We start from the raw sequence: 72,089 nt of genomic DNA on the forward strand, positions 1-72,089 counted from the left end.
GTTGGGTGTCCAATAGATGTGGGTTTATTATGTTAAAATAATGGGTTTCCACAAAAAAACTCTTGAGAGTCTCTGAGAAACTGAAGGAAATGCAACTGTCCCCCACTCTCCCCTACACATACAAAGACACAGCACACACTTATTACCAAGGGACTTTGTGTTTCCACAGGTTGTAAAAATGTTCAGTTGTAAAAAGCATTATTTTTTACATAGTCAATGGTCTAGTATTTGAATTAACTTGAATGTTCATCCAAAACTGAATATTCTGTCATCATAAGTAGTTTTTTTATGTGTGTGTGTGTGTTGAAGATATTGTTGGAATGTTGGAAACCTGTGATCACTGACTTCCATATTTGTTTTTCTTAGTGGAAGTCAATGGTTACAGGTCTCTAACATTCTTCAAAATATCTTATTTTGCATTTAATAGAAGAAAGAAACTCATAGAGGTTTTGGAACCACTTGCGGAGTAAATGGTGAGTAATTTGAAAAATGTTCAGGGTAAAATAATCCCCTTAACAGCAAGTAATAACATTTAGACAAACACCAGACTTAAATGTTTATAAAAAAAGATAAACAAATGATAATTTATTTTTATTTTTTATTAATGTTTAGAAAAAAACATTCCTTCATTCGTTCACAACTTTAATTTTGCTATTAAATGTTACTATTTTACTTTATGTACACACTAGGCAATGACATTAAAGGTGCAGTACGTGATCTTCCAAAATGCTTACTGGTTAGCATAATATCTTTGAAACACAATCCCTCCCTTGCCATCCAAAGCCTCCTGAAAACATGGACACGCACCCTAAAGATGACAGTAGACTACCCACTAAATCATGTCATTCGCCAGTTAGAAAACTTTACAGTACTTTATAATACTACAATTGTAGGACTTTCTAGTATGTGTCAGTATTGTTTATAATATGTATATTATTAATGATAGGTGTTATTATGCTTCAGAGTATTTGAAGAACAAATATAAGTATGTATATTTTCCATGTTAGTTTAAATGTAGGCACATTTATATTGTATTTTCATATATGTCATAATTCTGATTCTGATTATGGAGATGTGTATTACCGTTTCTAGCCGATAGGTTGTGTCTGTATATAAATTAAGACGCAAGTTTCGTTTTTCCTCAGTTAGTTATTGTTTGGGGCTGGTACGCTTGCCGGTTTATAACCTAGCTAGCTACTAGTAACTGTTGATTAAATGAGGAAGGACGTCGAAGTTTGACAGACAAGTGTAACGCCAGTACTTAGGCTGTCTAGTTGTGGACGAACATTGTGTGTGTGTGTGAATGCAATAAAAGTTCAGCAGTGGCTCGAGTTGTATCCATCGTACTTGCCCTGAAACCCTTCATGTGTGGAGTTTATTGAGGTACAGTGAGTAACTTGATAAAAACTGGACAACAATTCTGATCAAAAAACTATTATATCTAGCACGTTTTCAGTTGTGTAGCAAGCAAAACTTGTCATAATGTGCAATATTGCTGGTGTCAATCTCTCACGCGCTTTGTCCTTAAGTGACTACTGTATGCTTAGGAATTACACTTATTACTAAACCATACTTGCATGCTACTTCAGACTGAATATTTAGAGTGGCATGGTAAACAATATAGGGAGCGCGTCACAGGTTGTTATTGTTCAAACATGATCCAATTGGAATATAAAACCAAGTTCACTCAGTAAAGCAGGCTAGGTGGAATAGCGCTGTTTGCTTCTCTTTTGTTGTTAAACTAAATACATATCTACATTATCGATGCTGTAAAAGGTCCCTTATGAAACTGAAAATAGTCACAGCAATCTTTCGGCAGATGATTTCAGGGGCTGAACAACACTTCTGTGCATATAACCTATTTGTAACAAGCATAAGCTTTTAAAACATAACATTAGCTATCTTAAAGAAATACTTCAGCCATGATGTCGTCCTTCCTCCAGCCAAAGAGCTTAGAATGACCAAGAGGCGACACTCAATAGAACGTTCCATTGCAACAGCAGCGCCCAGCAACAGCCCTGGATTTCGCCATTTTGGAGTGAAAGCGGTCGGCTGTCCATTGGATCTTATTGCTGTCGCGATTGCAAGCAGCTGCTTTGTTTTTTAATTTTTTAATTTTTATTTATTTATTTATTTATTTAAAAAGCACATTAAAGCTGAGATACGACGACAATACAACACTTACTATCACAAACATCAGCACTTTTAATAGTTTATTTTACAGACTTATAATATGCTGTTGATCTATTGGAATTTTCATTCCAAAATGGACGCCGTGCTATCTAGTGGCTGTTTCCCAAATCGCACATGAGTGTCGCCTCTTGGTAATTCTATGCTCTTTGCTCCAGCGTGCCAAAGTAACTCCAATATTGATTCAGGATTTAAAAAAGTTTTGATTCAGCATTTGTTTTTACCGCTGTCACTCTGGGGTCCAGTTGAATGCAGGACGCATGCATGTGCAAATGGCAGATATGCGTGAATGGCTGCAGATGTACAAGTCTACATGAGTTGACTGACAGTTTGGGCTACTTATCAGAATTATGGGAATTGTCGGCTCAACCAATTTTAATAGGATGAACATTTTTTAGTCTTATGCCTTACTCAGAATATAAAAAACATATAAACACATTTAGAATATTAGCTTTAATCATTACTACTGGAATGTGAAGAGACTTTCAACCAGCACAACAAAACGTTTCTGAAGACAGTCACCTACTGCACCTTGTTGTCATCAGCACAGTATATTCATCACCCAGTTTACCTAACTGTTCATATGGAAGGTCATTGGGGCCAAAAAACTTTCAACAGTATGTGTGAAATCTGAACCAGCCAGCACAACAGCCAATGACATCACTCTATTTGAGGCTGTATTTGCATATTGGACCTGATGTGCATTGGGACACATGTATACTGCACAGACAGCAGATATTATGTTAGTTTCTGACGGACATAGTAATGCTAACATATTTGCAACTCTTTATTAAATGAGGACAAAGACATTTTATTCACAAATAAGTTTAAGACAAAACCCACAGAGACCGGATAATGATGGATCTTTCTATTTTTTACACATGCTATCTAATGGACTTTAAGAGGCTGTGCTTTCGACCGTGTAAGTGTAATAAAAAACTGAAGTATACTTTATAGTCATTAGAAGAGCTAAAAGCCTACATGATCAGATAGAGGAGCACCACTTACATACATGTAAGAGAAGAGCGGGACTCCATTAGTATCTGTAAGATTGAGTTAAACAGAGACGCCATCTACTACTGCTGGAGTATTTGTATGTGTGTGTGTCAGTGTGTATGTATGTTATCATTTGTGTCTGTGTTAGTATGCGTATGTACGCGACAGGGTTTGCATGTATATGTGTTTGTGTGTTTCTTATTGTTTATGTGTGTTAGTCTTGAGTTGTGTGTGTTAGTATGTGTTATTGCATATTTGTGTGTGTGTGTGTGTGTGTGTGTGTGTTTGTATGAGTGTGTTCATTTGTATGTATGTGTGTTAGTGTGTGAGGACTTGTGTGCTAATATGTATTCAAATGTGTTGTAATGTGAGTGTGTGAGTGTTTATGTGTGTTAGTATGTGTGAGTGTTTATTAGTATGTGTATGTGCGTTATTGTGTGCACGTGTATGTGTGTTAGTTTGTGTTATAGTGTGGTGTTGTGTGTTTGTATGTGTATGTGTTAGTGTATGTGTGTTAGTGTGAGTGTTTGTTAATATGCATATGCACATCATTGTGTGTGTGTGTGTGTGTGTGTGTGTGTGTTTGTGTGTGTGTGTGTTAATGTGTTTGTGAGTATGTGTGTTAATGTGTGCATATAAGTGTTTTTGTGTTAGTGTGAGGGTTTATGTATTATTATGTGTGTTGTTGTGAGTGTGTGTTAGTACAGTATTTGTGTGTTTATGTGTGTAAGTATTAGTGTTTGTTAGTATGTGTGTGCGTTATTGCTTGTGTGTGTGTGTTAGTTTACGTGTGTGAGGGTTTATGTATTAATATGTGTGTTGTTGTGAGTGTGTGTGTGTTCATGTGTGTAAGTATGAGTGTTTGTTAGTATGTGTGTGCGTTATTGCCTGTGTGTGTGTTTGTGTACGTGTGATTGTTTGTCTTAGTGTGTGTTAGTATACGTGTTTGTTAGTATGTGTTTGTGTTAGTATGTGTGTGTGTTTTTGTGTGTTCATGTGTTTTTGTTAGTGTGTGTGTGTGTGTGTGTGTGTTAAAGTGTTTTTGTGGTAGTGTGTGAGGGTTTACAGTATGTATTAATATTTGTGTTTTTGTGAGTGTATGTTAGTATGTGTATGTGCGTTATTGTGTGCACGTGTATGTGTATGTGTTAGTGTATGTGTGTATTTTGTGTGTTAGTGTGTTTGTTAATATGCATATGCACATCATTGTGTATGTTAGTGTGTGTGTGCGTGCGCGCGCGCGCGTTAATGTGCTTGTGAGTATGTGTGTTAAAGTGTGTGTATATAAGTGTTTTTGTGTTAGTGTGAGGGTTTATGTATTATGTGAGTGTGTGTACAGTATTTGTGTGTTTATGTGTGTAAGTATGAGTGTTTGTTAGTATGTGTGTTAGTGTGCATGTGAGTGTTTGTCTTAGTGTGTGTTAGCATACGTGTTTGTTAGTATGTGTGTGTGTGCGTGTATAGGTATGAGTGTGTTCATTTGTAATTATGTGTGTTAGTGTGTGAGGGCTTGTGTGCTAATATTTGTTCATGTAAATGTTTGTGTATGATATTGTGTGTGTCAGTATGTCTGTGTATGTGATTGTTAGTGTTTGTGTGTTAGTAATTGTGCGAATTTATTTATTAAAATGTGTTTTAATGTGAGTGTTTGTTAGTATGTGTATGTGCGTTATTGTGTGTTAGTGTGTGTAGGTTTTGTTGTGTGTTTATGTGTTTTGTGTGTTAGTGTGAGTGTTTGGTAATATGCATATGCACATCATTGTGTGTGTGTGTGTGTGTGTGTGTGTTAGTGTGTGTTAATGTGTTTATGTAAGTGTTTTTGTGTTAGTGTGTGAGGGTGTATGTGTTAATATGTGTGTTGTTGTGAGTGTGTGTTAGTACAATATGTGTGTGTTTATGTGTGTAAGTATGAGTGTTAGTATGTTTGTGCGTTATTGCCTGTGTGTTTGTGTGTGTGTGTGTGTGTGTGTGTGTTAGTATGTGTGTTAGTATGTGTGTTTGTGTCAGTGTGTGTTTTTGTGTGTTAATGCGGTTTTGTTAGTATATGTGTGTGTGTGTTAGTGTGTGGATGTAAGTGTTTTTGTGTTAGTATGTGTAAGTATGAGTGTTTGTTAGTATGTGTGTGCGTTAATGCCTGTGTGTGTGTGTGTGTGTGTGTGTGTGTGTTAGTATCCGTGTGTGTTAGTATGCGTGTGTGTTAATGTGTTTTTGTTAGTGTGTGTGTGTGTGTGTGTGTGTGTGTGTGTGTGTGTGTGTGTGTGTGTGTGTGTTAAAGTGTGTGTATGTAAGTGTTTTTGTGTTAGTCTATGAGGGTTGGTTATGTGTGTGTGTGTGTGTGTGTGTGTGTGTGTGTGTGTGTGTGTGTGTGTGTGTGTGTGTGTGTGTGCGTGTGTGTGTGTGTGTGTGTGTGTGTTTGTGGGTTATTGTGTATGTGTATTAGTCTGTGTGAATATTTGTTGTGAATGTGTTAGTGTATGAGTCTGCTATTGTGTGTTAATGTGTTATTTTAGTATGTGTGTGTGTGTGTGTGTGAGTGTTTGTGTGTTAGTATGAGTAGTTGTTAATATGCATATGAGCATCGTCGTGAATGTTTGTGTGTGTGTGTGTGTTTGTGTTTTTTTCTTGTGTTTTTCCTGTATGTGTGTTAGTGTATGAGTGTTTGTGTATTAGTATATGTATATGTGTGTGTGTTGTGCACTGATGCAGCGCACTAATAGATCTCACCGCAGGAGCTCTGCAGAGACAGACAGAGACATTTGGCACAATCACTCGTCTCTAATGAGGGCAGTTTCATCACGCACCTTGTTTAATCAAACCCAGAAAATTAATAAGACTAATTAGAGCATTGGCATCCGGGATTGTGATGGTGTGTGTGTGTAAGAAAGAACAACATGAGAAATACAGTTAGCATATCTGATCATTATTCTGCCAGTTTAGCATCTGTTTGAGTGTGCAGATTCTTTGTTGAAGGAATGACAATTTAGTAAATGACTGATACTTGCGGCATGGAGAAAGTTCATTTTCCCTCCAAAATTATGAGCAAAAAGCATCTGTGTGTAACAAACAGACAGCAGTTTTAGTAGTTTTTGATTAAAAATAAACTAACTTGTTCATTGACGCCATCAACCTTACAGCTGTACAAAATAATGAATGCCAATGCTGCCATATTTCATTTAAGAGCTACAATGGAGGAGATGATGTTCGGTGAATAAATTAAGTCTCAGTCTGTGCATGCCTGGGCTTCAGATGAATGGGAATATTAGATAGCGTTTTTGTTTTTTAATTTATCATATGCATTCATCCAGGAACTTTTTAACAGTTTATCATGAAAAGCCAACCAGATGAGTGAGGAAAAAAGTGAATAATTAAAAGGAAAAATATTACAATATAAATATATATATATTCTGTTTTCACATTAATAGGGATGCAACGATTAGAGATTTTGGTTGTACGGTTATAGTCTGAGGAATAATTACGGTATCATGATTATTATCCGTTCTTTCATTTCAAAATACCACTAGTTTAGAAAACCACATGAAAACTTCTAAGATTTTAAAATACAGCACAATAAAAAACAAACAATATAATCCATTTATGTTTGGACTTGAAAATAAGTGAAAAATTGCTTTTGGCTTTTAAACATGAGTAATAATTTTACACTGAAAATAAATGACAGAACAAAAATAAATAAATACATTTTTCATTCATTCATTTTCTTTTCGGCCTAGTCCCTTTATTAATCTGGGGTCGCCACAGTGGAATGAACCGCCAACTAATCCAGCACGCATTTTGTGCAGCGGATGCCCTTCCAGCTGCAACCCATCTCTAGGAAACATCTATACACACTCATTCACACTCATACACTACGGACAATTTTAGCCTATCCAATTCATCTGTACTGCATGTCTTTGGACTGAGGGGGAAACCGGAGCACCCGGAGGAAACGCAGGCAGAACATGCAAACTCCACATAGAAACGCCAACTGACCCAGCCGGGACTCGAAGTAGCGACCTTCTTGCTGTGAGGCGACAGTACTAACCACTGAGCCACCATGCTACCCCCAATTGTTTATATTCAAACAAACCAAAACTTATACAAGCTTGTTTTTTTTTTTTTTTTGTTTATAGTTATGCTTGTTTACTTTTGATATAACCTCGTGTAAGTATGTGTGAGATACTTCGAGCTAATGCAAAACAGAAGTTCTTTCAATTCTCACACATCAAGACACCTGAAAGGAGTTTAAACTGACGAGACGTTAACACAGATAGTTAGTTTGTTCTTGCAATAGACCCTTTTTACATTTCCGGGTTTCTCAGTAGTGTAAGTTGTCATAGTTGGGAAAACGTATAGAGCTGTGAATGGGAGAATACAACAATATATATATATATTTTTTTTACAATCTTTAACCATTTGCTCAAATAATAAAAGAAAATCTCGACAATGGTGTTATCAAGACTTTTAGAAAAAGGAAAAAATAGAGAATAACGTCAAATTTACTGTCCTGTCCCACAGACGCTGCATTAGAAACGCCTCGCACAAGCGAGAATTCTTTTTTTGTAATTTGAACAAAGATGATATGCTACATACATAAGATATGCAGCTTATTTGCATTTAAAGAGACACATCAAAATAGCATGTTTTTGTTTTCACTCACAACAGAGCATTTAAATCATCTGTGAGAAGTAAGTGAACCTCTTTAAACAAGTATCTGTCTATATTGCATATTAGGGTTGTGACTATACTGGAATTCGGTGCCAGCCGTTACTGGAATTTTAAAAACGTTAATTTTCCTCTAAGATTTGAGCGCTGTTGAGCACATTCTTAAAAAGCGCTGATTCCAGTATCGTGACAAACCCTACAATACTTACACGGGCGGACTGACCTAGGACCACCCACCCCCCCTCCACTTTTCATAAACATGGTGCTTTTCTTTTTTTAATTGGTAGCAAATTTATTTAAGATAAAACACATTTAAAAAATCACATGTACATCAGTATTCACAGCCTTTGCCATGAAGCTCTAAATTGAGCTCAGGTACATTCTGTTTCCACTGATTATTCTTGAGATGTTTCTGCAGCTTAATCGGAGTTCACCTGTGGTCAATTCAGTAGATTGGACATGATTTGAAAAGGCATACACCTGTCTATATAAGGGCCCAGGGTTGATAGTGCATGTCAAAGCACAAACTGAGCGTAAAGACAAAGGAATTGCCTGTAGACTTCATAGACAGGATTGTCTTGAGGCACAAGGCTGGGGAAGGTTACAGAAAAATTTCTGCTGCTCTGAAAGTTTCAATGAGCACAATGGCCTCCATCATCCATAAGAGCTGGCCGGCCATCTAAGCTGAGTGATCGGGGAGAAGGGCCTTATTCAGGGAGGTGATCAATAACCTGATGGTCACTCTGTCTGAGCTCCAGCTTTCTTCTGTGGAGAGAGGAGAACCTTACAGAAGGACAACCATCTGTGCAGCAATCCACCAATCAGCCCTGCATGGTAGAGTGGCCAGACGGAAGCCACTCCCCGCCTGGACTTTGCCAAAAGGCATCTGAAGGACTCTTTGACCATACGAAACAAAATTCTCTGGTCTGTTGAGACTAAAATTGAACTCTTTGGAGTGAATGCCAGATGTTACGCTTGGAGAAAACCAGGCACTGCTCATCACCAGGCTAATACCATCCGTACAGTGAAGCATGGTAGTGGCAGCATCATGCTGTGGGGATGTTTTTCAGCAGCAGGAACTGGAAGACTAGTCAGGATAGAGGGAAAGATGAATGCAGCAATGTACAGTGACATCCTGAATGCAAACCTGCTTCAGAGTGCTCTTGACCTCAGACTGGGGCGACGGTTCATCTTCCAGCAGGACAATGACCCAAAGCACACCGGCAAAATATCAATGGAGTGGCTTCACAACAACTCTGTGAATGTCCTTGAGTGGCCCAGCCAGAGCCCAGACCTAAATCTTATTGAATATCTCTGAAGAGATCTGAAAATGGCTGTACACCGTAGCTTCCCATCCAACCTGATGAGAGGTACTGCAAAGAGGAATGGGCAAAAATTCCCAAAGACAGGTGTGCCAAGCTTGTGGCATCATATTCAAAAAGACTTGAGGCTGTAATTGCTGCCAAACGTGCATCAACAAAGTATTGAGCAAAGGCTGTGAATACTTCTGTACATGTGACTTTTCAGCTTTTTTATTTTTAATAAATTTGCATCAATTTCAAAAACTCTTTTTTCACATTGTCATTATGGGGTATTGTGTGTAGAATCTTGAGGAAATAAATTAATTTACTCCATTTTGAAATAAGGCTGTAACAAACAAATGTGGGAAAAGTGAAGCGCTATGAATACTTTCTGTATACACCACTACACTAGATACTCTCTCTCTCTCTCTCTTCTCTCTCTCTCTCTCTTTCTCTCTCTCTCTCTCTCTCTCTCTCTCTCTCTCTCTCTCTCTCTCTCTCTCTCTCTCTCTCTTTCTGTCTCCAACTGTCGAATGTTTTCTGAATACCAATTCCAATTGGCGTCTCCTTTTCTTTCAAGTGAGAGCAAAAAAAAAACCTCCAGCTGCAATCTAATTTTCTCTGTTGAGTGAGGGGAAAATGTTACGGCTTTGTGCTTGTGCTTTTGAAGAGATCTTTCCTCGCTCTGAATGAGCTGCGGAGCATTTTGGGTCATTCAATCATAAAAACAATGACTTTCTGGCCGGTCCTAGACTGAAGAGATGAACACCTGCCTTAACATTTACTCACCTGGTTTATATGCAAGCTGTGTCTGTGTGAACAAGCTCGTACTGCACATGCTGTTGTTCTGGTATGTAATATATGTGCTGTATAAAACTACACACATATTGTAAGCACAGGTAATGCAATGCAGACTTGAGCTCCTGTTTCCAGCGTGATGAATGAAGCTGTGGATGTTAAGCAGGGTTGACAGAATGTTTAGTTTGAGACAAATGAGAATGAGGCTGTGCTGCATTTAATCAGTTTGTAGTCTGTAGATATAAACAGTTTTTGGGTTGTTTATCTGTTTTCCCTCTTAGGAAGTGTTAAGGGGTTCATTTATACTATCATTCAGTCGGTGAGTGGTGACATTTTTAACAATTATTTATTTTAATATTCATTTCTTTATTTCATTGTTAATTCATTAATTTGATCAAGGCTTTAGGTCTTTCTCTGTTCGTTCATTCATTCATTCATTCATTCATTCATTCATTCATTCGGTCATTCATTCGGTCATTGATTTTATCCTTCTATATGATCACATCTTTCCTTATTCATTTAGATGTTCATTCATTGATTGATTCATTCTGGAATAATATTGAACCTTTAGGTCTAGTCATTCGGTCAGTCAGTCACTGATTTTGTATTTTGTTCTTTTGTTCATTCATTCGTTCATTTGTTCATTCATTCATTCAAAAATGATTTAAGTCTTGAGTTCTTCATTCGGTCAGTTATTAAATCATTAACTTTAACAATTTCATTGTGTTAACAAATTCATCCATTCATCCATTCATTCGTTCATTACTTTAGTTCATTCATTCATTCATGCATTCATTCAGTTACTATTCTTAACACTTATCTAATCTTAATGTTCATTCATTCATTCATTCATTCTTGACTTGAGGTCTTCATTCGGCTGTTCAGTCACTTTAATTTGAGCATTTTTATAGTCTTAATAAATTAACTTATTATTTATTCAATTTATTAATTTAATTTTTCATTCATTCATTCAAAATTTCATTGAAACTACATGTCTTCATTCAGACAGTCAGTCATTAAATCATTAATTTTAACAATTTAATTTAGTCTTGATGTGTTATTTATTAATTGTTTGATTCATTCATTTCATTTTCTCATTCATTCATTCATTCATTCATTCAAAATTTAATTGAGATTTGAGGTCTTCATTCAGGCAGTTAGTCAGTCATTAAATATTTAATTTTAAATTGTTAAAATTTTAATCATTTAATTGTAACCAGTTTTAATCTATTGATTTATTAATTGTTTTATTCATTCATTCATTCATTCATTCAAAATTTAATTGACGCTTGAGGTCTTCATTCAGACAGTCAATAAATCATTTTAACAATTTTATCTAGTCTTAAGGTATTCATTTATTAACTAATTGGTTCATTTATTCATTCAAATTTTGCTGAGACTAGAGGTTTTTATTTATATAGTCAGTCATTAAATCATTAATTTGAAATATTTTACCTATTTTTATTGTAATGATTCATTAATATTTTTTATTTCAATCATTCAAAATTTAATTCATTTAGACAGTCTTTAAATAATTAATTTTAACAACTGTATCTAGTCTTAATGGAATTATTAATTAATCAATTGTTTCATTCATTCATTCATTCAAAATCGTCCTTAAAGTCTTCATTCAGCCAGTCTTCATCATTAAATCATTCATTTCAACTATATCTAGTCTTAATGTTTTCATCAAATAATTAATTCATACATTCATTAATAATTCATACATTTTTGTCTTATAAATTTGTCATCTAAATATAAATGTTTTCAATTATTACTGCATCGTTTTATTCTTTTACATTTTTGATTAATTATTATAATATTATTATTATTATTATTATTCATTCATTCATTCTTTTTCTTTTCGGCTTAGTCTCTTTATTAATCTGGGGTCAGCGGAATGAACCGCCAACTTGAAGTCAGAATTATTAACCCCCTTTGAATTAATTTCTTTTAAAAAATATTTCCCAAATGATGATTAACAGATTCAGGAAATTTTCACAGTATGTCTGACAATTTTTTTTTCTTCTGGAGAAAGTCTTATTTGTTTTATTTTTATTTAAATTTTCTATGAACCATTTTAAGGTCATTACGCTATTTTTTTTTTTTCGATAGTCAGAACAAACCACTGTTTACAATAACTTGCCTAATTACTCTAACCTGCATAGTTAACCTAATTAACCTAGTTAAGGTTTTAAATGTCACTTTAAGCTGTATAGAAGTGTCTTGAAGAATATCTAGTCAAATATTATTTACTGTCATCACGGTGTTTAGAAATTTGTTGAAAAAAATATTTTCTCCGTTTAAACAGAAATTGGGGGAAAAAATAAACAGGGGGGCTAACAATTCTTTCGTCAACTGTATGTATTATGCCGCGGATGCGCTTCCAGCTGCAACCCATCCCTGGGATACATCCATACACACTCATTCACACTCATACACTACGGATAGTTTTAGCTTACCCAATTCACCTATACCACATATCTTTGGACTGTGGGGGAAACTGGAGAACCCGGAGGAAACCCACGTGAACACGGGGAGAACATGCAAACTTTACAGAGAAACGCCAGCTGACCCAGCCGAGACTCGAACCAGTGACCTTCTTCCTGTGAGGCGATTGTGCTATCCACTGCGCCACCATGCAGCCCTATTATTATTATAATGTTATTATATTATTATTATTATTATATTATTATTATTTTATTATTATTTTATTATTATTATTATTATTATTATTATTTTATTATTATTATTATTATTATTATTTTATTATTATTATTATTATTATTATTTTATTATTTTATTATTTATTATTATTATTATTATTATTATTATTATTATTATTATTATTATTATTATTTTATTATTATTTTATTATTATTATTATTTTATTATTATTATTATTATTATTATTTATTATTATTATTATTATTATTATTTTATTATTTTATTATTATTATTATTATTATTATTATTATTATTATTATTATTTATTATTATTATTATTTTATTATTTTATTATTATTATTATTATATTATTATTATTATTTTATTATTATTATTATTATTTTATTATTTTATTATTATTATTTTATTATTATTTTATTATTATTATTATTATTATTATTATTATTATCTTGACTTTATCAGTTCATCTGTATGTTCACTGTATACTCTGAAGTATGCTAGTGTTAATGCATTTCTACCTAAACATATCCTTCATAGCACGCTCCTCTTTCTTTCTTGCTATATTTGTGAAAATGAATGCTCAGGCTGAGAGAATAGATTGATTGGGAGCGAGGTTTGGATTAATCTGAATCATATTCTCTCCTCTCAGCGTTTTGGAGTAATTAGTTTCCCAGACAATCTCCAGTAATTGTTTCCAGTTTTCCACACCGGCGCTGGCTGTTGTTTTCAGGACCACGGACAGTTCCAGACCACGAGATTGAACAATAAGTGAAGCCAAAATCCTGCTTCAGCACCACAGAGAGCTCCATTACAAGCTGGAGGCACGTTTTGTGAAGCTCAGACAAAAAAAAAAAAAACAAGGCCAAAGAATGAGCCATCAAACAACAGAGAGAGAGAGAGAGAGAGAGAGAGAGAGGCTGAAATACAGCAGGGGAAATGTTGAATATGCAGCGCTTTGTGTGCATCAACCTCTGACTGATGATTAAATTATTATTTGTCTAATCTGCTTGGTCTCCGCTCGGAAGAAAAATGAGTCTGTCGGCTGAAGTATAATAACGCATGGCGCTTTTGATTAGCAGTGCAGACAGGACACATTCAGAATTAGTTTTTCATTTGTATTTAATGCGTGTCTCAGTTTATAATGAGACAGATGTGTTTTTCTGAACGTTAACAAAAGTGAAATTATCTCTGAGAATGATTATTATAAATGTAATATCTAGTGTAAATCTTAAATCTAACCATTTCAATACTAATAATTGTGATAATGTGAGTTAATTATTATAATAATGATCAAAGTAAATATATTAAGCCATTAGGATCAAAGAAACTATTTATTTATTCAAGCATAATTATTAATTTAAAATGTTCTTGCTTATTAATATTCTGTAAATAAATATTTTATGATATTATAAATAAATATTTATTAACATTCATTAACTAAGCCAAATTAATTACTATTTGTATCCATAACTGTGTATTTTACAGTTAAAATTATTTGACTTTTTTGCCTATTTTATTGTAATTATTAATTCATTACTTATTAATAATAATATAATAATAATTTTATAAAAATAATTAGAATAATTTAATTATTTATTTGTTTGTTTTATTTCATTTATTACTTATTTACTTTTTTTATTACTGTATTTCAAATATCTAGTATAAATCTAAATCTAATCATTTTAATTCTAATAATTGTGATACAGAGTTATTATAAGAATGATCAAATTAAATATGTTGAACCAAAAGGAACACAATTAAAAGTTATTTAATTAATTATTTATTCATTTATATAAACATAATTCCTAAACAAATTATTAATTTAAACATACTCTTGCTTATTAATATTTAATTTAATTTTTTATTATTAATGTATGTAAAAATATATTTATCAATATTCAAGAAATACATTAAATTAACTATTTGAAGCCATAATTGATTCTTTTACACTGAAAATTATTTTATTTTTTGGTATTTTACTTAATAATAATAATAATAATAATAATATTTGTTGTTATTATTATTATTATTATTATTATTATAGAAAAAGAAGAATAGGATTTATTTATTTTATTTTATTTGTTTTTTTACTTGTATAATAATAATGATGATGATGATGATGATGATGATAACAACAACAACAATAATAAAAATAATAACAACAATAATAAAAATAATTTATAATAAATACAATAATTTATTTATTTTTTATTTACTTGTCTTTATTACTAGAATTCTAACATCTAGTATAAATCTTAAATCTAACCATTTCAATACTAAAAATTATGATACAGAGTTGTTACAAAAATGATCAAATCAATTGTAAGAAACCATGAGGAAATGTATTTTCCCAGTGTTGGCGTGGGTTTCCTCCGGGTGCTCCGGTTTCCCCCACAAGTCCAAAGGCATGTGGTGTAGGTGAATTGGGTTAGCTAAAATTGTCCATAGTGTATGTGTGTGAATGGGTGTATGTGGATGTTTCTCAGTGGTGGGTTGCAGCTGGAAGGGCATCCGCTGCATAAAACAAATGCTGGATAAGTTGGCGATTCATTGCGCTGTGGTGACTTTGGATTAATAAAGGGACTAAGCAGAAAAGAAAATGAATGAATGAATAAATACTTTTTGAATCCATAATTGTTTTTAACACTGAATTTTTTTTCTTTGACCTTTTTGCATTTTTTAAATTGTAATTATTAATTAATTACATAATAATAATAATAATAATAATAATAATAATAATAATAATAATAATAAAATAATAATAATAATAATAATAATAATAATAATAATAATAATAATAATAATAACAATAATAACAACAACAATAATAATAACAACAACAATAATAATAATAATTTTTCTTATTATTATTATTTATATATACTTATTATTATTATTATAGAAGAAGAAGTATTAGATTTATTTTGTTTTACTTTATTTGTTTTGTTGTTGTTGTTGTTGTTTGTTTATTTTACTTATTTAAAAAAGGGGGTGAGAACTCTGGACCGTATTATTTGTTTGTTGTAAGCTTATATTTTATTTATTTTATGTTTGTAAAATGGACTGCATGATGAACATTTAAGCATGTGTTTTGCATAACCCACAGTCTTCATAGCTCTTTCAGTTCATTATCTGATGTCATTTTGGACAGCCAGAGTCATTTTAAATGTCACTTTAGCGCAGGGTTTATTCTTGTCACATTAGCCTTCATTAGACATCAACATAACTGTGAATTACAGAGGTTGAGAGAGTTATTGAGTTATTACAGCTCTGATGGCCTGCAGATCTGAGTGTACTGAAAAGCCTCGCCCACAGTCCATCCCTATCAGAGCTACAGCTGTTAATTCTCAGCATCTCTGGGTTTTACTGGATTTATTAGGTATAGATTTGAGTAAAAAATGTGAATCTTTGCTTTATTCAACTAAAAATATTGGCATTTAGAGCTTTTTTTGTTGCAGAAAATGAAAATTGGTCAAAATAAAAATGTTATTTTTTAGTGAGTCAAAATCAGGGCAGGATTCCACAAATTATTGAATTCTTAACCCTTCTGAAGGTAAAACGTGTCAGAAAACTGTTCAATTTTGATTTATTGTGTGCGTAAAATACTCCAGATGACAACACTCTTGTTTTAAATTTGGGAAAAATGTTATAAAAGAATAAAGTAAAATAGTAAAACATAAGAATACATTTCAATCCAGAGAAATCCAGAGATTTGTATTAGTTTCTTATGTTTTCATATAGTTGAATGTATATACTGTATGACGCATTCTTTTGAAAAGACAAAGCCTTCAGAGATGACAGACAACAAAAGAGATGCCATCATTGCATTTCAACTGGCAACTTAGTTTTATTTTAATTGCATTTATTTTAATTGAGCTTATATATTGTTTCTTTATGACCCTTATTCATGATGAATGAAATGTACTATAAGTCAGGCACACTAACTTTTTCTCTTCATATATGCAGGTTTCATATAAGACCCCGCCCCTCCCCCCTTAAAAACCAATCAAATTGATCATTACATGACAGCAAGTGTTGAAGCAACAATGCAATATAAGTTATCGTGACTGGCTGTAAAAATGTAGAGATATGATCCTTTGCCCATTTTACCTGATATCCCATATTAGATGATTTCACCCTACATCATATTTTGCATTCTAAAATACTTATTTATTATATAAAGTTATTTAGAGGTTAAAAAGATAAAACTGATGCCATCATTTTATCACTATCTTGACAGAGCTGAAATCCAGAAATGGTAATGAGTATTTTTTTGACAATAGACCTGCCCATCTGACCAATCATAGCAGAGAAAGCTCTCAGAAAGGTGGCGTTTTGAGCGAATGGATGTTATAACCAACAGTTTCAGACTCTAAGAGAAAAGAGCTCCTACTAGAAAGTGTATTATAAAAAAGTCTTTTGACCTTGAATAGATGCAGTCTGTTGTGATCGCCAGCAGTGTTTTCTCCACTATTTTTAATGAACTACAACTCCCAGAACTCTTTGCACCCATCAATCCCTGCAACAGCTGACAGTAATCTGAACATTCACACACACAGCTGTAGCTTATTTTCACTGATTACATGGACTATATATGTACCTCACATTCACATCCACATTGCTGAGTCTTGTTTCTTCCATGAACATTAGGAAGCATGTTTCTTTGTTTGTTTTCCTGTGTTTTGATTCTTTGTCATCTAGCCTGACCTTTGGCCTGTATTTTTGACCATGGATTATCTTTATGCTATTGTCCTGTTTTTGACCTTCGCCTGTATGACATGTCCTTTAATAACCTGCATTTAGATCTACACATCTGTTGTCAGCGTCTGCTTCATAACAGAAGAATCGGCCATGTGAATAAGGATGCACAGATACCATTTTTTTGGAACCATTCCGATCTTGATACCAAAATTCTGAGCATCGATCGTTAAAGATCCGATCCCGATAATGTGCCGTTTTTTTTTTTTTGGTTGTTTTTTTTGTTTTGTTTTTTCAAAGCATAATACAGTTTCTATAGCTCTGGTGCTAAACTCAAATAATATATCTTCTTTAGTCAAAATAACAGACCTATAGGCCTATACATGACAGACGGCACAATCTAACTAAAAACATGATGCTTGATGTAAACTAGCCTACATTATTTGAGCATTTGTTATTACATTGATCAGTTGTGGTCCAGCTTATGTTTCCTTTTTTAATATTTCGATTTTTCTTGAAAATCTGCAATAGGCTTCCACTATTGACACTAATCATTGGTAAAATAAACAGCCTTTTAACAAAGCCTGATATTTTCCTGCCAGTTTTACTTAATAATCCCTCTCCAAATCTCGCTGTGAGTGAGACGGAGAAAATTCAAAACTTGTTCGCTTATATGCTCTGAGCACCAAAACAGAAACTGGTTTGTTAAATAAAGGTTTGATATAAATAACATTACAGGGAAATATTCAGTTTCAGAGTAGCCGATATTAGGCTAAATAATTTTTCTGTTAATAAAATTAACAGATATTGCGCACTTCAGTTTCAGTTTTATTAATTTAATTAACTACTTTGACCACAATGAGCCAGGCTTTACAAACTATTTGAAGCACTTAAAGTATTCACCTCGGAAGAATAAACTCAGTCGGAAGGATGAGAGAACAGAAACTTATTGAGAGAATAAATTTACGGAGCGTTGCATGTTGCATCTGCGCAGGCGGTGCCAGAATGACGCGCTTAATGCATCACTGAGACACAGTGCGCAGCCCTCCGGTATCTGCGAACACTTTCAAATTGAGCAGTAAAAAGGGAAGAAATCAGTGCGTTGAGGATCTGTTCAGTGTATTATTGAGCCTTTTCTAATTTAAAATTTCAGGTAGGCCTACTTTGTGTGTGAAAAGCAGGTCATAACCATCTCTACTCCAGTGTTGCGAATGCGATCTGCTGATCTAAAACACAGACACAGCGCAACATGATTTAGAAACAGCAATGATTTTCATATTGCAGGTCAAAATTAACCCATTTAATGCAAAACTACACCCATTTCTCCACTGATTATTTAAACTAACAGGAACAATTAGTCTTGGAGAAAGTTTTTCGAGTTGTCGTGAACGTGACTATCAGTTTGAAGTGTGAATGAATGGAGAATGATTGACAGACGCAGAGGCGGGAAGCGCTGAAGTGAACATTCATCTGTGCTTCACATTAAACTGTAGAATGGCTTCAGAACATTTTGGGATATAGTAGGTCTACATGACAATGCTCTAGTGCCTTATAATAGGCTAGCTTCATGGCTTAGTTAGCTTATTAACACAGAATATAGCGCATACTCAAGATCGTATTTGGATTGGTACCAGCAGGCCGATACCCGATTCAGCGAAAATATGCGGTATCGAACCGATATCCAATCCAAGTATCGGTATCGGTGCACCCCACATGTAAATATGACAGTGAAGTGTCTTTATAGTCCTACTAATCAGTCCATCATGAGCTACAGCTGTCTGTGTGTGAGTGTCCAGATCATTGTCAGCCGTTGCAGGGGTGGATGAGTGCAAAGGGTTCTGGGAGTTGTAGTTCATTAGAAATACCGGAAGTAATCTCCGCTGATGATCACAACACAGATATATTGCTGGAGACTCCACAAACAAAATCAGGAACTGTGCAACTAACATAACTTTTTTTGCTATTTAGTTCAGTGTCCCCAGATGTTACATTAGCTTCAATTCCATTAGATATCTAAAACCTAGAAATATGTGAACCTTCCCTTGTATAACAGTGTGTTTGACATGTTCGTGTTCCTGCGAATGAGCTGGATTAATTATTCAACACACGTTTTTTTTTTCTGAAAGGGCTGACCTGCTTGCCATTGACAGATGCACACGCGAGAAACTGAATATAAATAAAGCAAGAAAGAATGCAACCGATTTATGAAGTCGTATCAGGCCCTGAGGCGTCCCTGGCGCATCTGTCAAATTAAAACCTGGAGAAACAGCATTAACTCGCTCCCATTCGGAGACTCCTGATTGTCAACACAAAACAGCTTTGATTGAAGTCCGCGGTCCATGATTAGTGTGAGGATAAATTCAAGTCCCGGACAGCTCATTCCTCAATCCAGCTGATTAAACCGTTATTGGTGGCGTAATGTGTTTGCACAAAACAACTCATAAACATGCCACAACCCGAGAGGTGTTTGCTATAAATCCCATTGTAGCTTTGCACTTGCATTTGTTGTGATTTCACATGCACTCTGCATTCGCAATTCTCATCTTATTTCGCTCTTTTATCATCTCAGAGCAGGGGGGAAAATATAATAAAAATGAGCAAGAGAAGTTTCCTCCTTGTCAGAAAGGCTCCCAACACAAGTTGCATCATAAGTGCTAGCGAGATCTTTCCCCTTTTAAGTTTTCTTTTCCTTTTTTTCTTTTCCCCCACATCTTTTCTGGGAGAAAATCACAGAGGTCTTGTGAATGCAGTCGGATGACATTTGTGTGGCTCAAAGAGCTTTATATTACCTGGAGAAAGCTATCTGTTAACATTATATAGCAACTAGGGGATGACAGGAAATAAGAAACGCGTGGTGAAATTTGATGAAGTGTAGGCAATGTGTTTTGCATGCGGATGTTTTTGTGTCACAATGTCAGTTTAAAAAGCATTTAATGGAGTTCAGATGGTGTAGTAACAGGATGTACCAGATAACAAGAAACATTTTGTATCATTTCTATTAAGTTATAAACACATTATTTCTGAATGTTCTCCAGTTGTCTGGCTTTTCAAATGTTTATCAAGATGTTCGAAACATAGGGATGTTTCTTTTAAACGTTCTCAGAACATTCTCATTCAAGTGGTTACATTTGAAAAAGGTTAGATGTCCAATTAAAAAGCTTTCCATGAATCATAGATAACTGAAGACAAGCTTTCAAAGGGATAATTGACCTAAAATGTATGTTTACTTATGATCAAATGCTTCCATACCTTTATGAGTTTTTTTATTCTGATAAACACAAATGAATATATTTTGAAGAATGCTGAAAACCTGTAACCGTTGACTTCCAAAGTAGGAAAGTCAGTTATTATTATGGTTTAAAAACAGAAAATACAGTATGAACAATATACAAGACATAGACCTTTTTACAGTACAGACAATAACAATCAATCTTAAATAATAAATAAATAAATAAATAAATAAATAAATAAATAAATAAATAAATAAATAAATAAATACATACATACATAGATGAATCAATACATAAATCAATACATTTATAAAGAAATACATGCATAAATACATATATAAATAAATAAATACATAAATAAACACAAAAACAAATAAATAAATACATAAATAGACAAATAAATAAATACACATATAAATAAATAAATACATAAATCAGTAAATAAATACGAATATAAATAAATAAATAATTACACACATGCATATAAGTATTAATCAATGGAAAGCTAATTTATTCAGCTTTTAGGTAACGTATACATACTAATTTTTTTTCTGCCAGGGTCACATGTATGTTTATGTATCTTTTGCTGTTGTAGGCTGTAAAGATCTTTGGAATAACAGGAATAATGTGGCAGTTTGTAATCACTCCTGTATCTTGTAATGTATTCTAGATCTTCCTGGACCTACTTTATGCGTTTCCCTGAAATGAATGGGGTATACTTCAGGCATACTGATCATCCAATCAGAGTCAAGCATTCAATTTTTAAGGGGTTTGATGTTTAAGATGAAGACTAAGCAGGTATTCAGACCTTCCTCTTGTCCCAGTTGTGACCCCAGCGCTACATACATTTTTTAGTTTTCCTTGACTTTTCTCCTAGCAGCGCTCATCTATAATTCCTCCTCATTTCAGCATCTGTAGGAGATCATGATGCTTTTCATTCAACCCTGAAAGGGGAAAAAAATCGGCTTCTTTGAAAACAAGCAAACCAGCTTGATTTATACATGATAAACAGATAAAAGCTGATGAAACCGCCTTTTTGGATGATTGCTTCGCATTTTCGCAAATGTAAAAAAGGTCATCCAAAATGTTGTATACATAATAAATAGTCCAATGTGGATACAAGTAATGCTGATTAAACCCAACCAAAGTATAGCATTTAAACATAAGCATAGCATAACATTTATTTGATAGTTTCTCGTTCAAATTCAAGAACTGTATAGATGTAATTTCGTTGCCAGGAGATGTTTTTATTAACAATCAGACATCTCTGTTTACCTCAAATGCAACGTCCAGCAATTTCTGCATCTAAAACTATTACCTATTGAGCACTGAGCAAAGGAATGACTTCATAGCTGGAAGCCAGCTATATCAAATAATATCCCACATCTACCTTTGAAATGAATCCAGTGTACGTTTGGAGTAGAAACTGCATATTACTTGCTATCTTTGGTATACAAATAGGCAGTGTAATAATAAACATTTCAAGCAGCGGACTACATTTGTTTTCATGCCATTTTAAGCAGTTGAAATAGTTCAAGTCAAGCAGATTCTATTGTTTTTTTCTATCATATTTTCTCATATAATTGAAAGGTTTTGTGAAATTAAATTAAAAGTTTTTGGATGCTAGTATCAGTATGTTTGTCTTAATTGTGATAACAATTAGCATTTAGAAGATATAAACTATAAAAAACTTGTAGTTGGTCACTTTTGCTTGAATAATCAATGATTTTTTTTCACGTTATCTCATACTTCAGTTTCTTATTAAATATTCTGACCAATCAAATTTGCTAAACTGAAAAAAGTGTTGCATGCAAAACTGTTTACAAACAATTTATTTGTGTTGAATTTAAACAAACAAATTAAATTTAATAATGTTCAACTTAATTTGTTTGTTTAAATTCAGCCCAAATAAATTGTTTACAACCACTTAACGTAAAAAAAAAAGAGTAAATCCAAGGAATCATCTTTGAATAATTTTTTTCAGTGTAGTAACTGACTTGCTTCTCTTCAAGATGCTTCACAATTGTTTTTCATTTGACAAGCTTGAGCTCAACCACCGTCACTGGCAGAGCTGTGATAAAACAAAATGCTACTGGCTGTGTTTTAAAAAAGGGAGGAGCTACTCTGTCCCACCCTCTCTTCATGTTTCAGTTGAGATTACATTTCAAAGCACTCCAGAGGACCTTTAAAACTTCCACATAGAGGTCATGGTCTTTAGCCTCCTTGTTAGAGCAACCGACTCCAATGCGGAGAATAACCGGTTCAGTCCCAGCTCGGAGTGGGTTGGAAGCAGTAGGACCGGTGGGTTACATGTGGGGGCTCGTCCGGGATGGGAGTGAGAATTAGGGGGGTGAGCATAACGGTGGCCAGCTAAGCGCTATGCAGGTAAACCTCACTCCTCTGACATTCTAAAGGTGCTTTAGCGACAGATGCTAGAGGTCATGGTCTTTAGCCTCCTTGTTAGAGCAACCGACTCCCATACAAAGAATGGCTGGTTCGATCCCAGCTCAGACCAGGTTGAGTGCAGTAAGACCGGTGGGTTACATTTATGACATCATAAACTCCTAAGCAGAAAATTCCATTTATGACATCAGATTTTTCAAATGACAGAACTTTTTAAACAATAGATCACTCCAACAGATCTCATTCAGAAAGTCAGCATTAGATATCAAGCTAAAAACAAACGGACACCACAGAACAGAGACACGCCAAACGTCAAGCACAGCAGCTGACTTCTTCCTGTTGCCACTACCGATTTAAAGGTCTCCGTGTAGATCAAGATTGGCAGAGATCATGAGTCATTATAGCACTGATTATGATTGGCAGACCTGTCAGCCAGTAGAGTTCCGACTGTAGGTTGTACCTAAATGTGAAAGTGACAGGGAGAGAGAAAGACAGAAATAACACACACAGAAAAACACAACACTTATTTCTTCATAACACTTGAGGGGATCTTTAAACCCTTAAATTCCTTTCATGACGTCATATTTGCTTGTGTAGTTTTAAATGTATTCTCTTTATGACATCACAGGCCTTGATTTACTGCGAAAAATTCCAATTATGTCATCATGTTTGCAACGTAGGATTTAAATAGTTAATTTTGCATAGTTTGCCAATGTATGCATGGTAAATGGTATATACAATATACTGTATGATGACACGCTTTTGCAAACAGCAGTCTTCATGCTTGAGTTGAGATTGTGAAGAAACAATAGAGATTCAGTCATAAGAAGAGCAAGAATGTGAGCAATTAAAATGCAAATGCATTGTTAGCTGTTAATACCATAGTTACATCAGACACGCAGAATAACATCATTAAATGATCCCTCCATTATGATTTAATGCATGCATCATTTGAGACCTAAAAATGAGTGACATGTATGCTGATTTATATTTCGGAATGTACTAATTATAATTGCACATGGCTTGTTATGACTCATTAGAGAACCAGACGGAATAGGAGGTGAACACAAGGTCATTATTAACCAACCTGTTTAAACAATTATCAGTCTGGAAACTAATGTGGAAGTAGAAAGTGGACACTTTATTTCCAAGTCAAGTCAGATCTTACATTTTACTCAGTATGGTTACTCTGAACTTTTAAAGCGCCTCATTTTTTTCAGAGATTATCTTTCATATAGTGTGGACGTTAATGCAGTTGTTGGTTAAGATTGAAGTGCAGATAAATGTTGTTATCTCTCATTATAAAGTTATTCTGAAAATGTGTAACAAATATCTATGCCCTGTTTATTTTAGTATTAAAATGGTAACACTTCATTTTGATTGTCCATTTGAGTATTAGCAGACTGTCTGCTTAATATCTGTTGATTCTACTCCTTCAACAGACATTTAACTAAATATAACAAACTTTGCAAGTACATGTCAACATTCACTGACCCCAACTTAACAGTCTACTTATAATCTAATGAGAATTAGTTGGCATGTAAATGCAATGTAACTTAAATTCAACAAACGGATCATCAAAATAAAGTGTGACCTTAAAATGACTGCTAAATTAGTGTTTTTGCAAGTTAGTTATGTCATTTAAAATATCATTATCGCAACACATATTTTCACATATTTTCCGGTATCTACAACCCTGCTGTAAAAACAAATCCACTTTATATGAACTTGAAAGGTTGAGGACTTAACTCTGTAATTGAAACAATAAAACCAATGCCATCATTACTTAAATTATAAATTGTTTCATAGCTTAAATCTTTAATTTACACTGTAAAACCCAAAAGTTAAGGTAACTCAAACTGTTTGAGAAAACCGATTGCAACAAACCATTTAAGTTCAAAAACTAATCATAATGAGTACTGTGAGCTTAATCCATTTGAGTAAATTAAGCAAGTTGAGCACAGTAAAACCCGATAAATGAAGAGAACTCAAACCAACTGAGTACTGTTAAGGCAACTCAAACCGTTTGAGGAAACCGATTACCGATTGGGTTTTACAGTGTAGCTTTTAACATAAGCACAAATAATTTTAATATAATAAAAATTGTATAGAATGGCTAATGACTTTGCCTTCAATTATAGATAGATGGACGGATGGACGGATGGACGGACGGACGGACGGACTGATAGATAGATAGATAGATAGATAGATAGATAGATAGATAGATAGATAGATAGATAGATAGATAGATAGATAGATAGATAGATAGATAGATAGATAGATAGATAGATAGGTTTTACAAAGAAAATGGCGTCAAACTCCTTACTATCCCAATATATATACTATTTACAAACTATTTACAAAACAGGCAATCATATTTAAAGGACAATCCAAAAATCAATGTCAGCAGGCAACAAAGGTCAAACAAGCCAGTGGAACAAAGTATCATAAACAAAACAAACACTAACACAAAAAGTACTCACAAATCTCAATAGAATCTCAGTAGTCACACAAAACAAAATGTACTCAATCTCAAATCTCAATATTCAGACTTAACACATACAACTCTGGCCTATACCACATAAAAAAGTATCAACAAACACAAAGCAAGTGACCAAAAACAAGATGGCTGCCAAGGAAGTAGTGTCATGGCTTTTTAAAACACTGTAGGCCAATCAGGAACAAGCAAGCTGGAAGTGGCCAATTAGATGTGTTCTAAGCAAAACAGAAAAGACAGATGAGACAAGACCAACATAGGGTTGTAACAATAGATAGATAGATAGACAGATAGATAGATAGATAGATAGATAGATAGATAGATAGATAGATAGATAGATAGATAGATAGATAGATAGATAGATAGATAGATAGATAGATAGGTGAAAGAAAGAAAGAAAGAAAGAAAGAAAGAAAGAAAGAAAGAAAGAAAGAAAGAAAGAAAGAAATAAGAATAATCATAAATAACCAGATTACCATATTCACAGCTTGGATTTAAATATTCATTTATTAATTTGACTGAATCGCTTTTAGATTTAAGAAAACAATTTTCTTTGTTTACAGATGACAATTTTTAACACATTTATTTAGTTGACTGTAAACCTCTTATGAATTAATTATTTGAGGATACAATTTTCGTTGTGTTAATAATTGTAAATGTTTCTTATTTAAAGTTTATCTTCACCTAGCAATTACAATGTGAGGATGCTTTTTTGTCATCAGCATTTATGAACATGGCTTGGAAACAGTGTCCAGTTAATTGTCTCCTTTGGCAGATTTTTTTACTTACAATTGGAAGGTTGTCAATTAATCACAACAGACTAGGTCATTTGACCAATCAGAGCAGAGTTTAGCATGCCTGAATCCATGAACCAACCAACCAACAGTGTATTTGATGGTGTAAGAACAGAGCCAATGTGCCACTATATTCATTCATTCATTCATTCATTCAATCATTCATTCATTTTCCTTTAGCTCAGTCTCTTATTTATCAGAGGTCGCCACAGCGGAATGAACTACCTACCATTCTGGCATGTGATTTATGCAGCGGATGCCCTTCCAGCCACAACTCAATACTTGGAAACACCCATACACTTTTTCATTCACACACACTCATACATTACGGCAAAGTTAATTCTTCCAATTCACCTATAGCGCGTTTCTTTGGACTGAACACAGAATTCCACACAGAAATGCCAACTGGCCGAGCCAGGACTCAAATCAGCAACCATCTTGCTGTAAGACGACCACCCACCATGTGCCACCCACATGCCAATATATATTGTAAGTAAATGCATTATTTGGCCTTAGATGGATGTAGACCTTTTGTAGGAGATCTTCTTCCACTTTGACTACTGCTCTAAAACAATGTCCAATCTGTTTGCTCGAGCTGTCAGTTGTTTATTTGTATTGTGTTTTGCTGAAGTGGTTTTTGATTGGTGAATCAGACTGTAAATGTTCTTCAGCATGGTGTCGAGTGTCTCTCTGGCTCGCTGTCGGGCAGTAAACTCTGGCTCTGGCTTTCTGTCTGACCGCATCAGTGTTTCAGACTCCTGTGAGACTCCAGCGTTTGGCAGCCTGAACGCTGCGCTGGATGAATTTGTAGTAGCACATTGTTCCCTCTCGACTATAAGTCTCTGCTCTGTTTGACTGAACTGAATCATCCATCTTTACCAGAACCATCCGTCACAGACAGAAGTGACCAAATGGAAAGTATCGGATGATATACAACCCCAATTCCAAGGAAGCTGGGACTTTTTAATGCAGTGAATTCACAAACACACTGTTGGACTATTTTGGACTGTTGTTGTTTGATATAAAAGATAGAACGAAATGATTTAATCTAAATGAGCTCAGACATTTTAAGTTCAGACTGAAGAGTATTTCAGGTTGAGGGGGCGGCGTGACTAAAAGCTCGCTTCCCATTTTGAGTTCAAGCCCGGGAAACAGACAAATGATAAATATCACTTGAACATAGGGCATAGTGTTGACCTATGAAGAGGGGAACATGGGTATAAAGGTGCCAAACCAAGAAGAGCCTTGTAGACCAGAGTCATCCAGTAGTGGGTGTACCTGCTTACATTCAAAGAAGCCCACTCAGCTTTGGCAGCAATGGTGAGTTAGTCTACGACAGCCTGTAACAAACCTCAAACCGCTATGAAAAACAGAGTTTAAAGGCTGAAGACATTTGGTTGAGGCATTCATAACATCACCATAGTCAAGCAATGGTAAAAATGTTGCAGACACTGTGGGCTCTATTTTAATGATCTAAGTGTAAAGTCTGAAGCACAGGGCGCAAAAGCATAAAGGGCTTGTTCTTTACGCTCTGCTCTGTGTGCGCATGGTCTAACAGGGTTGAGCTTATTTTCTTAATGAGTTATGGGTGTGTTTTGAGAAAAAAACAATCAGAGACTCATCTTCCATTCCCTTTAAGAGTCAGTTGCGTCTCGCCATGGCATATTTGCTATTTACATAGCGGACTTTGTATGTTACGGTTCGCTTTTTAGTACCTTTTGACAGTGGAAGCAGGCATAAAAGTGTACCGAATCATACTGTGCCATACCACTCAGTGGAAATTGGCCAAAAATTGATTTGTTCACCTTGGGCAGTGGCAATTAATGGCAGGTTCTGCAAAGCGGTGGATAGATTTGTAGAAATCATTAATTTATTCATCTACATTTAAAAACAAATGATAGTAGATAAGTAACTAGTAGGACCAGACAGAATCTGCGGAGATTTTTTGCTATTTCTGTGAAGAATTTTTTAAAACAAAATCTGCAGATTTATGTGGAATGGTTTCAGGAGTCATAACTAAAACCTTAATATATAAAATAAAAAATAATACATTATTAACTTTTATTTAATGTTTACACTGCAAATCCAATTAGATCCACTTATTTGGTAAATAAAGCAAGTCTCTCATATAATATATCTACTAAAAGACAGAGTATATTACTTTACAAACTGTATCATAATTAAATCATATGAACATTTTAATATTATTTTTATTAATATATCCCAATAATATTAGTGAAATTTATTTAAAAACTGAATAAATTTATACACATTTACACAAGTTAATACATAGACTCAATGATAGGCTAAAATCTGTGGATTTCTGCGCGTGCAGATTCCGTGTGGGCCTAGTAATAAACCACTAGTTAATAAAGAGAATTGGTCCTTAAACTGAAGTGTTAATTATTATATCATCTCTGCTAGTGCAGCTTTACCGCGATTCTAAAAGCAGAATCTCAGAGTTTTCCTCTCGTTCTCACAGTAAATGTAATCGTGAGTAGTTCATGCATAGTTTGTGTTACTAAGAAAAGAATCTCATTATAATCCGCACATCTGTTTCACACTTCTTTTTATAATCTGACCCATATTTCTAATCTCTCCTGCTGCTGCATTAATTCATTCAGAATTCACTTTGTAAGGCCAGTGTGGTTGAGACTTCCTGATTGGTTTAGTCCAACTGTATAAACGTCAGTTGAGTATAATGAACCCCTTTGATTGGTCCGTGGCTCAGGAAATGCTGGATTATGTACTGCAACCCCCCACATATGCATCTGTTCATTCCTTTGGGAGAAAGAGAAACGCTCATCTTCATCTCTTCACTAATGGACCATCAGGCCACTCTGTTTGAGAGCTTTGGTTTGTCCATTTGCAACATTGAACTGTTGCTGCACTTCCCGGTGCATCTTTATGTTTGTGACATGCATCAGTTCACATTCGCTCTTGTTTTTAATGCTTTTTCAGGCAAGAATCGCTATTGCTAATGGTCATGTTATTAGACTATTGTTTATATATCGGGGTTCCTAAGGTTAACTAAAACAAAAACAATAAAACTAAAGGAATTTTTGTTGCTTGAAATAGACTTTAAAGGACTTCTGTCATCATTTATTCATCCTTATTTCAAAATACTTAATTCTTTTTCTCTTGAATACAGAAGAAAATATTTTAAAAAGAGAAAAATTAAAACCTGTTACCATTGACTTCTAAGAGTGTCAAAATTAATTGTTTCTTCTGTGCACTGCAATGCAGACAATTCGGTATCGCTTCAGTAATAATCATAACTAGTTATTATGTACTGATGTCATATGCATTATGTTGCGGTAGAATACTATGGCGAGGGAGAACGCAGAAACTCTGCACAATTTACCGTGTGTGTTTGCTGGACAGTCATTCACTGACACTGAAGTTACAGTAGAAGCCCCAATTTCATTGCTTGAGAAAATGAAAGTTAACTCCATTTCTTTCTCTCTCTCTCACTGTGGCCCGTTTGACCTGCTGGCGTGACGTTTCCTCTCCTCTCGGCTGTTATAGAAATACTTGTAGATCCAGACTCAAGCGTGTCTGCGGAGAGAGTTTTCTCCTTCGCGTCTATAACGGATCAGCTGTGATAGCCGCTGCCGTTTATCAGTGTCACGTATCGGTACTCAACAGAAGAAACTCATAAACTATTCCTGAAAGGTGGAAGTATATTTATACAGTATTGATAACTAATAAATTAAATTAATAATAAAACATTTCTTGTAAAAAAAAAAACTAAATTCCAACAATATAATTGAAACTTTAATTAGTATTAAAACAAATCTATAACAGAAAATAATTAGAACTGTTAATACGTTTAATATAGCAGACAGAACCTGCTGACGTTTTTTTCTGCACTGAATTTTGTAAAAAATAAAATAAAATCTGCAGATTTATGTGGAATAATCTTTGGAGCATCGTAACTAAAAACTTAATGTATGAAATAAACAGTAATACCTTTTTAACTTTTATTTAATGTTTACAATGCCAATTCACTTAACTGGTAAACAAAGCAAGTTTCTCATCTTATATATCTACTAAAAGACAGAAAATATTACATTACAAACTGTATTTGATTTGATTTGTATTGTAAATAAATAATATGAACATTATTTGTCAGTAATGTTACTGAAATTAATATAAAAAACGAAATAATTATAAATTTACACAAGTAAATAAATAGACTCAGTGATCTGAAGAATCTGCAGATTTCTGCATGCACAGATTTCGTGTATGCCTAACTATAACTACCGTAAACTTGATGAAATTTTTTTTTTTTTTTTTTTAGATATTTAGTTGTTGGTTTTTGTCTTTTTTTTTGTTGTTGTTTGTTTCATTTGTAGTGATTTTGTTATCTGATGTTTGTTATTTTTTGTATTACTATTATTTTGTAATATTACTTAAGTTGCCACAACTTTGCCCAAGATCAATTACTCACTAAAAATAAAAGCTAAGCGGGGCTGAGCCTGGTCAGTACTTGGATGGGAGACCATATGGGAAAACTAGGTTGCTGTTGAAAGTGGTGTGAGTCCTAATGCCCCAGTAAAGTGAAGGGGACACTATACTGAGTGAGCGTCGTCTTTTGGATGAGACATTAAACCAAGGTCTTGACTCTCTATGGTCATTAAAAATCCCGTGGCACCTCGTTGTCTTGGCCAAATTCCCTCCATCGGCCTTTAACCATCATGGCCTCTCAATTTTTCCATTTAGTTCTTGTTTGGATTTAGTTTTTTATATATATTAAGTTATTAAGCATGAGATTAATTAGTTGTTGTTAGTCAATTTAGTTATTACATTAATAGTTTGAATTAATTCTTTAACGTTCATATTTTTTAATAATGGCTAAATAATTAGATTTTAAACGAATTGCCTAAGTAATAAGTAATTATTTATTTTGTTGTAATTGGCAGAACAAAACCTTTTTATTTCTGAAGATTTCTGGCAACTCTACATATAATAATATGGAAAAATGTTATACACAATATTATATTAAGATAAAGATTTTTACATTCTGGATAAATTAAAGTATTTTTCTACATAAATCCATTCATTCATTCATTCATTCATTTTCAACCACTTTTCTGAGGCCGGTTTGCAGGGGCAGCAGTCTTAGGAGAGATCCTCAGACTTCCCTCTCCCCAGACACTGCTCCTCCGGGGGGATCCCGAGGCGTTCCCAGGCCAACCGAGAGACATAGTCCCTCCAGCATGTCCTGGGTCTTCCTCCTCCCGGTGGGAACATCTTCCTAGGTAGGCATCCAGGAGGCATCCGAAACAGATGCCCGAGCCACTTCAGCTGACTTCTCTTAACGTGGTCGAGCAGCGGCTCTTCTCCGAGCTCCTCCCAGGTGACAGAGCTCCTCACCCTATCTGCGCCTTGCCACCCTGCGAAGGTAACTCATCTCGCCGCTTGTATCAGAGATCTTGTCCTTTCGGTCATGACCCAAAGCTCATGAACATAGGTGAGAGTAGGAATGTGGATTGACGGTAAATCGAGAGCTTTGCCTCTCGGCTCAGCTCCTTCTTTACCACAACGCACTGGTACATCGACCGCATTACTGCTGTCACTGCACCAGTCCAGTTGTCAATCTCACGTTCCATCCTTCCCTCACTGGTAAACAAACCCAAAGATTCTTGAACTCCTCCACCTGGAGGAAGGACTTTTCTCCAATCTGGAGTAAGCAAACCACGTTTTTCCGTTGGAGCTCCATGGCCTCAGACTTGGAGGTGCTGATTCTCATCCCAGCCGCATCACACTCAACAGCAAACCGCTCCAGTGCATGCTGAAGGTCCATGTTCGATGAAGCCAACAGAACAACATCATCTGCGAATAACAGAGATGAAATCCTGTGGTCCTCCAACCGGACCCCCTCCAGCTCAAGGCTGCGCTTTGAAATTCTGTCAATAAAAATGATGAACAGAATTGGTGACAAAGGGCAGCCCTGCTGGAGGCCAACATGCTCTGGAAACAGGTCTGACTTATTGCCAACAATGCGAACCAAACTCCTACTCTGTTCATACAGGGACAGCCCTTAACAGAGCGTCTCTGACCCCATAATCCCAGAGCATCTTCCACAGAATGCCTCGAGGGACACGGTCGAATGCCTTCTCCAAGTCCACAAAACACATGTGGACTGATTGGGCATATTCCCATGAACCCTCGAGCACCCAGGTGTGGGTATATAGCTGGTCCAGTTTACCGCGGCCCGGACGAAAACCGTATTATTTCTCCTGGATCATAGGTTCAACCATCGGCCAGATCCTCCTCTCCAGTACCCTGGCATAGACTTTCCCAGGGAGGCTGAGGAGTGTTAATGTAATTAAATTCTATTCAATGAAGCCATTTATTTAGTATTTATTTATATATAAAAACAACAACACCAGTTTATCAAAATTCCTATTTTATTCTTATTTTAAAGATGTTCACATCGATCTTAAGTCAAACAAATTGTGTGCTTGTTTTTGTGGACATGTAATTCTCTAATTCGTCATCTTCATGATTAGCAAAACTGTAATATAAACAAACAAAAGCATTAGCATAATGCATATGCCAGTAGAATTAGCATTTACACCTCAAAAAAAAAGCCTTGTTTGGTGATTTAGTTTTTCTGTTGATTTCTCCCTAAAAGCTCTTCTTTTGATTAATGAGTGGCTCTGCTTTATATTAGTTCAAGAAAACAGTCGAGGCATCCAGCACTGAATGATTAATGGCATTTCTCTTGTTCTAAAATGATCAAACACTGCAGCCTCTCTAATAGCATTTGTGATGTAATGTTTGAAAATAAGAGCATCTTCGCATATTAATGAGAATGCTAATGAGTTGTTTCCTCCTCACCTCTGATTGGCCCCTGATTGAAGATCTGACCTCACTGAACAAAGATCTGAATTAAAAAGCGCAGCGTTGATGTGCGACCCAAATTCCACAATATTGGAAAAATCTGATATAGCAATATTTATTTTCATTCTACGATAAATATTGCTATATGCGTACAATTTCACAAGATGGTTTAGTTTAACATTATGCAGATACAGAGATAGAATAATCACAACTTTAAAAATGCTTTATGCTTTGTCTTGTTTCTATAGTCGAATCTTAGAGCAAGTAAAATATTGTTTTGTTTTTACCTTCAGAAGAAATAAGTCAAAATTAAGAGTTTTTCCTTAACACAAGCTAAATGATCTGCCAGTGGGGTAAGGAAAATAATCTTGTTTTCGCTTTGAAATGTCGATATTTTATAGAGCCAGATCAGTCTCAAAAATAATACATTTGCAAAAATAAAACTCATACATGAACAGCACAATTCACATTTTCAAAATATAATTCGTAAAAGTCAAAACACAATTCCTAAATACACAAATCCAATATGTCAATTCAAAACACAATTTGTGAATTCACAAGTTATAATCATAAATATATCCTCAAATGAATTGAACATGTACATTTGTGAATTGTGTTTTGAATTATGAATTGAATTTGTATATTTACGAATTGTGTTTTGAACTTACAAATAGGGTTTGTTTATTTGTGAATTGTGTTCTGAAATTGTGAATTTTATGTGTGTATTTATGAATTGTTTTGAATTATGAATTGGATTTGCGTATTTTTGAATTGTGTTTTGAATTTACGAATAGGATTTGCATATTTATGAAGTGCATTTTGAATTTACGAATAGGATTTGCATATTTATGGATTGTGTTTGAATTTACAAATAGGATTTGCATATTTATGAATTGCATTTTGAATTTACGAATAGGATTTGCATATTTATGGATTGTGTTTTGAATTTACCAATTGGATTTGCATATTTATGAATTGTGTTTTGAATGTACGAATTGGATTTGCATATTTATGAATTGCATTTTCAATTTGCGAGTAGGATTTGTGTATTTACAAATTGTGTTTTGCATTCACAAATAGGATTTGCGTATTTATGAATTGCATTTTGAATTTACCAATTGGATTTGCATATTTATGAATTGTGTTTTGAATTTACTAGTTGGATTTGCATATTTATGAATTGTGTTTTGAATTTACAAATTAGATTTGCATATTTATGAGTTGCATTTTAAATTTACGAATTGAATTTGCGTATTTATGAATTGCATTTTGAATTTCCGAGTTGGATTTGCATGTTTACAAATTGTGTTTTGAATTCACAAATAGGATTTACGTATTTATGAATTGCATTTTAAATTTACTAATTGGATTTGCATATTAATGAATTGTGTTTTGAATGTACGAATTGGATTTGCATATTCACAAATTGTTTTTTGAATTTACGAATTGGATTTGCATATTTATGAATTGTTTTGAATTTATGAATAGGATTTGCACATTTATGAATTGTGTTTTAAACTTACAAATTGGATTTATATATTTATGACTTGTTTTTTGAATTTATGAATTGGAAATGTGTATTTATGAATTGTTTTGAACTTACGTATTGGATTTGCATATTTATGACTTGTGTTTTAAACTTACGAATTGGATTTGTATATTTATGGATTGTTTTGTGTTTATGTATAGGATTTGCACATTTATGAATTGTGTTTTGAATTTACGAATTAGATTTGCTTATGTATTGTGTTTGAATTTATGAATTGCATTTGTGTATTCAGGAATTGAATTTTGTAAATGTAAATTGTGTATGAATTTTATTTTTAAAAGATACATTTTTGACACTGATCTGGCTTCATAATAACCAGACCAGAAACAAAACAAAAAAATCTTTTTATTTTTTGCGTAAATTCTATAAATAGTAATAAATACAATCCTGTAGCTCCTGGTCAACTATAATTCAGACTCAACGTTGCATATCTTGCAATGTGACTATTGTGGATGCGCACATTGCGATATCGATGCTGAAACGATGTATTGTACAGCCCTATTAATCCCCTCTGCCGCCGAGCACAGATTATCTCTGGAAGATCACCTCAACGCCGGTGTCATAACCGTCAACAATGATTTAATATTTCATAAGCAACACAAACCACTAACAGTACCGACAACACCATCCGCTTCATCGTGAATGAAAGTGAAAGAAAAATCTAAGGAAGGAGAACAGAAAAGGCTGGGGAGAGTTTGCATCAAATATTGATGCTCTTTTTTTTATGGTACCATCTGCTGTATGGCATGAGCATGAAATATTAACGTGTAGCTAGAGAGAAAGCCTGGAAGGAAGAGAAAGAGAGTGAGACGAGCAGACAGACTGTGGAAGATCACATCAAAAGGGCCTGTCTAAATGAGGATGGCCAGGTTCGTGGAGGTAAAGGTGTTGATATGGTGCTGACCGCCGGTTGAAGAGCTCGGGTCAGGACAGTTTTAGAGGTCTGGTCTGGTCTCTTGAGATGAAAACACCGTTAACATACTGCTCGACAAACAGAGCGGGACGCCGTGGGAGAACTAGTTTCACATCATTATCTCTGACCCCTGTTGCACATGCAGCTGTGCTCTGAATTGAGTTGCACATTGACTGTATTGGAAATTCAATTCAAGTTTATCTCTATAGCGTTTTACACTATAATTACCAACAGCTTTAAAGGTGAAGCAGCTTTTAAGGTGCACGTTATTACTACATTACAGGCGAAATTAGGAAAATTAATGAGTTGTGTGTAGGGTGGACAATATTTCAGCATAGTTAACCTGCAGTTATACAGTATATAGGGTCATTCAAAAAAAGATGATGTCTATGTGTATTATACACCCTCAGTGAAGTGTATTAAGTGTTTGTGTTGTCTTCAAGTCCCTAGAGGGTTGTTCAAGTCCAAGTCCAAGTCCTATGGTTAGGGGTTAGATTAGGGTTAGAGGGGGTTTGGTTAGGATTAGAGTTAGAGATTGGGTTAGGTTAGGTTAGTGTTAGGGGTTATGTTAGGTTAGGTTGGGGTTAGAGGGGGTTAGGTTAGGGTTAAGGTTTAGATCAGGGTTATAGTCAAAAAGAGACCAAAGGAATTGAATTATTGTAGCTGCTGTTCATAATTATATTGATCAAGAGATTTTATTATAGCAACATTCCTTGGGAAATGTACTCTGGTGTAAATAAAAAAACATAAATATGAAAAGGAGTTTTGTGAAGTGTGAACAGTACAGTATATAAACGTAGTTAACTTGCAGTTATACAGTATATATTGTCCTTCAAAAAGATGGTGTCTATAGCAGGTCGCACACCGGAAGCACCGCGACACGATGCGCACATGACAGTTAAAAGTATCGCACACCAGATGCGCACATTCGCATGATATTAAACATAAAACTAATCAGATGGTGCTCTGTGGCGCACCAGAGAAATGAACAGTGTCCTGAGTCGTGGCTGGATGCCGCGGACAGCCGCCGACTTGCGGCGCCGGTGTGTGTACCCTGATAGAAACCTATGTTTAGAATTCTGAAATGTATGGCGCTGCATGGCGATACGTGGCGCGCCTCCGAGCAGCGCTTCTGGTGTGCGACCTGCTTTAGTGTATTATACAACCTCAATGAAGTGTATTTGTGTTGTCTTCGAAGTCCTCAGACGGTTGGCATCATCTTTTTAAAATCAAAGTACTAGGGTTAGGGGCTAGGGCTTAGGTCAGGATGAGGGTTCGAGGGGATGAGGGTTAGGGGTTGGGTTAGGTTAGGGTTAAGGTGGGGTTGGGGTAAGTGTTTGGGTTAAGGTTAGAGTCAAAAAGAGAGCAAAGGAAAGAGATCTATTGCAGTTTCTGTTTATAATTTAATTGATCAAGAGATTTTATTGTAACAACATTCATTAAGAAATGTACTCTGGTGTAAATAATAATAAAAAAAAAAACACAAATATGAGGAGTTGTGTGTAGGGTGGACAATATATGAACATAGTTAACCTGCAGTTATACAGTATATATTGTCCTTCAAAAAGATGATGTCTATGTGTATTATACACCCTCAATGAAGTGTATTTGTGTATTAAGTGTTTGTGTTGTCTTCAAAGTCCTCAGAAAGTTGGCATCATCTCTTCAAGTCCAAGTGGGTTAGGGTTTAGGTTAGAGTTAGAAGGGGTTGGGTTAGGTAAGGTTAGGGGTTGGGTTGGGTTTGGGTTAGGGTCAAAAAGAGAGCAAAGGAAAGGAATTATTGCAGCTGCTGTTTATAATTATATCGATCATAAGATATTATTATAGGAACATTCATTAGGAAATGTATTCTGGTGTAGATAATAAAAAACACAAATATAAAAAGGAGTTGTGTGTAGGGTGGGCAGTATATAAACATAGTTAACATGCAGATATACAGTATATAGTGTCATTCAAAAAAAGATGATGTCTATGTGTATTATACACCCTCAGTGAAGTGTATTTGTGTACTAAGTGTTTGTGTTGTCTTCGAAGTTCTCTGATGGTTGGCATCATCTCAAGTCCAAGTGCTAGGGTTAGGGGTTAGATTAGAGTTAGGGTTAGATGGGGTTAGGTTGGGTTAGAGTTAGGGTTTGGGTTTAGGTTAGGGCCAAATAGAGAGCAAAGGAAAGTAATTATTGTAGCTGCTGTTCTTAATTTAACTGATCAAGAGATGTTAATGTAGCAACATTAATTAAGAAACGTACCCTGGTGTCATTTTTTTAAAACCCACAAATTTGTGCTGGCAGGTTCATTTTACTGCATTTTATGTGTTAAACCAACGCTACGGGGAGGTATCGCTGACCGTTTACCTCCATATGGCTTTTCCGGTATGACTGCTTTTCTCAGTAGCTCACCGTGAATGGCACTAGACTTGGGAACATACTGGGGTTTGAATCAATCAAAGGATGGTTACAGAAACCATTAGTGGACTTGTTTTGTGATCTTGGTTCTCTACAGGAATACAATCCAGACCGTGATTGGCTGCTGGTCAAGGAGCGAGCTATAAAACGAAACTGCCATCGCTCGAGTAGCTCATTTCTGGTGTGACTGTGGTGGGGTTAAGAGCTCCTGGATTTAACGACCTTTGACCAACGACCAAAACTTTGTCATATTGTAAAGATTAGTATGTTAAAACACTTTGAGAATTTGAGCATGTAGGGGTGGCCTGCCTATTTATTTATTTGACTTCGATTTTGTTCAGGGAGTGAGGTAAGCTCCTGTATTTTTCTTTAAAGATTCATTGGTAATTTCATTTATTTTCTTAGCAGATTCTTTTGTTTGTTATTTTGGCCAGTGGCCACCCCGAAGAGATGCTCCTTAATATTTTTCTACATACAATAAATCCATTTAATTAATCTCAAGTGAGCGTCCATGTTTGGTTTTCGACCGAAGGGGATCTTTTTGGGAAATCCATCACAACTCGATTGTTTATTATGCCCCTTTAGTAATTTATTTTCCCCTAGACTTGAGGCGTAATAGGTGATGATACATAAGGAAACTTTTAGAGCAATGTTGCCATCAATGGATAACCAGATGAGACACCGGGCAGCTATTTAGACAAGCACCATTCAGAGAAAGGCAAATCTGTTGCCAATTCCAAAGCCCTCTCCTGCCACTGCTTGTTTATGAAGCTAATATAATGAACGCAATACAAAAACACTCAAATATTAGACCTGTACACAAAAGTCTACTAAGAAGCTAATCGCTTACTGTATCTTGAAATTGGACAGCTGTTGGCATTGTAAGCATTAAATTACATAAAAACACAGTTATGTGCTAGCACATGACAACTTACCAGAAATAATAAGCTTTGCGTTCATGCTCCTTTTCCTCGCTCTAAACTTTCTATTTCTCTTTTGCCATCAAACGAAATGAAGGGCATCACGTTCCTGAAAAGTTCTGTTTTAGACAGGGATTTCGGCTTGTCAATTGTAAAATCTACTGCATAATAAATTTTTCAGAAGGTGAATAATAAACTCTTTTGGCTCCGTGTGGTTGCACAGCCCTTGCAACAGCTCCGCTTCCTTCACTCAAGTGACTCCACAGCGTCCAGGGTTGCACCAGCTGTTCATACGTTCTTGCTTAAACTTGAATGTAAATTTTACTCTAGAGGCTTAGTTGCTTACTACTAGCGGTTTGTAAGTAAATTTGCAGCACGTGTTCTTAAGGCAGAACATAGTTAGTAGTTCATAAGCTCTCTGTAAGGTAATGCGTAGCCACATTGAATGATGTAATACGCAATCTGAAGCCCTGAAATTATTAATGGAAAAAGCCTGGAATGAATGTGAACTGAAAATGAATTCATTAAAATCAAAACATTAAAATAAATTATTTTATTAGCTGGCATATGGAAGGCACACACACAAAACAAAAGGAAGAAGAATTCAATCATGAAGAAATTGTTGTTTTATTGATGGATATGAACAGAACAAAACTAAACACTTCTTCAAAGAAAATTAAACTCAGCCTTCACAAACTGGAAAAAATAGATTTGGATTTGGCAGAACATAAGAAAACAAAAATAAAATCCAAAGGCTGTAAACAGAGGGAGATGAAAGAAGTGAGAATTAATGGGTCTTAATTATCAGTCCCGAGATCATCAATGTAATCTAATGTAGCTGTCATGCCTATTCTTTCATTTTTCATGGGCAGAGGCTTCCGTAATAAGTATTTTACTGGAATGCAGGATTACGATTAAACTAAGTTCAATTGTGTTAACACAAACTATTTAATAGTGCACAAATTTTCCCACAGCGTTTCTTTGTTACTACTAATCTACATTTTAAAAGTGCTGTATGTTATTTTTTGACTTTTCCAAAGCATAAAAATGCCAAAATATGTTTGCAGTTACTTCTTTATCTGAAAAAACAATGCTAAAGTTAGGTATTCTCTTTTGAAAATGCATGTTCCGTGGCGGAATGCATTCCGTGTCTTTGTTTTGGTCTGTGTAACTCCACCCACTGCCAGTTTACCAAATTATATTCCCCAGGTTGCTTTGACAGAAAACAGCTTAGTAGCAGTAGTAGCTTCAGAAATGAGACGTGTATTCATGAGGCTTTTTTTAAATTTGTGAACAATACAAATATTAGAAGTGTCAACATTAGCTGATCAACTTACAGTCGTCAGGCCCACTCTTTCCTGTTGGTGTTGTCATTCTTGCAACCGTCATTTGCGTCAAGTCAGAGGTGCCCTCTCCAGTATTTTGGATTTTTGACAAAGTCACATCAAAATCAAGGTACTTCATAATGTCAATTACCCACAATTCTCATCATAGTCATCGTTTTTATCTCGCACCAAAAATGTGCTCTCTTGCTTGAAGCCATTCTCATTTGTTTGTCGTTAAACACCTGACAACTGCCATGTGTGCGTCCTGTGGCAAAATGTAGCAAAAAGTACTACACGATGGTAACAGTTTGATTGCGGTGTTTACATGTGTGTACTGCACTTCAATAATGCAACTAAAATAAGAATACACATGTATTAATCCGATTTCTGTTTAGTTCGATTATGACTTTAGTCAGATTAAGGTAATCAAAATCTCCGTTTGCATGGTAGAGTCTTAATTAGAGTGTTGTCTTAATCGTATTTGTGTCCATGTAAACATACTCAATGATGGCTGAATTTAGGGGTGGGATTTGGTCTCCTTTTACTGTACATTCACACAGAAAGCGGCGAGAGCGTTAAAGTAGTCAGAAGTCATTCATTTTCATTGGGAATGAGTGAGGAGCAGTACCTAAAAAGTACAAAAGTGTTCCTCTTAAATCTTTTAGGTACTAATGTATACTTTTGAGGTACCAATATGGACCCTTTAAGTACAAATGTGTACCTTTTGAAAAGGTACCACCCCAGTGACAGTTCCAGCCTGATCTCACGAGAAAAAGTATTTTACGGTTTGTCAGGTTAGTGGCTAATTCGTACGAGTTCAGTCGTACGAAATTGTACGATTTTAAAAAGGAGGCGTGGCACCTAACCCCACCCCTAAACTTAACCGTCATTGGGGGATGAGCGAATCGTACTAAATCGTACGAATTAGATCGTACGAATTCATACGAATTAGCCATTAAATCAAAAAGTTACGAATTGCCGTGAGATTGTGTTGGACAGTTCACGTACCTTAATTTCTGAGAGTGTATGGTAATTAAGTGTGACGCAGTTTGGCGGCAAGCAATCAGAATGTGGAAGTCCACCGCTTGAGAGGAGTCCAGAGAACACAGACCCGTGAACTTTGGTTCTGACCACAGTTGTTACCGAGGGTTTGATTATTGCGGATCACCGGATTTCCAATTGTTTGCAATGTTTTCTTACAGGAACATACATTAAAAAAGTTACTGGCAAGTTACTGATTTGCATTTATGTTGTATTTTTTCTTTCTTTAAGAAAGTGGGAATCTCATAAGACAATACAAAACAGTATTGCTGCTTCAGAATGTTTCAGACATTTGGACACATTAATTAAGTGGAGCAAAGCCACACAGCAATTTGATCTTCCATTGTTAAATGAATTTTATAAAAAGTGCGCAACATTTTCATGCTAGAAAGTGTGTATTATGCAGGAATGTAACTGATATGATATGCTGAAACGGCCCTTTTAAATATGAGATCAAGGTAGTGAATTGCCGCCGGAGCTGAAGACAGACAGCGTTGTCGCCAGGGCGGCCGGAGAGACCTTTGACGCTCTCACCGCCTTTGATGTGAATGCAGTTAGAAATCGTACATTTTTATGCGACAGAACTCATATGAATCTGTACAAATTAGCCACTAAACTGACAAAATGTAAAAGTTACATTTCCTCGCAGAAAATTCACATGGACGCACTTTTTTTTTTGTTTTGTTTTTTGCTAAATCCTTACCGCAAAGAATGAAGGCACTTCTGAAGCTTCAAGTAAGGTGTACCTAATAAAGTGGCCAGAAAGTGTGTGTTTTAGAAATCCCTGTTTGACCTGCTGAAAGAGGTCAGGTACATGAGGGAAACATGCTGTACAGTACGATCAAGCCCAGAGCAAATGAGCATCTCCTGAGGAAGAGCAGAAGGACGCTTTACAACTGTACGGAGCCACTACAGACTAATCTTACGCTGGTGTCTGACCTAGATTTCCTCCAAATGCATTAAATATAAAGTTGAGGATCTTTTGTTTCATCACTTGTGAAGAGGTTTCGCTGTGAGTTAGTGCTGCATCAGAAAATGCCTTCGGTTCTGTATTCCCGCTTGCTTTCTGACTGACCCTGATTTTTCCATTCTCCAAATGGATTTCAAGCAATCAGATCATTTAAACACTCCGGCTGTGTTTTCTCTAAGCACAAAGGCCCTCATCTGATTATTTCTGATGCTTCTCTCTCTCTCTCTCACTCTCTCTCTCTCTCTCTCTCTCTCTCTCTCTCTCTCTCTCTGTGTGTGCGTGCGTGCGTGTTTTAGTAGTTTAGCCAAGGATGTGAATAATACCTAGGGAGACTGTGTGTGCAAATATGCATGCTTCTCTACTATATTGCATACAAAAAGTGTCTCAAATAAATACACTGTAAGAATATTCCTTCACAAATGCTGTATGTTATTTTTTGACTCTTCCAAAACCAAAATATGTTTGCAGTTCCTTAAGAAACATGATAAGTGAACGAATTCACCTTTATTTGTATAGCGCTTATACAATGTAGATTGTGTCAAAGCAGCTTCACATAAAAGGTCACAGTAAATAGGAACAGTGTAGTTCAGTTTGTAGTGTTTAAGTTCAGTTCAGTTGAGCTCAGTTCAGTGTGGTTTAATAATCACTACTGAGAGTCCAAATACTGAAGAGCAAATCCAACGATGCGCAGCTCTACAGATCCCGAACCATGCAAGCCAGTGGCGACAGCGAAGAGGGAAAAAAACCTTCACTAAAGGCGGAAGTGAAGAAAAAAAAACCTTGAGAGAAACCAGGCTCAGTTGGGCACGACCATTTTAATTTCTCCGCTGGCCAAACGTCTTGTGCAGAGCTGCAGTCTCAGTGGCGGAGGCTGGAAGCTGGCCTCAGCGAAGACTCGTCTGTCTCTGGAGCGTCACAGGAATCAGTCTCATGTTCTCCACTCTTCGATGACCATCACAGTAGCTGCTCAGGATTCGGCCTGGTCCAGGATATGGAAACCTTGGGATCATCTCGTCGTTGGTCTTGGATCGAATCAGTGACTCTGCATAGTCTGAGGGCCTCGGGAAGAGTATCCCCAGGTGGAAATGGAGAATAAAGAAAATAATTAGCGTAGCTGCTGTTCATAGTGTATATCAACAAGATGCAGATCCTGTGTGGAAGCCCCCTAAGTGGTGCACTAAGTGTATGCTTTACTGAACAGATAGGTCTTTAATCTAGTTTTGAATTGGGAGAGTGTGTCTGAGCCTCGGACGTTATCAGGAAGGCTATTCCAGAGTTTAGGAGCTATAAATGAGAAGGCTCGACCTCCTTTACTCGACTTTGCTATTCTAGGTACTACCAGAAGCTCTAAGTTTTGAGACCTTAAAGAGCGAGTTGGATTGTAGCGAGACAGAAGATTGGTTAGATAAACAGGAGCTAGATTATTTAAAGCTTTATATGTAAGAAGTAATATTTTAAATTCAATACGAAACTTAACGAACTTGTTTATCTGCATAGATATTTACATAAGATGTCACCTACACTGTTGTTGTCTATTAAAAGGAATGCGTTAATAGAGCCGCCATTTACAGGGAAGCACTCCTTTGAAATGAATGTGGAACTAATGTGCAGTGGAGGACTGGCCATCCAGAGCCTGAGATGTATTCACATTTATACTGTACATATATCTATGATCGGGAGTTTTCCAGATGGTCAGTATGCAAATATTTAAAAAATTATGAAAATTATAATTTTACATCACTTTTCTACATCGATGGAAAAGAGACAGCAGGGACATTGCTGAAAAAGAGCGCAAGTTTGTGTGCATGAAAATGTATTATCCTCCCTCCCTGTTAAATTTGATCTAATCCGTGTCCTGAAACACACCCCCTCTCCTGCTTTCACTTCTCATTCTACTGGAGGGAGCGAATCGTTTGTGAATGAATCTTCATTATGAATGACTCGTTCACTTAGCCGACCAAAAAATTACAAGTTTCTGGCACCGCAGCTTCTTGTTGTCATATTTCATTTACATTATTTGCTTAATTTATTCAATAAAACTAGCATAAGCCTAGAATTTAGTGCAAGTTGGTGCTACTTTGCCCTATGGTCAGGTCAATGTTGAGTCAATGCAAAGATACGAATAGACAACCTGCGGCACGATATGACACGAATTGCGCGAATGGCGTGGCGTGATTTGCCCAATACGCACAAGTGGCGCAGCGTGAATTCAGCATTTTGCGTGTTTAATGTGCTTAACGCGTGAATCGCTTGAAGTGCTTGAATTTAACCATCTGAACTTCAGCGGACATTCGCGTCGCATTAAGCTACGGTCACACTGGGCTTTGTGTGTGTGAAATTCTGTCGTGTGGCGCTGCGAAAAGGGGCGGGATTAAACAAGATGTTTAGACATATAAAAAAAGCAAGCGATTGCTCCATGTTTTACATTTCTGTCCAGAGAGGTCGTGTTTTGATCCTCGATTGGTCTCACGCAGTCAAGTGATGCGATTTCGCAGGTCAGAGTTCAGCAAGCTTCAACTTTGCACCGCAGCAACATGCGAAACTTGACGCATGACCTTGCGTTTCCGGTCTGACGCATTCGCGTGCGTATGAATGCAAGTCTATGGGAAGAAAAGTCAAGTGTGACCGCAGCTTTAACCAGTCAGGAGCTTGCTCTTGTGGGGGCGTGATTAAGACGTATCGCCTGTTGTTGGTGTCCTGGAGAAAAATCCTCCTGCCTACACTGACAACAGTTTATCAAACTGGTCTTGGCCTAGTCAGAGGCACCGCTGAAAGCTTCCATCATCCAGAGTAAGTTTCTGGAGGAGTTTCTGAGTTCACAGATTTGGGTGCACCTCTGAAAGGATCTAGTGGACTCAGACACGGCTCCAAACGAATCAACTCTGTTTTTCAGCCTTCATAAAGCACATAAACGCAGCTATTCTCTCAATAAAATCCATGTTAGCCATTTAGCAACGAAACTACAGTCACCGGGCAGACAGAAGCCCTGCCCATGATGCGAATCCCCGTCTGTTCAGAAGTGACACGAGAATGAAGCGGATTTTGACGCGCGAATGAAGCGAGTAAACTCAAATGTTCACACATCTACTAACGCGCGAATAGCGCAATTTATCCGCGTGTTGCGCGTCTAGTGTGAACACAGCATAAGAGACTGTATTATCATTAATACTTGTTCAGCACAAAAGTTTGCAACTTACAAAAATGTAAAAAACTAAATCTTACCTATGAAATGTTCTGCCTGTATGCTTTGTTTTTTCTTTGTTCTTCATTATTACACCCGTCACAGCGCTAAAGTCCAGCCTCTTCAGACTGGCTTTGATCTTGACTAGTGCGGTTGAATGACATTTGTCCTGGCAGCACTGTACAAATGTGGCGGCGCTATTGACGCATGCTCAGGGTCCATATGGGATATCTAGTGTATATATCTATGGTTTATCTGAAAAACAATGCTAAAGTCAGGTATTCTTTTTTGGAATGCATTCCGTGTCTTGGTTTTGGTCTGTGTAACTCCGCCCATGGCCAGTTTACCCAATTGTATTCCAGCACCCCAGGAAAAGAGAAGAGAGCTTATTTAATTGCAGTCTTGAAGGCTGCCTAAATGTATGCAGGTGCAGCTGAAAATGTGACCTCCAGAGGAAAGTAGCAGCCTCAGAAATGAGACACGGATTCATGAGGCATTTTAAATTTTGTGAACAATACAAATATTACAAATGTAAACATTAGCTGATCAATCATCAGGCACACTCTTTCCTGTTGGTGTTTTCAATCTGGCAACCTGCATTTGTGTCAAGTCAGAGGAGGTTAAAAAAGCCCTCTTTAATAATTTGAATTTGGACTGTAATACCTAGATCAACCACTAAATCCTACATATTGCACCTTTAACTTGTGTACTGCTGCTGCAACCGATTACAATGGAGCACCTGTGGGATGTGCTGCAATGGGAGATGATAACAATATTTCATGGCAATTCAAATCTTTTTGATTCAGTGGCTAATTCTCATGTATTTGTACGATCTCATTCGTACAAATGAATGGTTCGAAGATGGAAAATATCCAGTGAGCGGCAGTTCTGTGGGCACAAACGCCTTGTTGATGCCAGAGGTCAGAGGAGAATGGCCAGACTGGTTCCAGCTGATAGAAAGGCAACAGTAACTGTCAGCTAAGAACAGGAAACTGAGGCTACAATTCACACAGGCTCACCAAAATTGGACAATAGAAGATTAGAAATACGTTGCCTGGTCTGATGAGTCTCGATTTCTGCTGCGACATTCGGATGGTCAGGTCAGAATTTGGTGTCAACAACATGAAAGCATGGATCCATCCTGCCATGTATCAATAGTTCAGGCTGCTAGTGGTGGTGTAATGGTGTGGGGGATATTTTCTTGGCACACTTTGGGCCCATCAGTACCAACTGAGCATCGTGTCAACGCCACAGCCTACCTGAGTATTGTTGCTGACCATGTCCATCCCTTTATGACCACAGTGTACCCATCTTCTAATGGCTACTTCCAGCAGGGTAACGCACCATGTCATAAAGTGCGAATCATCTCAGACTGGCTTCTTGAACATGATATTGAGTTCACTGTACTCAAATGGCCTCCACAGTCACCAGAACTCAATTCAATAGAGTACCTTTGGGATATGGTGGAACGGGAGATTCACATAATGGATGTGCAGTTGACAAATCTGCAGCAACTACATGATGCTATCATGTCAATATGGACCAAAATCTCTGAGGAATATTTCCAGGATCTTGTTGAATCTATGCCATGAAGGATTAAAGCAGTTCTGAAGGTAAAAGGAGGTCCAACTCATAAACTAATAAAGTGGCCGATGAGTGTATATAAAGTAGAAAACAACTTTAAAGCAGAATAATGTAACTGACTAATAGTGTAAGGTAATTCTATATAATAAATATAATAATTTTGCCAATAATTCTCATCCTATAATATTGTAATTTGTAATAATAAATTAATCTAATAATTCAGGGGGGCTAATAATTCTGACTTTAACTGTATATTCAGATTTCCCAAATTATGTTTAACAAAGCAAGGAAATTGTCACAGTATTTCCTATAATATATATATATACACATATGTTTTTGTTTGTTTGGAGAAAATCTCATTTGTTTTCTTTCAGCTAGAATAATTATTTGAAAAGAAATGCTAAAGATTGTTTATATAAATTAATAAATACTTATTTTAATGTTTGATAAATAAATAAATAAATATTCCGCTTTTACATTTTCATCATAGCCATATCAATTCTCGTTTTCTTTTTCTGTGTGCGTGTGTGTGTGTGTGTGTGTGTGCGTGCGTGCGTGCGTGCATGCGTGTGTGTGTCTGTGCGTCTATGTGTATTATTTATAAACTGCAGCTGTCGATCAACATGAGCTTGGGTCTCCAGTATAATTGCTGTTAAAGATACCTGGCCAAAAAAAAGCATGTGCTCGGGTCAAAGACTGGGTTGTGTGTCATTATCCGGATCCCCGATGGAGCAGTGTGTGGTTAAGTGCTTGGTTCTAGGGCACAATAGTAGTGGTCTTGTCAGGGCAGGGCAATAATTCTCCACATCCGCATGGGATCAGACTTAAAGCCTTTATGCTATCGCTCTGGGCCTGTCCTGCTGTGCCAAGCAGAGATTTGTGAGGTTTTAGAGAGCCTGTGTCAGGCTTATAATGGGAAAGGCTTGTAATAAGTGGTGTTTAAGTGTGTTAAGCATCACTCTTATTTTTTTTTCAAACCTCTAACCGTAAGCATGAAACTTCAGTACTTAAATCTAATCGCTAGATTAATTTTATTGGCAAGAAATATGCTTATAACATAGTGTCTGTGTTTATGCAGCTTACCTCAGAACATCACTTTTGAAAAATTATATATATATATATATATATATATATATATATATATATATATATATATATATATATATATATATATATATATATATATATATATATATATACACACGCACACACACACACACACACACACACACACACACTAACCGGCCACTTTATTAGGTACACCTTACTAGTATCGGGTGTGGACCCCTTTTGCCTTCAGAACTGTCTTAATCCTTCATGGCACTGGAAGGTACTGGAAATATTCCTTTGAGATTTTGTCCATATTGACATGATAGCATCATGCAGTTGCTGCAGATTTGTCAACTGCACATCTTCCATTCCACCACATTTCAAAGGTGCTCTATTGGATTGAGTTTTTTTTATTTATTTATATCATCTTTAATTTGTCGACTTTAACTGCAGTTTGGCACTTTCACTTTCATTTAGGAACATTTCATGCATGTCCCCGTGACAAACGAGATATTGGATGCAAGTATGAACAGCTGGAAGAGTGTTGTTTTAATGGAATTTCATACCGCACGCTGAATGGGAGAAAAAAAACTCCGCATTTTGCGATGCAGGTGTCTGTGGTCTTCACTGACTCTGTAGGTGCAGATAATACATACCTGTCAACCCGCCCGTTTTTCCCGGGATTCTTCCTTATTTTACATTTCTATCCCGCTATCATTCCTTAAAAGTATTTTCCCGTATTTCTCCCGTATTTTCAGTCTTTTGGGTGCGTGTTTGAACAGACATATACACATAATTATTATTAATAATAATAATAATAATAATAATATCTAAAGATGTCGATCTTGGTGTTTTTTCTTTCAAACACAACTAATTTCATCCTAAATGAGCATAAACAGTTAGAAAAGCAATCGAAAGCTTTCATTATAACGTTAGATCTGTGCATTTTTAAAGTGACACTTGTTGTTTAATGTTATGAAAAGAAAAAATCTAAATAAATAGAGATTCATTCGCTGCTCTTTAATCAGAATGTGTGTTATACAGAGAAGAAACGGCTAATGAGATTTGATAGCTTGAATCTATTTCATTATAATAGCTATTAATTTTAATAAGCTGAACTGTTTACTAATGTATTTGCTGCTAATGTATACTATTTCATTTTTCTTTTGTAAATAATAATAATAATAAAACATAGTACTGACCATTGAACTGTTTATTTACAATTAATCAGCCACAAATTAACATATTTAGTAATTTGATGATTTTTTTTAAAGGGGGAGGGGGGTGGTGGTCTGGGGAATCCCTTATGGTGGGCATATCCCTTATTTTCACATCCCAATGTTGACAGGTATGGATAATAGTGTCAGACAGCCGTGTGTGTATAGACTATCCTGTTGCAAAACGCGACGAAAAGTTCTACATGACGGTAATAGTTTGATTAAGGTGTTTACACGTCTGTACTGCATTTCAATAATGCGATTAAATCTGGCATACTCCACATGTCTTTATCCGATTTCTGTTTAGTACACTGTGGTCATAAAAATTTGGACATGGTCAGCAACAATATTCAGGTAGGCTATGGTGTTGATACGATGCTCACTTAGTACTAATGGGCCCAAAGTGTGCCAAGCAAATATCCCCCACACCATTATACCACCAACAGCCTGAACAAGGCAGGATGGATCCATGCTTTCATGTTGTTGATGCCGAATTCTGACTCTACCATCCAAATGTCACAGCAGAAATTGAGACTCATCAGACCAGGCAACATTTTTTCCAATCTTCTATTGTCTGATTTTGGTGAGCCTGTGTGTTTCCTGTTCTCACTTAAATCACCTTTCTTCCCCATTCCGATGCTCGATTTGAACTGCAGCAGATCGGCTAGACCATGTCTACATGCCTAAATGCTAAATGCATGCCCAACTTTTTCGGTAATGTTATTTTGTGTAATAAATTCCTGCATTTATTTAATGTATGCATTTATTTAAATGATGTATTTATAAAACATATTTAAGTTTTCAGTGTTTGTGGGATATTGTGTGTATTCTGACCTACAATATCCTCTGATTAGCTGTTTTAGAGGGTACTGTAGGTCAAACTATGCATCTAATTTGACTTTACTTTAAGGCTTTACTTTATTTATGTAGAAACAAACATTTGACAAAAAGGTGTCTTGTGAACACTTACCGTGTTTATCAGCGTAGACTGTGATTGACATGATTATGTGTTCACAATGGTATTATCCATTATAGGGGTGGGGAAATGTATATTTATATTATCTATTATTTTAATTAGAAACATTGGTGTTTAGGATACAGATCAGAGCAAAAAAAATTCACTATTTAAAGGGGCTGACCCCTCTAAATATATAGAATAACATGTATAACATGTCTGTTAAAAAATGATTATAGTTAGGCTAATTTATAACAGAAATTAAGACAACTATGATGTTAGGTCTCTGTGTAGCTACTGATGATATAGCTTGGTGTGGGTGAAAAACAACAACAGATTTTTGAGAAAGTCGCCTTTAAAATATGTATTGTAATTTATATACGCAAGTTGAAAAAGTGCGACAAAATAAACACTTAAAAGTGTATTTAAAAAAACACTTTATGAAGAAAGCCCAATATCTCAATATTGGCCGTGCATAAAGCAGTGTTTTTGCCTGCAGTGTCTCGCCTGAAGTAATGAACGAACTGAAGTTGCTTCTCTGGCTGTGAAAAGGGAGAAACCATGACTGGCTCAAACACTCCAAACAAATGAATATGCATTTTTATGAAGTTTAACACAGTGAATAGAGTACTAATTAATCCCAACACAACCTCTGGAGGAGGACAGACGAATCAGAATTAATCATGTGAGATTAATCCCCGCTTCATTAATGCAGACGCTCAAAACCCTCTGATCGCGTGCTCGCGCAATTCCCCGCGGACGCGCCTGCGGTTCAAAGAGGACAATGCAAAGTACTTCTTTTAAAACCACGCTTTTCTTCATCTCTCTCTCAGCCTCTGAGAAAGATGCTCTATTTTATTACACCCACTTTTCCCGCTCCCAGTCTCTGCGCAATCTCCGCGCTCCCTCCCGCCGCGCGCGTCTCTAATGATCACTCCTCTAAATTATTTAAAGATCATGGGAGGAATTTGGGATTCTCTCTCACCTCGACATCTTTTATCACATCCTCTCCTCGAACGCTCGACACGGGGTAGGAAATTCGAGAGCGAACAAACCATTTGCTCGTTTCGTTTCTGCGCAAAAACCACGTTCGCGCGTTTTCGCTCTGAGGTAAAATAACAAAGAGGCCGCGCGCGCGTTCACGTTAATGCGTGTCCGTGAGCGAGAAAGGGGAAGGAGAGATGAATCCATCATTCCCCTGTGATCTGGTTTGATCGGATTTGGAGATGCACACGGGGATGGAGATTGCTCAAGGGTGTGTGTGTGCGTGTGTGTGTGTGTACAGTATGGGTGTGTGCCTGTTGGTCTGTTCATAATTATGACAGCGATTTGTTTTCAGTGCTTGCGCGAAAATACAAATGCAGGCAAATTATGCAAATGCATCGACGACACACGCCCATATTAACGACATAAACAACACGCAGCAGATGTTTGTTTGATGTTTCTGAAATGAAACACATTTGAGATGACTTGATGTTCTGGTTTGCAGCAGAATGAATATAAATTCTGTAAGATCTCTGGCCCTCCTGCATCTCCGAGGGCGTTTAACACCAACACAGTTTCTCTCTCCTCCAACACTCCTCTGCTTTCTTCCTCTCAACACAAATTCATCTGCATTGTCTCATATAACTTTATAAGTTAAATGTATTTCCTCATATGTTATGTAATGCCTGTAAAATATGCTCTTCTATTTGGGTTCGAGAAGGCAAGTACTGCTGAAAATGCGTAACTTCAATGCAATGCAAGTTGTTTTGAATAAAAGTGCCTGCCAAATGCATGAATGTAATGTAATGTAAAAACTATTCAGCCTATTTAGGATACGTTAAAACTTTTCACGGGTCAAGTAATGACACCTTTTGGGATTTGGGTCATTTTTCAACTTTGCTGTAAAATTTTTATCTGATTACAGAGTATAAACTCTCAGAAATAAAGGTACGTGAGCTGTCACTGAGGTGGTACCTTTTCAAAAGATACAAATTTGTACCTAAGGTTGATATTAATACCTCAAGGGTACATATTAGTACCTAAAAAAGTCTTCCTCTTAATTTTTAGGTACTAATACTTTTGAGGTAAATGTACCCTTTAAGTACAAACATGTACCTTTTGAATGGGTACCACCCCAGTGACAGCTCACGTACCTTTATTTCTGAGAGTGTAGGGTGATTCTAGAATCCATGTCCATGTTGTTTCCTTTGGCTTGATCTATTATTTATCAGGGGTCACCACAGGTGAATGAACTGCTTTGTATTTTACGCCGCAGATACCCTTCCAGTACAGGGAAACACCCATACACTATGGCCAATTTGGCTCATCCAATTGAACTGTGGGGGAAACCGGAGCACCCGGAGGAAACCCACACCAACATGGGGAGAACATGCAAACTCCAAATGGAAACGCCAACTGGCCCAGCTGGAACTCAAACCAGTGACCTCCTTGCGGCGACAGTGCAAACCATTGAGCCACTGCGCCGCCCGAAAGTTAAGTCAAGGATAAGTGCCTGAAGTCTTGCTGAAGGCATTTTGGGCCATTCTTCCTTGCAAAATTTTTCCAGTTCAGTCAGGTCTCACGGGTGCCAACTGTGAACAGCCCTTTTCAAATTAATCCATTTCGATGACAGAAGTCTGGGGACTGGGATGGCCATTCTAGTTCATTGTGTCATGTCTGAGCATGAATTACTTGGTAGATCAGCACTGTGTTTTGGGTCATTGTCCTGCTGAAACATCCAACCCTGCCATTACTTCAGGTTCTTGACTGATTCCTGAACATTGTACAATGACATTATCAGGAGCAATATGTTACTGTAGCTCTTTAGAGGTGGTCTGTGGTCTGTCTGTGACCATTCTAACCATTTTTTGCCTTTGCCTTCGAGATATTTTTCTTGGTCTAGCACATCTTTCCTGCACAAGAACTGTTCCTGTACCCTTCCATTTTCTTACTATATTTCTGACTGTGGAGATAGAGACTTTAAACCTTCGTGATAGCTTTTTGCATCCTTCTCCTAATTCACGTCAATGAATTATCCTAGTTTTGGGTTATTAGGAAGATCTTTTGAGGTTCCTGTGTTGCTACTTTCAGATTCACAATAAGGAGACGCACAACTAGCAATCAGCTATCTTAAATATCCTTTTTCATGATTGGTTCCACCTGTGTTAGGATTGTTAAGGTTCACTGAGTCACTCAAATCCTTTTTTGTTGTAATCAATCAGCATTAAGTGACCACAGGTTTTGAAATCCACACAAACGAGAGGGTGCCCAAACTTTTGCATTGCCTATATTTTAGTTTGAATTGATTTTCACACATCTCAGTACTGCTACAATTCATATTTCTGTCTGAAAAACATGACATTATCTAGCTTTCTCTAGAAACAAACAGCATTTCACTGTGATCTTCACTTATAAAGAAAGAGCACAGAATTATGCAGCCACAGAGGGGTGCCCAAATTTTCACATAAAGCTGCGTATACATATGTCAGAAAGTATTGTTGAAGTCAGAATTATTAGCCCCCCTGTTTATTTTTTATTCTTATATCTTTGCCATGATCACAGTAAATATTATTTTACTAGATATCTTTCAAGACGCTTCTATACAGCTTAAAGTGACATTTAAAAGCTTAACTAAGGTTTATTAGGTTAACTAGGCAGGTTAGGGTAATTAGGCAAGTTATTGTATAATGTTAGTTTGTTCTGGAGACCATCGAAAAAATATATAGCTTAAAGGGGCTTCTAATATTGTCCCTAAAATGGTTTCTAAAAAACTAACTGCTTTTATTCTAGCTGAAATAAAACAAATAAGACTTTCTCCAGAAGAAAAAATATTATCAGACATACTGTGAAAATTTCCTTGCTCTGTTAAACATCATTTGGGAAATATTTAAAAAAAGAAAAAATTCTAAGGGTATAATAATAATTCTGACTTCAACTGTATCCTTAAAGGCAGCTCTTTTAGTCCTATTAGCAGAAATTTGAGGAATTTAGCTAAAACTGCAGCTTTCATTTCCGATCTCCTCCTTATTATGTTGTTGTCTTTTTTTCTTTCTGTGTTTTTTTTCTTTTCTCACAGACACATTTTACATAACATGAATAATATTAGATGTGAAACATCTGCCCTGTATTCGGAAACATGACCCTCATGAAGCTTATACACATACACACAAACACACACAAATCAAGAGGATCATTACTAGAGAAAATGAGTTATGGATTTAACGGGAATATCGCATGGAACGGTCTCATGTTAACGGATCTGAGAGAATGTAATTACCCATGGCTAATTTAGAAACTTCTCGGAAAATGAACATACAGAGAGAGTGCGATAATGACTTATGCAAAACACACACACATACAGTACACACACACACTAATTACCAGCAGCCCATTGCTCATTCCTCCCCATAAAGGCTCTCACTCATAACAATAGCACATCCTGAAGAATCCACTGCCACATAAAAATCAGGGAATTATGTAGTCAAGAGTGAGCTGGTTGCTGTATGTAAACAACATGTTAAAGGGATAGTTCCAAAAATGTCAAATCTGCCATCATTTACTCGCCCTATAAAACACTTGAGTTTCTTTCTTCAGTTGAACTCAAAAGAAGATGTTTTGAAGAATGCTGGTAGCCGGCACCCATTGACTTCAATGGTAAAGTTGATGGATACCAGCAACCAGCATTCTTCAAAATATCTTCTTTTGTATATCTTCTAGTTGTATTTAATTTTTTTATTTGTATATTTTTGCATTTTTTGTGTATCATGTTAAACAAATTTTCAAATGTTTCCTTGGCAATTACCTAAAATAAAAAAAAATAGCAGAGGTGTAAAGTAACAAATCACAAATACTCAAACTACTGTAATTCAGTAGTTTTTCTCACAAATTTTAATTTACTAAGTCGTTTTAAAAATGTGTACTTTTATGGCTCTTTTCCACTGACTGGTACGATACGGTACGGTACGGTTCGGTTTGGTACGGGTCACCTTTATCAGCCTTGCATTTCCACTAACAAGGGTACTAACAAGGGTACCCTTTTGGTGGGCGGGGAGTATGACAGAAAGTTTCAGTCGACGTCATTCTTGCTCGAGGAAATATCTACAATAAAGCTGTAGGGGTCATTTACATATATGAAAAGCTCTTCTCACAAAACAGACACTTCATACACATAAATACTTGTGTAGAAATGTTTATTACTAACTTTTCTATGAACATAAGTTGATTATAACTGCAGATCAATGACAGTGTGAAACAGCCTACTGTAACGTCTGTAATTATATTAAATAACTAAATAAATGAACATATATAAACACATACAGCCCCTTACAGTCTCCGATATGTTACCAACTACAGAAGAACTACATATAGCAGACATTTCGTCCGTATTTAGGTTCAAAACAACACAAAATATAGCCTACAGTCAGTGAAAACCTCTCATCTGTGTCTGTAATCCTCAGCAGCACATGTAGCCTCTGTTAGAGAGTAATTTCCTCATTCCCTGTTCATATTGTCCAAAAGGTGAAGATAATAAGTTAGTTATACATGGCATTTTGTTCATGTTTGCTGAAAAATAATGTGCTCCTTTTTTCCGGCTTCTCCTTTGTTTCTTCACTCTTCACTCTCGCGTTTGTCAGTGTCTGACAGGATCGGGTTTCAAAAGCACATCAATAATCAAGCGCAGGTTATTATCATCAGCTCAAGAAGTTTGTTATTTCAGTTATAATGTTAGACGCGCACGAGCGCTAGCAAGAAAGTGAAACCGCTCGCTCCTCAGACTGGCTCGTAAAAAACTACGGGGCACAGGGTAAATCTGCTCTTCTTCTTGGCTTTGTGGCTGTTCATCAAGACGACGACAAGGTTTGTTTGAGCCCAGATCGACCATGGCTCGTTATTATATGTATTTATAATTCCGCTATAATCTCTCGGCTGTGTATTTTAAACATGGCGGTTTTTTTGTTTTCATTCTGGCTTGTTGCGTAAGCGAATGACGTATCTCTGTAAACCAATAGCGTTCAGCTGTGCGTGTGGCTCCGCCTTTTAGTACCCTTTCTCGTGTTTGGTACCCTTTCGAAAGGGTGCCCAAAAAGTGGTACGGTACGGTTCGGTTCGGTTCGGTATGCCTTTTGACAGTGGAAACGGCCATAAAAGAGTACCAAACCGAACCATACCGTACCACTCAGTGGAAACGGGCCATTTCTCTCACCTGAGTACATTTTTAGTGCAGTATTGTTACCTTTACTCCACTACTTTCCTTCAATCTGCAGTCACTACTTTTTTTATCCTGTCTATGGGGATTAGAAAAATCAGTCCTGTGATTCCTGTCCAAACAAATCACACATAGAAGGTAAATCGCATCATAATGAACTACATCAAGACATGGGCACTTTATAATTGCAGCAAACTGTTTGGGAGCATTAAAAGTGTCCCAGAACATGTCCAAAATCTTTACACGCATTGACCAAGAGGCTGTTTAGATGCAGGTCACTGATGAGAAGATGACAGATGTTTACTGTATGATGACTGAATTGGCCTTAAACACCCAGCAGGCACAAGATGTCAACATGACGTCAGATTGACATCGTACACCAATGTCTTGCGGAGGTTGCATTTTGTTTGGAAATGAAAATCGATTTGACGTCAGAGCTTAATGTCAGAACTCAATGTCAGAACTTAATGTTCAACATTCAACCTAAAACCAACCAAATATCAACATCTAATGATGTTACAGCTTGACGTAGTATGGACGTTACCAATGTGACGTCTATCAGATGTTAGATTTTGGTTGCTATACCTGACGAATAAATGTCAGTATTTGATGTCAATAAATGTTTACTTAATGGATTTTGGTCATTTTCTAACAACCTAAAATCAACCAAATGTCAATGTCATTTGACGTCATTATTGGACATTAAAATAACGTTATCCTTAGACGCTGGCAAGACATTGAATTTTGGTCACCTGACTTCACGACTTAAATCTAACCCAATGTTAACATCTTATCAAGATGTTGTGTGCCTGTTGGGAAATAGCTAAATGCACTACAGAATGTTACGTTTACACACACAAATCCACAAATTACATGTAAATGCATAAGCTATTTACATTTACATTTAGTCATTTAGCAGATGCTTTTATCCAAAGCGACTTACAAATGAGGACATGGAAGCAATTTACACAACTATAAGAGCAGCAGTGAACAAGTGCTATAGACAAGTTTCAGGTGTGTAAAGTCTAAGAAGCAAAGCATTAGTAAATGTTTTTTTTCTTCTTTTTTTTTTTTTTTTTTTTTTTTTGGAGAGAGAGAGAGAGAGGGCACAGTTAGTGGTATAGCCAGAGAGGCAGTTGCAGATTAGGAAGGGAAGTGGAGACTAAACAGTTGCGTTTTTAGTCGTTTCTTGAAGACAGCAAGTGACTCTGCTGTTCTGATGTAGTTAGGGAGTTCATTCCACCAACTGGGCAGATTGAATGTGAGAGTTCGGGAAAGTGATTTCTTCCCTCTTTGGGATGGAACAACGAGGCGACGTTCATTCACAGAACGCAAGTTTCTGGAGGGCACATATATCTGCAGAAGTGAGAGCAGATATGAAGGAGCCAAGCTAACGGTCACTTTGTAAGCAAACATCAGAGCTTTGAATTTGATGCGGGCAGCAACTGGCAGCCAGTGCAAACGGGTGAGTAGCGGAGTGACATGTGCTCTTTGGGTTCATCAAAGACCACTCGTGCTGCTGCGTTCTGAAGCAGCTGAAGAGGTTTGATAGAACTAGCTGGTAGCCCGGCTAGCAGAGAGTTGCAATAGTCCAGTTTGGAGAGAACAAGAGCTTGAACAATGAGTTGAGCTGTATGTTCAGATAGGAAGGGTCGGACCTTTCTGATGTTGTAGAGTGCGAATCTGCAAGATCGAGCAGTTCTAGAAATGTGGTCAGAGAAGTTCAGTTGGTCATCAATTGTTACTCCAAGGCTTTTTACCATTTTGGATGCAGTGATGGTTGCTCCGTCCATCTGGATTGAAAAGTTATGGTGAAGAGTCGGGTTGGCAGAAACTTCAAGCATTTCCGTTTTCGTGAGGTTAAGCTGGAGATGATGATCTTTCATCCAGTGTGAAATGTCTGACAGGCAGGCTGAAATGCGAGCTGGAACCGAGGGATCGTCAGGGTGAAAAGAGAGGTATAGCTGGGTGTCATCAGCATAGCAGTGGTAGGAAAAACCATGTTTCTGGATGACTGTTCCTAAAGATGCCGTGTAGATAGAGAAGAGAAGTGGCCCAAGAACAGAGCCCTGAGTTACCCCAGTGTTTAGATGCTGTAGGTTGGACACTTCTCCCCTCCACGACACCCTGAATGACCTGTCCGAGAGGTAGGAACTGAACCATTGAATAACAGTGCCTGCGACGCCCAGTGACTCAAGCGTAGATAGCAGGATCTGGTGGTTTACAGTGTCAAAAGCAGCTGATAAATCCAGCAAGATGAGGACAGATGTTTTAGAGTCTGCTTTAGCCATTCTGAGATCCTCCACGACCGAGAGCAGGGCAGTCTCAGTTGAGTGGCCTTTCTTAAAGCCAGATTGCTTGTTGTCCATGAGGTTGTTTTGAGTAAGAAAGTCTAGGACTTGATTGAACACTACTTTCTCCAAAATCTTGGCCATGAATGGAAGCAGGGATACCGGTCGGTAGTTTTCAAGTAGCGTTTGATCCAGGTTGGGTTTCTTTAGCAGTGGGGTTACCCTAGCCTGCTTAAATGAAGTAGGGAATAGACCAGAGTCAAGAGATGTGTTAATTATGTGAGTCAGTGTTGGTATGACTGCAGGAGAAATAGCTTGCAAGATTTGAGAGGGAATGGGATCAAGCGGACAGGTGGTTGCATGGCTTGATAGCACGAGATTGGACACCTCAGACTCAGAGAGCTGGGAAAAAGAGGTGAGTGTGTGTGGTGTTGGTGGTGTATCTTGCGTGTTTGTTGTAGGTGCAGCAAATTGAGCACTGATTTTTGCAGTTTTGGTGCAAAAGAATGTAGCAAAGTCATCAGTAGTGAGTGTGGAGGATGCTGGTAAAGGTGGAGGATAGAGGAGGGAGGAAAATGTTTTAAAAAGTAAGCGAGGATTGGTGGCACTGTTGACTTTCTGACGGAAGTATGTCTGCTTTGCAGAAGTAACCTCAGTCGAGAAAGAAGAGAGAAGAGTTTGGTATGTTATGAGCTGTTCAGGATTTTTAGTTTTTCGCCAAATTCTCTCAGCAGCCCGAAGTTTTGAGCGATGCTCCCGGAGAACATCAGAGAGCCAGGGGGCAGGAGGACTGGCCCGGGTTGGTCTGGATGTAATAGGGCATAGTCTGTCTAGGCATGATGTTAGCGTGGAACAGAGTGTATCAGTGGCACTGTTCGTATCAAGTGCAGAGAGTTTGCAAGATGGAGGAAGAGAGTTAGAAACAATGGTGGATAGTCTAGTGGGTGAGAGAGAGCGTAGGTTTCTGCGAAAGGCAACTAGGGTTGGAGTGTGTGGCGGCTCAGGAGTAATGTGGATGTTGAGAGAGAGAAGGAAATGATCCGATGTTTGTAGTGGAGTTACTAGTGTTTGGTCGGCGAGGCAATGTCGAGTGTAAATAAGGTCTAGTTGATTACCTGATTTGTGAGTAGAAGAAGTAGGTGCTCTTTTGAGGTCGAAAGATGCAAGCAGAGTCTGGAAGTCAGCAGCTTGAGGTCTTTCAATGTGGATGTTGAAGTCACCTAGCACCAACAAGGGAGTGTCATAATCAGAAAAAGATGAGAGAAGAACATCCAGTTCATCTAAGAAGTGACCTAATGTACCCGGTGGGCGGTAGATGACAACCACATTTATGCGGAAGGGGTGGATAATGGTCACTGCATGGAATTCAAAAGAGCTGATTTTTGGCAGGGACTGTCTCTGAGTGAATTTCCATTCTTTGGAAATCAGTAGTCCAGTCCCACCCCCTCTCCCTGTCTGACGAGGAGTGTGGGAAAGAGATAAATTAGTAGAAAGAGCTGCATGTGTAGCAGTGTCCTCCGGTCTCAACCAGGTTTCAGTTAGAGCCATGAGACTAAAGTCAGAATAAGTGGCTATGGAGGTAATAAAATCTGCTTTGTTAACAGCAGATTGACAATTCCAGAGGCCCACAGAGAGAGAGAGTTGTGAAATAGAGGATACATGAATTGATCGAAGGTTGTGAGGGTTGCGCCTGCAGCGTACCTCCCGTGCTCTGCGAGTATTAGTAACAACAGGAATTAGTAAACACATAATAAAGTGCAAGGAAAACAATAATGAGTGCAGAGATAAAGTAAAATAATAAAGAAAAAAATACTCAAGTGCTTTGTCGGTGTCTTTGCTCGGTGGAGTCGCGCAGGTAGAGTCGATGGTCTTTACTCTCGTTGGTCTTCACACGAGGCGGGCTTCACACGAGGCTGCCGCGACCGCTGCCGCGGTGAGACTAGTCGCTTATATACACCCCCGAGCGCTTTGCTGATTGAGTTCAGCTGGACACACCTCCGAGAGTAAAAACACCCGAGATTGCAGCGGCGGGGGCGCGAAAAACCTCCGGTTCGGCACACAAGCTCTTACAGTAAACAAAGGAAACAGTGGCTAAAGCTTGCTAGTACTAAACACAGATAGCAGAAAACAATTTTAAATGTCAACAACCAATACACAACCAGCTGAAACAAGTCTAAGTGTTCTCGAACCAAACACAGCAACTGAAAAACAGGTCTAAATGTACTTACTCGGTGTTGCTCTCAATGCTAAAGTGCTTCTCCTGCTAGCTAAACCTAATGTGTTCAAATATATAGTGTATACCTGGCGTTTGGACACGCCTCCAAGTTAAAAAAACACCCGAGATTGCAGCGGCGGGGGCGCGAAAAACCTCCGGTTCGGCACACAAGCTCTTACAGTAAACAAAGGAAACAGTGGCTAAAGCTTGCTAGTACTAAACACAGATAGCAGAAAACAATTTTAAATGTCAACAACCAATACACAACCAGCTGAAACAAGTCTATGTGTTCTCGAACCAAACACAGCAACTGAAAAACAGGTCTAAATGTACTTACTCGGTGTTGCTCTCAATGCTAAAGTGCTTCTCCTGCTAGCTAAACCTAATGTGTTCAAATATATAGTGTTTACCTGGCGTTTGGACACGCCTCCACAGCGTAATACTCATTACTCACTACTCTTGAGTACTTTTGAAAGGTCTACTTTTCACTCATACTTTGAGTAATGTTTACAACAGATACTTTTACTCTACTTGCACTACATTTTTAGTAATGGTACTTTTACTTGAGTGTGATTTTTCAGTACTCTTGTCACCGCTGTCTAATAGTAAACATTTATTAAACAATTGTTTTGTAAACACACTTGATCAAAACAGTCTGCAGAAACACTTTGATTGACATTCTCCCTTTGTACGTGTCATCAGAGGGGTAAAGCCCCATCCATTAGTGATGATCTCTCCCTCAGCATAGACAGCCCTGAGTGAGAAGCAGACGTCAGCCATTACAGTTTTCACCCCATACCTACTGAAGATTATGTCAGCGAATAGAGGCATTATAAATGTGGAACATTCCAGCAATTCAGGCAGGCAGGAAAGTAGTGTCGAATGCTGGTGTAGTTCAAGTAAAAAAACAATCTGGCAAATTGCATTAAAAGTTGTACCGTTTGGGGCTGAAAACGTCATGTTTAGAGCATTTCAAATCTCTCATGTCTAGAAAGCTGTCATATTCTTACCTGTTTGACTTTCCTGACCTGCAACACAATACACTGTGATGGAGAATAAGCTGGAGAAAGAGCTAGAAGAGGATAGAGAGAGAGAGAGAGAGAGAGAGAAAGAGAGAGAGAGAGAGATTTAGAGGTGTAGTGGAGCATAACTGTGTGGATGGACCGGAGGTGTGAGCGGAGGAGGACATTTATATTCATTCCTTTGTTTGTTTTTGTGTGTTTGTGTGTGTGTGTGAGAGTGTGTGTGTGTGACAGCAAGTGAATGGAGATGTGGGCAGCATCTAACACCGCGTGAAGGTTGTTGTTTGTAGCTTTTGCAAAAACAATGAGCAATCTGCTTTAATAGACTGTTTATAAGCCCTGCATTGCTTCATGTTGTTTATGAGTGAATATTCTATGAGTCAAATAAAGGGCAGCTCTGAACACAAACAGAATGTCCTTCAATTGATCACAAGTCTAGACTGATTAACTATCAAAAAGGAAATGTTTAGTATTGATTACCTAATGTTTTAGAATGAATTCATCGGACTGAAGGAAACCTCTTATGTGCTCAAATCATTTCTGTCTGATGTCTTTTAATCAGCTGGTGTTTTGGTGATGGTAGTATTTTTGTTAAGTCGTTTATCCTTAAGTTCATTGTATATCTATTGCTTCATTTAAAACCCAACAAACTTTGTTAAGGGTGCTTGTGTTTGCTGTCTTTAAACCCAGCTGATGTTCTTCAGAATGTTTGGAAGTTTTTTTTTTTCCTCAAATTATACATTAAATTTTTTTTTTTTTGCTGAAACCATGAAATAAGAAATACACTGTAAAAAATCTTATGTGCTATTTACAAAAAAAAAATTGTGGTAACACTATTGCACGTATTATTTTTAAGTAAATTTCAAGACTTGATTTTTTTTAGCAAAAACCACTTGAATGAATCATGTGAAAATTAATAAATGTTTTGAGTGATAAATGAAGATTTTAATATTATTAGCGGAATGTGCTTTTATAATTTAAGCTAATCCACCACCATTTACTCATATTTATTTTTTTTAACAAAAACCACTTGAAAAAATCATGTGAAAATTACTAGTTTTTTTAAGTGATAGATGATGATTTTAATATTATTAGTGGAATGTGCTTTTATAATATATGCAAATAAATCACCATTTACTCAAATTTATTACTGAAAATCACTCATTCATAAAATGTAAAATATTTAATGTATAATGAAATACATACACAATACATTTAGGCCAAATATCATTTTATTACATGTTACACTGATAACAAAAGGGTACAATATGTTAAACAAATCTATATAAAAATTCCTTTATTCATGTCATGGAAAAAACTGACCTGTCAACTTTCCTTTGTAGGAATAGTCACATTTTAGACAATATTTGACAGAATTTGTGTATTGCAAACTTAATTTTCGTTTCTTTGTAAGTGATTTTAATTTGGGGAATATTTGTATAAATCCAGTTCAGCGATTCTAGATTTTCCAGGCTAGCCATGACTCACTTATCCTCCAAGACAATGCAGAAGTCCTCATGGTTGGTCATCCCTCTGGCAGACAGCAATTCTCTGTGCATTCCCACACTGTAAAATAAACATTTACGTTTATTATATTGAAATTATGCAGTTGTACATTTCAAATGTTTAAGGTTCACTAAAACACATTAAGGAAATATAGTAATAAAATAAACCATTTCTTTTTATATCTGTAAACAGTAATTCTTCATAATGTTTGAGTAGATGTTGCTGACTGACACAAATACACAAGTATTTTGACAAAATGGACAGGGTGTTTAATGTATACTAGTGTACAAACATTTATAAAAACAAACCATGTTTATACAAGGAATAGTGCATTCAACAGTGTAATGCTTGAGCTATATATATATTTATATTTTTGTAAGCATGCAAAAATATAAAATGCAGTTTTCGGAAGATCATAAATACCTGAAACAGTTTGAGACACTTACATTGCACTCCTGGATGAGCTCTTCCTCTTATTCATACAGATAGACTAGCAACAGAGGACGACATCTCTCGATTCATCCCTGATTTAATGTGAGGTCTGATGCAAAAAAGTGTAGAAATTAGTAATAATAATAATAATAATACACAAATAACATTATTAAAAATACCTGATGTATGGCACCCATTCTCTTTATCAAAATCTGCCTCAATAAACTGCTCCTCTTTAGTGGGAAAACTCTGCGAAAGTTTTCTTCATTAAACTGAAAAATGAAGCAAACAAATATTAGTATTTATGTACAGTATTTTATATAAACAGTTCATTACATTACATCAGCAATGCTGTAAAAGGATCCTTATGAAATGGAAAAGCACTAGCTGTACATAAACCCCATTGAATAGCTAGCTAACTTAGCTTAGCTTAGATTTACCACTTAACAAGCTCACAGTTGTTCATCTGCTTAACTGTTGCCTCATCATTGCTGTTAAATGTTACGATGCAAATAATTTGTTCAACTTCATTATATAATTCAGAATGAACATTGAAGCAAATCAATTTCAAATAGGAATGGGTGGTTAAAAATACCCGTGTAGCCCTATATACATCATATGGCAAAAACTAAGCTCCTGAACAAGTTTGAACAGCATGTGTCTTTCCTGAAAGAGCTTAGGCTACTTAAGACAATAAAATGATAAACTGTTAATGCTTACCTCTTAACATGCTCGCTGTTGATCTGCTCCTTCAAAATGTCGTCTGATCACTGCCGTTGTTGAGATTCAAATGCAAACATCTCAATCAAATCCACAAAATTGAGTAAATTTTCTTTAAAAAAACGTGAAGCCATCTTTCCTCAATTTTATTAGCTTAACTGGTTTCTCAAATTAAGCTTAATAATTGCACTAGTTTGCTTAAAAAAATAAGTAAAATTAAAATCTTAATTATATTAGCGAAGTCTTCTTAATATTTTATAATAAATCCAGACTATCAATTTTTTAAAGAAAATATGCTCATTATTTTTAATGACCACATTAATTTTTTTAATGAAAATTACAAGCCTCAAGATTCATTTTTTTACAGTGTAGATTGTAGCCCCAAAATCACTTACAAGAAATTTTTAAGTACAATTATTATAATTTTTTTAATTGCTAAATTTCTAATAAATAATACTTTACATAAGAATTTTTTTCTGTCAGTTCTTTATTCCGGGCTGCTCAGTTCATTTATTTATTTACTTATTTATTTTTTTATTTATTTACTTATAATTTTTTTTATTTACTTATTTTTTTTATTTATTTACTTATTTATTTAGTTTATGGAGTTGTTTTTTCATTAATCAGTTTAGTATTTTTTTATTTATTTTAGTAAATATGGTCTACATTATTTATAAACCAGGTTTTTGTATTTATTTATGGGGTTTTTCCATTCACTGGTTTAGTATTTAAAATAAATTAGTGTGTGTGTATGTGTGTGTATATATATATATATATATATATATATATATATATATATATATATATATATATATATATATATATATATATATATATATATATATATATATATATATATATATATATATACATTATTTATAAACCATATTTATAAATTATTTATTTATTTATTTCTATTTTTTATGAAGCTGTTTTTTCATTAATCAGTTTGGTATTTTTTATTTTAGTAAATATGGTTTAAATTTAAATTTATGGTTAACCAGTTTTTATTTATTTACTTATACATTTATATATTTATTTATTTATTTATTTATTTATTTACTTATGGAGTTTTTCCATTAACCTGTTCAGTGTTTTTTTAGTAAATATGGTTTACATTATTTATAAACCATATTTATAAATCTATCTATTTATTTATTTATTTATTTATTTATTTATTTATTTCATTTATTATTATTTTTTTTTTTGAAGTTGTTTTTCCATTATTTAGTTTGGCATTTTTTATTTTAGTAAATATGATTTATGTTATTTTAAACCATATTTATAAACCAGGTTTTTGTATTTATTTATTTATTTAAATTAAACAAATTAATCTTTGTTAATATTCAGACACTTTTTTTTTCTTTTCGTATTTTTAGTTGTGTGTAAAACCTAAAAAATAACATTTAGAGAACATAGAAGAACAGTATTATTTGTTTTTCAACACAATGAAAGGAAACCGTTTTTAATTTATTTTTTTGACCAAATGATTCCTGATTGATTCATTTTCTTGTAATTTTAGAGAAATAAACACGACTCAATGTGACTTAAAATAGATGGTTGCACTTGGATAGAATTTAAAAGGACAGTTCACTTTAAATATCAATGTCAGGCCATCCATAATTATTCATTCATTCGATTTCCTTTGGCTTAGTGCCTTTATTCATCAGGGGTCGCCACAGCGGAATGAACCGCCAACCTATTCAGCATATGTTTTACACAGCAGATGCTCTTCCAGCTGAACCCAGTACTGGGAAACACCCATACGCACTCATTCACACTGAAATACTACAGCCAATTTAGTTTATTCAATTCACCTGTGGGGAAACCGGAACATGAAAACCCACACCAACACAAGGAGAACATGCAAACTCCACACTGAACCAACTGAACCAGCTGGGACTCAAACCAGCGACCTTCTTCCTGTGAGGCGACAGTGCTAACCACTGAGCTACCGTGCTCCATAATTAAATTAAAAAGTAAATAACTTTGTTTTTATCTTAAATCTTCTGACAGGAGTCACAAGTATTCATTTCAATATATTTCGTCTGTTTGTTTTGTTTTGCTTTTTGACTCTCAAATTACATTTTCATTGTTCTACAAAAAGAAAAAAGTCACCTAGATCTCATATAACCTAAGGGTGAATAAATTAACAGCAAAACAAATCTTCTTTATTTATGAACAATCTTAAAATATTGTTCCCAAAACAACTAAAGGAAACCAAACAGTAACATTTACTAAAAGCTACCAGTTCCATCTTGAATATAAAGCATTCTTTCCTCCAATTTTTAAGAGTCCATCAAATGTCTAAATCCCTTTTTTGGCTTATTCACTAGATGTGAATCACGAAATCTGATCACAGGTGCCCAGAGGAGTTCACTTGAGTTCCCTTTCTTTAGTCTCCTGTATTATGACTGTGAACCTCCAGCGTGACCTTCATCCGCCGTGTCACACACGTACAGCTCCACGGCTTATTAAAAATCCATCTGAGAGACAACGAGAAGCCCAGGATTTTATATGTCCTTGTTACAGCAGTGGAAAGACCTCCGGATATAAGACTTTCTGCTGACTCACTGTCTGTCTGTGCCACTCTTCCTTTTGTTTTTGCAGATTCCCGCTTTTCCTTCTAGCGTTGTTATTAGTCAGCATATGTACATATTTATGCTTTGTATAATGAATTAGAAATGTTTGTGGTGTGCAGTGTTTCTCAGAGCAGCTTTTTGTAAACTGAAACAAATGGAGGTTAGAGGTAAGAGTTAATTCTGGCAGAAATATTGATCAGTTGTCATGTAGAGTTTTTGTTTCTTTTTCAAATATTTCTCAAAGTTAAACAGAGCAAGTTTTTCAGAGTATTTCCTATAATATTTTTTCTTCTGTAAATGTCACGTCGCTCTAATGGACTCTTAAACACATTCTGTGAGAGAATGCATTTCATATAACACCATGTGCTAACTACACGTGATGCGATACACAATAAAAGGACATCTTTTTCATGTTAAAATGAGTTTTTGTCTGAACCATCTGCAAGAGTGATCCACACAATTTCAGCACAGGCTCTTTGTGAAGATGTAACCCCGCATATGTTTCTGGGGAGTGCGAATTATATAGCTAGAGGTACATATGGCTGCATTTCGACTTTTAAAATGCAGCCCTACGGGGCAGTATGAAGCTTTGAACTTGATAACAGGGTTCGATTCCCGTGAAGAACAGTTCCAGAAAGCAGGTAAAACAAAAATAAAAGGCAAAAAATTCAATAAACAAGTAAATAACAGGTGAGAATGCGGTGAGATCTGAAAACGTGGTAAAAATAAGGCGGTCATGAGAGCTTTTCTTTTTCTGTATTGCTTTTGAAAACACTGTCGGTTGGGTTTAGGAAAGGTGGTGGGCTGGTCAATCTGTGCTTTTGTAAACACTGTTAGTTGGGTTTATGGAACGGGGTGGGTAGAATGATTGGTTGGACGGTCAGTCAGTCAGCAGCGTCCTCTGGTGGATTTACGCGAGAACAGTAGGGGCAAATGGCACTCGCAAGAGAAATTTGAGATCTGAAAAAGCAAACCTCCTGGGACGTATTTCGCACTCTCCAGAAATGTATACAGGGGTACATATCAATAATATTCATACATTATTTTCTTTTTGGCTTACTCCTTTTATTAATCCGGGGTCGCCACAGCAGAATGAATTGGGTAAGCTTAATTGGCTGTTGTGTATGTGTGTGAATGGGAGTGTATAGGTGTTTCACAGTGATGGGTTGCACCTGGAAGGGCATCCGCTGGATAAGTTGGGGGTTCATTCCTCTGTGACGACCCCAGTTTAATATATATATATAGTTTAAGTCAGAATATTTATAGTTTAAGTCAGATTTATTAGCCCCCCTGAATTATTAGCCCCCCTGTTTATTTTTTTTCCCCATTTTCTGTTTAATGGAGAGAAGATGTTTTTGACACATTTCTTAATATAATAGTTTTAATAACTCATCTCTAATAACTGATTTATTTTATCTTTGCCATGATGACAGTAAATAATATTAGACTAGATATTTTTCAAGACACTTCTATACAGCTTAAACTAACATTTAAAGGCTTAACTAGGTTAATTAGGTTAACTAGGCAGGTTAGAGTAATTAGGCAAGTTATTGTATAATGATGGTTTGTTCTGTAGACTATCGAAAAAAATATATGGCTTAAAGAGGCTAATAATTTTGACCTTAAAATGATTCGTAAAAAAATTTAAAACTGCTTTTATTCTAGCTGAAATAAAACAATTAAGACTTTGTCCAGCAAAAATAATATTATCAGACATACTGTGAAAATGTCCCTGCTCTGTTAAACATCATTTGGGAAATATTTAAAAAAGAAGAAAAAATTAAAGGGGGGGCTAATAATTCTGATTTCAACTGTATATATATATAATGAGCCTGCGTTGACAATTATCACCCCAGATACATATTATGTGCTTTATTCAGCGTTAAATAATACCAACAACACCATTTTACATGACATTTATTGGCATACTACTGAAAGCAGCAGCAGACAGTTCACCTCAGATCTCAAAAAATTAAATAACTACCAAATGGTTTGAAAATGAAAGTCAGAACTATGACTCAGTGCAAAACAAAACAATATGAGTCACTGCAGCCTTAGTACTTTTAATAATCTTAAATAGGTAAAATAGGCTTTAAAATCTCTCCACAAGCGATAGTACAGGTGCGGATACATCTGTACCAGTTCTGCAACTCCACCCTCCAGTTTATTCATGTTGCTAACTTAAAAGTTTTGTTGTGCTAGATGTTTTTCTCCTGTCTGACTCTGAACTGCGTGGATACGAAGCACATTAAAAAAGGCAGAGCTCCAGGACACACACCGATTGCGTAATTAGACCACTGGTAGGTGTTTAGGACCTAAACAAACTCCCCCAAAAAGCAAACTTTGGTGAGCTTTTTCGAACAGCCAAAACAAACTCAAAACAAACTTCATTTTGGCCAGATTTTGTTCAAAATTATGGAATTACAGTTATACAAAGGTCTTAGATTTGATGAGTCAAGACATTTGTCAGGTTTTTGTCCTCAAACAGCTTCTGTGTGTCAGAATAGTTTCTTACACATTTCATACAAATACCTTTATTTTGTTAGATTTTTGACTGTTGTATATAACTGAAATCAGTTAGCGTTGTGATACAGACTCTGCCTGGAACTACTTTAGCTGTGCGTTTATCTGCAAATAACTGCTCATCTTAGAATGTTCATCAACCAATCAGAATCAGGCATTCAGCCGCACTGTAGTATAAATAATTTAAATATCTTCTGCTGATGCAGCAGAAAGGTCAAACAGTTTCACTAAAATTACCCATTTTGAAGTTATATCCAATTATTAGGATGATTTTTTTCTGTGGATGTGCTCAGATCTGATGTACATTCAAATAGCTACTGAAGATTTGCAGTAAGCTTGTTTTTGCCCTTGTCGACCTGATGCTGTTTGCAGAAATACATGTTGTGTAACATTTTAAATCTGCTCCCACAATAGCAAAAAGGTCAGTACAATTGGATCATTGGTAATAGAAGGCAAAAGACTAGGAAGTGTAAGGCAGAAATGGCTGTTTAGAATAGAATAGTATAGTAGAATAGTAGAAAAGTATCTAACAGGAAACAACATTCTGGCAAAGTTCCCTTAAAGTTAAGAAACAATGTTGTTTTCTGAACATTAATAGAACATCTCAAATGTTAAAGCACAAAAATGTTATTTAAACAAACATTGTACTGTCTAAAAGTGCTGGGTTGTTGGAACCCAATGTTGGGTCAAATATGGACTACCTCAAAAGTTAATTCAAGAGTTCACACTTAGATATTGCTTGACACTATTAGCAGGTTTGGCATGCTGTCCTCGGCGAGAACCCTAAGCTCGAAAATAATTAAACCCAGCACTGGTCAATTAGCATGTTAGAGCTCCCCCTGGTAAAAGGAGGAGGTAGGGTGGAAGGGGGGATTCTTCCAAAACGAAGACAAGGCAGTAGGGTGAAATCAGTCTATTTATCAGCTTGGATCAATCTGTTTTGATCATTACAGATGTGAGACCAGCCACGATCAATCATATCTCAATTCTCTCGAAATTAGTTTGGGAAACTTTACAAAGTATTGTTTAAAATTTATTGAACAAATTAATTAAATGGTGGTTTTGTCCATGTTTAATCCAACACTGGATTACAACAACCCAGCATTATTTAGAGTGATTTTTGTTTGACTTTTAAAAGTTATTTAAAAGTAACATGTTTGCAAAATATCTCAATAGTATATACAGTAGATTATATACATTACGTAATATGTCATTCTTATATTAACAAGATCAGTTTTACACTCAATTAAAAAATTATTTTCAATGATTAAAGAACATTTACAGATAACACTCATAATTTAATATAAATGATGGCAAAATGTTCTTAAGAACCAGGTTAGCTGGAATACTTCCATTCCTGAAAATCATAAAATGGCATTCTTTCATAATCCTCTCAGTATTTCTCCTCTACTGTATATACTGTACGCATGCATCTCTGAACCATCATGATTTGTTTTATGAAAAATAAGCCATTATTTTTTAAAACATTACATTTATTTTAAGACATTTTTTACTTAAAAGCTGATTAAAAATGCAGTATGAAATGCATAATTAAACAACACTCATCGTATGCGAGTAAAGCTGTAAACAAGCACACAATGAGGTCAAGCAGCCAAACGGAGTGCAACTGTCTTAAACATTTACTGTTACATAATTTCAACTGTTTCACATACTGTTTTTAAGAAGCTGTAGGAGGTGTTTGGTATAAACAGAATTGTATTTCACAGTATGAGTAATTTTTTTTAATGGTAACAATATATTTTACACTACAGTTTTTTTTTTATATTTTTTTAAATATTCCAGAAAAATATTCCAGAAAACAAAAAAGGTTATAATTGATAAAATGCTTCAGAAATTAAAAGGAATTAACCTTTTTTCTATGATTTGGACCTTGTAAATCTAGTACACTATATATCAGGGATGTCAAACTCAATTCCTGGAGGGCTGCAGCCCTGCACAGTTTAGTTCCAACCCTATTTAACACAGATGATCAAGCTAATTAAGTCTTTCAGTCTTGTTTGAAACCTATACAGGTAAGTGTGTTGAAGTAGGGCTGGAACTAAATTGTGCAGGGCTGCTAGATATCTGTAAATTAGGGGATTACTGTATTTTGTGATTCACGTTTTTATTTATTATTTTTTTTTTTCATTAAATTTTTTTCTCCAGTATATTTTTGCTTTGAATCACATTATGCGACCTTGATCTTTTTTGAAAGTTATTCATTGTCTGGGTTACCAGCAATCTAGCCTCCATAGATCGCTGGAGAACTACACATCTGCCACTATATGAATTACAACTCCCAGAAGTTTTTGCACTCACACACCAATTCCTGATTTCCCCTGATTACTCCTACACACACACACACACACACACACACACACACACACACACACAC

This window comes from Danio aesculapii, chromosome 21 (assembly GCF_903798145.1).
Source record: "Danio aesculapii chromosome 21, fDanAes4.1, whole genome shotgun sequence".
NCBI lineage: Eukaryota > Metazoa > Chordata > Actinopteri > Cypriniformes > Danionidae > Danio > Danio aesculapii.